The following is a 70,569-nucleotide window of genomic DNA, read 5'->3' on the forward strand; positions in this document are numbered from 1 at the left end:
AAAGTCCAGTATTCTTCACCGTTGGTAACTCCGACGAGGCTGGGAACCGCATGCAGCAGCAGCCTCCGCAGGCGCCCAGGGACGAGACCAGGGTTCACAATATCTCTCGAAATTTTGCGATATACCTGATATTTGAGTTTTATCGACGGGGTCTGATATTTTTTTATGGCCGAAATTGTTTTTTAATATTTGTTTCACTAAAAAATAAAAAATAAAAAATCTCGATATTTCCGATATTACGGTTTTATCGGTGAGGGCCGATTTTTTTCCTACTGGAATTTAAAACCCTGGACGAGACGTCCCACCGCTAGCGCTCTGCCAAGTGCTCTCGACTTTTGGAAGCCGTACTCTTTGTTTTGGATGGCATAGAATGTTGCCGATGAATTAGCTACCCAACTAATTTTTCTACGGGCGTCGTGACAAGTAATTGCCACATGGTCTACAAGAGTCAGTAAACCTGCAATTATCATTTTCTTTTTTTGAGAAGAGGAGTACGTATATTTTTTTTATCGAATACGCAGGAGAGCTGCATATCTTTGTATTAAGGTAAAATGAATGTTGTACAACACGCAAGTGCGCAATGGGAAAAGGAGTCCGTAGAGATTACAAAGCAATTAACAACCGAATTACAACATTGATGGCCGGTGGCCAAACCAGAGCCGACTACTCCCGGACTAAGGTTGTGCCCACCAAACTTGCCGAGTGAAGGAGCAGAAGATGGATAAGTGATCGCTCGTCTCCGGCTCCTGGTCACATAGGGTGTAGTTCGGATTGGCGTCGAGGCCGTGTCGGCACCGTCGGTCCGTAGTCCAATGCCGCTTGAGGAAGGAAAGCCACCGGAAGATCTTGACTTTGAGAGGAGCCCAAGTATCCCAAATCAACGCGTGTCCATCCAAATGGATGGAGCCCGAGTGGACAGTGGAGAGCGGCGTAAGCTGTTTTGGCACTATTCTGTCCATCCGCGGACCAACGCCAGAGGATCTTGTCATCAACCTCACTTTGCAGCTCCAAGCCGTCCAGCGGATTCCAAAGCATGAGATACTGACAGATGGCTTGCACAGAAAGCCCCCCAGTGATGCGCCTGATCCAGTTCCGGTTGCGCAAAGCATCGGCAACGGTTTGAGTGCTACATGTCCTCTTGCCGACAAGTGCGAACACAGTCGGTGCAGCATCCTTGACTGAATGACCGTGAAGCCAAGCGTCGGTGCAGAATAGGGTGGAACGCCCGTTTCCGATTTGCACCCTGAGGAGCCATGGAGGAGTGAAAGAAAGCTCGGACTGTTGGCTCCACCGGCAGGGGCAGCTCCGACTAGCGCATTCCCGATCGCACTACACCACAACCCCGCAACGGCGATGAACAGAACATCGGTACAAGTCGTTATACCGACGGACACATCTCGTCAGTGCAAGTCCCGTCGTTAAAAGTTTTTACCGACTGACTCATACCGACGGACCATCCGTTAGAATAATATTTACCGACTGACTGTGCGTAGGTAGTTATACAGACAGACAGTTTGATGTTAAAAGTATCTTTACCGACTGACCATCCAACGCAATAATTTCAATTGTTAAAAAAAATAAAAGATCATTTAACTGCAATTTAATTAGTATACAATGAGAACATACATTCATAACAAGGTCCCAATATAATTCCAGACATATTAGTACATATCCGTACAAGCTAAGAATTAAGATAACAACTAACAGTCCATATATCTGATAACCGCTAACAGTTTATATATCTATAGTCTAGCTACACAGCCATATTAGCTTTGTTGTACAAAAGACATATCTATATTAGTTATTCGAATAACAGGTGAGCAAATGCTAGGGAAAACAGCCCTTGGTGCATCATCACCGGCAAACACAGCCTGCAATGTTCAACACAACTTCAAATTGGTATAGTTGCATTGGGGGACGAATGATGTAACCCTGGTAAATGGATGCAGTTCCTGACCTTAACCATTCCAGTTCCATTGTCACAAACAAGAGCCTGGATATCCTCACCGTCAGCCATTTCCTAGGGTTAACTCTACAAGAGGCTGGATATCCTCTGTTCCTTCTGAGTAAACTGGTACACCCACCTATCAATCAAAAAAATATAAGTCAGTGACAAAGTAAATGCTACATGATGGTTTAACTTTTGAAATCTGATGGTTAATCCACTTCTTAATTTTTACAACTGTCACATGCAACTATTCAAGGTTAAATCATATAAGCGGTACCTGTTTACCCAGTAAGTAAGATGATCAATGGCAGCAGGCCTGTAAACATCTGCAGCGACCAGCATACAACTCTTCCCCTGAAACCAAACTCTGGTATAAGTATCTATATTATCAATCATTAAATCCTGCCAGATTGTTTATGCATGTTATAGTATTTTTATTTGCTAGTGAGTTTCCTACTCTCTAGGAGTAGAGAAAAGGGAACTTAACAGGTAAGAGAATCCAATATGCAAGGTTGTGCAGAACACCAAAGTGATAAAAGAAATGATCCCAAACAGACATTTGTGTGCTCATTATCTGTTAAGCCCTTCATGGTGGGATGGCTCAAGATACCTTCACTAGTTGTTGTAATGATGTGATGGATTGACAAGCAAACATATGAGTTCATATGCTTGGCTATTACCTTTGATTAACCCTGAACCATGCTTGGCTATCCATCCATCTTTGTGGAGATCAAGCTGCTGCCAAATTATATCTTTTAACACTAAACAATTGCACAGCAGATAGCACAATGATGTAACAAAAAATAAACACTAAAGGCAATGCAACAATCAGTAATAGATACAAGAGAGAAAAAAATCTTACCATTACACCCAAGCTCCTTCACCTAATAACTTCTAAGCTACAAAGGTTGGCTGCTATGAGTGTTGTAGATGCTCCAAAACGGTGTGCGAGCTGCTAACAATGTTGTAGAGGCAATCCAATATAAGTCTAAAACAATTTAACCATAAGAAAGATGGAAATATGTAGTACATGGATTATTATATCTTACCTATAGAGCAAATCTTAATGGTGCATGAATATCGCAGCCTAAATAGCCTCCGACAGTGCATCAATATCGCAGCCTGAGATGTTTCTAACATACAATTTAGTCAACTTTCAATCAGGTGAAGCCCCAAGGCAAGTGCACGGCGGTGGAAGCGAAGGCGCAGGCAGGTGGTCGTGGAGTGGATCAAATCAGGTTTGAGTCGGAGTTGAATTGGATATAAGTGTGCCCTAAAGCTTCAGAACCTAACAACGATCAGTGCCATAAATTTTAGGAAATGAATCAGGCTTTCATCTCTACTGAAAACATGTGGAAAATTTATGTCAGTGTATAGGGTAATAAGGGAGAACTTGTTTAGCACCTCAAACAGCAAATTGCATTTTCTTCAAATGCCCTGCGTGGTGCGCACAAATTGCTGGTTTCAAACTTAGTGCTGTATCGTACTATAATTGTCTTTGCTTCAATAGTTAAGACAGGGGCTGTTGCTCCTAAAACTCTAAAAAAAATCCTGGCTTATCAACAGGAGGCCTTGTCACCAATATTCCTGACAAGAACACTTTCCATCTTTGAAATGATGAAACCGATGCTTATCTCTGACAATTATCTCTCGATTCTCCACAACTGACATATATTTGATAGCTAGATGGCAATCCCCGCATATCCGCAGGTTTTTTATTATCCTGATTGGAGCTGTGCTCCCAGCGCTCATCATGAGTCCAAAGGCTACAGCCAGTTTTTCACCGTGATATCTTAGTGCAAACTCCCTTTCCTCTTTTTCCAATTCATGCAGCACCGAGTCAGTTTCAGGCACATAGCCAGCATCAGTAATCCTATGGATTAGTTCCTCCAAATATTGGTAAATATCTCGAGTTTGCGGATGAGACTTCTCACCCATGCGAAACAAATGGGCAATACCCCCAATCTCAATCAAGCTGTAACCTATTTGCTTCTTCAATCTTCTCTTGATCATGGTATTCCTTACCTTCTCAACATGGTTCATTTTACCAGATAAAGCATAAATGTTAGAAAGCAGCACACGATGAGATGGATTCTCAGGCTCAAGGGCAATCAGTCGCTGAGCCACCTCCACTCCAAGGTTGAAATTCTTGTGCATCTTACATGCACCAAGTATAGCTGTCCAAACTTCAGGTCCGGGTTCTCCAGGTATAGAGTCGTGTATAAATTGCATGGCATCATCAAGAAGTCCTGCCCTTCCATACATATCAACCATAGAACAATAGTGCTCAGCACGAGGGACCAATCCATAGACACTCTTCATTGTAGCAAAGGCATCACGCCCCTCACTAACCAACCCAGCATGCGCACAAGCAGATAGGACTGCAACAAAAGTGACATCGTTGGGTGGTGGCCCTTCGCACCTCATGAGATGGAATAGTTTGATCGCCTCATGGCCATGTCCGTGCATGCCATATCCTGCGATCATGGAAGTCCATGTAACCACATTTCGTTCCTGAAGCTTGTCAAACCACTCACGAGCCTTGTTCACAAGCCCACACCTTACATACATGTTCACAAGGGCGGCACCAAGAAACACACTCATGTCCATCCTTTCAGAAACAATGCGTCTCTCCACTTCACGTCCCAAGTCCAGAGCACAACCCTTTGCACAAGCAGATAGCGTGGCTACAAATGTCGCAGAATCAGGCGCCTCCCCAGCCATCTGCATCTCCTTGTACACCTCAATTGCCCGCTCAGCAAGACCGTTCTGCTCATACCCAGAAATCATAGTGTTCCAAGCGACCACGCTTCTGTCACGAATTGCATCGAACAGCTTGCGTGCAACGGCCAGTTGGCCGCACTTGGAGTACAGCACAACAAGCGCCGTCTGCACGAACCGATCGGAGCCAAACCCGAGGAGGATGGCGTGAGCGTGGACGGCCATGCCGACACGGAGCGTAGACAGATCGGCGCATGCCTTGGCAACTGCGGTGAAGGCGAAGCTGGAGAAGGGCAGGGCAGCGGTGAGGAGGCTGCGGTAGAAGGTGAGAGCGGCGGCGGGGAGACCGCGGTGCGCAGCGGAACGCGTGAGGGTGCAGAAGAGGAAGGAGTCCGGTGCGGGGTGGGTGGCGGCGAGGAGGTGGGCATAGGAGGCGGCGCCGGCCGCGACTGCGAGGGTGGCCAGCTTTGTGGTGAGGGGCAGGGAGCTCCCGTGGCCGGCGACGACGAGGCGCGCATGGGCTTGCTTTAAAGGGCCGAGGCGCGGACCGGCAAGGAGGAGGGCATTGTACTCCGGCGAGCGACGGTGGTGGGGGTTCATACTGAAACTGGAGGGCTCGAATTGGGAAGATGGAGGGGATCGGAGTCTCCGAGAGATGGGGAATCCAATGCACCACTTGGCCTTGAAATCCCACGAGTGCGCAAAGCATTCACAGTACCTGTAAGAAACCATTAAAAGATTTCAGATGGATAGCATCAGTACACTACACAAAACAGACAAAGCTCAAAAAGAGTATCAAAACAGCAGGGCATTCTTCACATTTCAGAAAGGGATGTATTTCAAAATGAAGGTCAAAACAATGACACGCTGGTATAGTTTGCCTGTCTGTGGACAGTGGGAAATGAGGCATTTGGAGGTGATATGAAGCATTGAAGTGGTGCTGGAAATATTTCCCAAATTATTTGTATTATAAATTATAATTTGGTGTTACTCATAATAAACAAGCAGACGACACAAGCAGTTTGTTATGTTCGTCTTCTAGCATGTTGCATAGCTTATAACTCTAGTCAAGCACCATTTGTAAGAACTTTAGCTTCTTTTGAAATCACGAAGAGAGTTCAGTAAAGACAATTGTTCAAGCAGATTATGCATCTAAATGACATAAATATTTTGATTATCCAAACAATCCGCATGCCTCATTTGCAACATGTCAAAGAATTCATATTGATAAAAGGAGAACACAATCCTCCTGACAAAACACCCTTTGCAATATTGCGTTCTTCTCAAGCTAAGGACAGAATCCAACTTACAACTTCAAACATCTAGAGTTCCTGCAGTTACAGCACTTTTTCTTCGTGGGAGTGATGTTCCCTTCATAGAGTCTTGACCGTGGTTTTGGTGACTCTGGCTTCCTAGTTATCAATTGACTACTGCATGAGCATACTGATAGAAATCATGACCTAAACAGTTTTATAGGAATCACATAACCTCGTACACAAATCAACAGCCAAAACTTATGTCAAATAAGTTGCTAATAAGATATAGCAATTGGACAGTCACAAAAAAAAAGATATAGCAATTGGAGCATATCATAGTCACAAGATGCACTGACTGAAGTAGCAGTCCATAAGCACTGAGAAAAGATTTTTTTTTCCTTCTCACCTTCAGAAGCATGAAGATCTGTTTCTTCTTTTCTGCCGAGCCATCCTTCTCTCCTTCACAGTGAGACTTCCTTTTGTCATCCCGTGGGTCTTCCTTGAACAGCTGCATCACCCAATCCTGCCTCCCTAGTCGCAACTCCTTCCCCAGAAACCCATCTCCTTGCACCTCCTACTCGAACACACCTTCTCCTCCAAGGCTCTGCGATGGGGGATTTGGGGGCAGCGCTGGGAATGGGGGATTTGGGGGCGGCGGCGTCGCTGGGGGGATTTGGAGGCAGCACCGGTGATGGTGTGGTTCAGGGGCGGCGGCGTCACTGGGGGATTTGGGGGCGCCAGCGGGACGAGGTGGCTGGAGCTGTGTGGGGGGCGGGGCGGCGGCGCTGCGAGGAGGTGCGACGAGGAGGGGCTGCGGCACTGTGTGGGAGACGAGGCGGCGGCGCTGTGAGGAGGTGCGAGGAGGTCAGAGCAGGGTTAAAAAAACCGTTCGGAACCGGACCGGTTACCGCTGTTACCGGTCTAACCGGCCCGGTTCTAGATCCGGGCGGTTAGAAACCGGGCCAAATTTAAATTTTAAATTTGAATTCCAAAAATAGAAAAATCTCAAAAAATTCTTAAAAATACTTCAAGTTGTGACGAATCTAATGGTGTCAATTTTTTTCAAATATTCGTTCATTTAGTATACTTTGCGAGCATTTGAAGTTAAACAAAAAAACGTGCATACAAAAGTATACAAATACAATATAAAAGTAGTAAAAAAAGGGTTTGAGGGTTCATTTATACTAAAACATATTATACAAATATTCATTTAGTATACTTTGCGGGCATTTGAATTTAAACTAAAAAAGAAAAAAATTTGAATTTGGTCAGTTACCGTTCAAACCGACCGGTTACCACTCAAACCGACCGGTAACCGGTCAAACCGGATCGGTAAACTGGCCGGTTAGCCGTTCGAAACCGGTATAACTGCGGGTTTTGAATTTAAATTTGAGTTTAACATGTTTTTACCGGTAACCGGTCAAATCGGACCGATTAGCCGGAACCGGGCGCCGGCGGTTCGTACTCAACGGTCGGTAAAAAAATCCCTGGGTGAGAGGAGGTGGGGCGGCGGCACTGGGTAGGGCGTGGGAGGCGGGGTTCTGCTTCAGCGTGGGTGAGCAAGGGTTCGTGCGTGTTTTGAGTTTGAGGTCAGATGGGCCGAGTGGGTTAGATTTGGATAGAGTTCCCGCGTGCTGTGTGAGCCCACGCTAGTAAAAATGGGCTTTTTCGCTAGAATGGGTTAGTTTTAACGGCTAACTGTTCGACCATTCATAGGTAAACACGTGTACATTTGCCGACGGATGGTTTCTCTATAAAATAAGAATTACCGGCAGGTCATCCATCAGGAAGCTTTATCCACAGACTGTCCATTGGTAATATTGCAATTTTACCGACTGACTCCCGTCGTTAATTTGCGCTGCAGCCAAAGCCAACGGGTTTGCAGGACATAACCAGCAAGCCGGAAATCAGTGACGCCCAGGCCGCCGAGCTCGACCGGGCGACAAACGGTCGGCCATGCGACCATGCACTTCCCACGAGTTGATCCGTTCTTGCCCGCCCATAGGAAACGTCTGCATATAGCGTCAATTTCGGACCGGACCCAGGATGGATGTTTCTCGGCCATGAGACTATGAGAGCGTAGGACCGCCCCTCCTATATATCTATCTCCAAACTAGAAAGAGTGAGTTTTTGAGAATTCAGTCGACAAAAGATGATTGAAAGTTGTGAAAAAAATAATCGGACCTACACGGGTAGCAGAATGAAAGAAGGGAAGCAAACAAAAAGGCAAAGCGGGAAACCAGTGATTCCTAATCGAGTGGAGGACGAATGGATCAAGAAAAAAGAATAAAGTGTGCTGTTACAACGCGCAATACCAAGACACGCGCAACAATAGTTGTGCAGCTACTATTACAAAAATAGCTAGCCACAAAAAACAAAGATGAAAACTAGGAACCTGATTACTCAGAGAATAAACGACCTAGCCTTTTGGCTCCTGCTAGCACCCAGAGTTCGGCTTCGGACTCGATGGAAATTAACATCTGAGGGAGCGTAGAAACCTGTGCTCTGAATATTCTGCCATTTCTCTCCTTCCAAATCCGCCAGCAGACCAAGTCAAATAGTGTGTCGAAACCTTTTTGCCAATTACCAGGAAGCAACGCTCTGAACTCAAGCCATCTTTCCATGATGGAGCATGCAATTCTTGGTAGTGACAGGTTGACACCCAGGGTTGCAAAGATCGCGTGCCAGACCTGTAAAGTCACGGAGCAAGAAGCGAATAGGTGATCGCTTGTTTCCGATTCTTGATCGCACAGAGGGCAATTTGTGTGTGTCTCCAATCCATGCCTCGCTCTTCTGTCAGCCGTCCAGTGACGCTGTCTGAATGCCAACCAGAGGAAAATTTTCACTTTCAGGGGCGCCCAAGTTTGCCATATAAGCTTGTGTCCGAGGAAGGTGGCCGATCCTTGATGCAGCATTAGATACGCGGACTTTGCTGAGTACTGACCGTTGTTGGTCCATCGCCAAATGCATTGATCGTCTTGAGCAGGCTGTAGCTGCACATTGTCAAGCCTCGACCAAAGTTGCAAGTATTCAGCAATTGCCGTTACTGACAAGCCACCCTGGATTCCTCTGACCCACTGCCGATCATGCATTGCCTCCGCGACAATTAATCTCGATCTCACCCTTTTGTTGACTGCAGCAAATAGAATCGGTGCGAGATCAGCTATGGCTTGCCCGTCTAACCAGTTGTCGACCCAGAAAAGCGTAGTCCGTCCGCTGCCAACAATAATGGACGTTGATGCTCTGAAAAATGCCAAGACTACAGGGTCCGCTTGGATTGGCAATTCAGCCCAAGCCCAATCATTGTCTGTCTTTTGAAGCCAAAGCCATCTTGTTTGCACGGCATAACCAAAGAGCTTGAGGTCAAGCACTCCAAGGCCACCAATTGCAGTTGGCCTTGCCACTGTTGGCCAATTGACCATACACTTTCCCCGGACAGAAGTATCTTTGCCTGCCCAGAAAAACTTGCGACATATAGCTTCAATTTCCTCTCGTACCCATGCTGGCATTTTCTCAGCTAGCATTGCATAAATTGGCACCGCACTCATCACTGATTTGACCCAGATGAGGCGTCCGCTTCTGGCCATCAATGATCCATGCCTGGTGGGGAGCTTGTTGGCAACGGATTCCACTAGCGGTTGCCAGCCGGATTTGGGAAGGGACTTTTACTCAAAGGTAGTCCAAGATATTTGATCGGAAAAGAGGCAATTTAGCTGAACCTCAGTGAGAGTGGTGTCGTCGGCAAATATCGGGGTGATGGAGCATTTAGCCAGATTTGTGAGCAAGCCAGAAGCATCCCCAAAGATTTCCAACAGCCTATTGTGTTAGGAGTTCTAGGATCTCTAGATCAAAAGGAACCACAAGAATGTCATGAGATACACATACCTTGGTCACTAGGACCTCCCATCACTTGCCTCTATGTGTATGTTTTTAGTGTGTGTGTGTCGGTTTTTTGTTCCCCGGTGTTGACAACGGGAAGGTGATCAGTCCCTTTGCACCGGGTTCTTACCCCGTTATTTATACCCGTTGCACACCAGGGGAACCGCCATCGTTTGGGTCGGTTGCCGTCCCTGATCAGGACGGTAGGGAACGTTCGTTCCTGTTCTTTGTTTTTCGTTCATTAATTCATTTTATCACTTTACTGTTCATTCATTTAATGAGCTTACTGTTTAAGCTCACAGATCATCATCCCAACATTCTCCCCCTTGATCGTACCTTGATCGTAAGGGCTTAAACTTATAAGTTTATTTCTCAATGAAATAGTATATCAAGACAAAAGATTACAATGGTTAACAAAATGCACCACTGAACCCAGTGACTATAACATACCACTTTATTTCGAAACAAACTTCTTTAACTTAGGAGCTCCATGAACTTATTACATCAGACTTATACAAACTTACAGACTCACTCTTTGACAGACAGTACACCAAGACACTAAGTTACAATAGTCAATTAAGTACTACTGAACTAAGTGACTATGGTTCATGAACGATCTCAGAGAAAGTCCACATTAGGATTATGGGGAGACGATGTCACATTGGTCCCAACTAATCTAGGATCAAGGGCTTATCTACCAGACCCATACCGGTAACGTGATCTTTGAATACACTGGGTGGTAGGCCCTTTGTGAGTGGATCCGCCAACATATACTTAGTGTTTATATACTTAATACTTATTGTCTGATCCAGGATCCTTTCTTTCACAACATGGTACTTAATGTCAATGTGCTTGGCACCACTCATTGACTTGTTGTTACTCGAATAGATTACTGCTGGTTGATTATCGCAGTATAACGTGAGTGGCTTTGAAATGCTGTCAACCACTCTAAGTCCCGGGATAAAGTTCTTCAGCCATACTGCCTGCCCGGTAGCCTCATAACATGCCACATATTCAGCCTGCATTGTCGACGATGCAGTAACACTTTGTTTGGAGCTTTTCCACGATATAGCTCCTCCTGCGAGTGTAAAGATATAACCTGACGTGGATTTCTTAGTGTCAACACATCCCGCAAAATCAGCGTCTGAGTAACCTATGACTTCAAGGTTATCAGACTTCTTATATATGAGCATGAGATCTTTAGTGCCTTGCAAATAGCGAAAGGTCTTTTTGGCTAACTTCCAGTGTTCTGGTCCTGGATTTGACTTAAATCTGCCAAGCATCCCGGTCACGAATGCCAAATCAGGGCGAGTGCACACTTGTGCATACATTATGCTTCCGACAGCCGAAGCATATGGTATTGACTTCATCTGCGCAGCTTCATACTCATTTTTTGGACATTGGAATTTTCCAAACTTATCGCCCTTAACTATAGGAGCAGGCGAGGCTGAACACTTATGCATATTGTACTTTTTAGCACCTTTTCTATATATGTCTTTTGAGATAGCCCCAAGATCCCTTTGGATCTATTTCGGTGAATTTCTATGCCCAGAACATAAGTGGCTTCACCTAGATCTTTCATCTCAAACTTAGAGGTAAGGAACCTCTTTGTTTGCAGCAGTAAATTCTTATCACTACTGGCCAGGAGTATATCATCCACATATAATATCAAAAAGATGAATTTACTCCCCCTGAACTTAGCATAAATGCAGTTATCCTTTTTATTCTCCTCAAAACTAAATTCTCTGATAATTTGATCAAACTTAAGGTATCATTGTCTTGACGCTTGTTTCAGCCCATAAATGGATTTATTCAATTTACATCCCAAATGTTCCTTTCCTTCCACAACAAAACCCTCAGGTTGTGCCATGTATACATTTTTCATATAAATCACCATTCAGGAATGCGGTTTTAACATCAATTTGATGCAACTCCAAATCATAATGAGCCACAAGTGCCATAACAATTCTAAACGAGTCTTTAGAAGAAATAGGGGAGAAGGTTTCATTGTAATCAATGCCTTCTCTCTATGTAAAACCTTTTGCCATAAGTCTTGCTTTGAACCTTTCGATATTACCCTTGGAGTCACGTTTAGTCTTGTAGACCCATTTGCAGCCTACTGTTTTGGCTCCTTTAGGAATTTCTACTAAGTCACATACTTCATTAGCATTCATGGATTCCATTTCATCTTTCATAGCATCAAGCCATTCAGATGAATGCTCATTATTCATGGCCTCTTTAAATGATGTGGGATCATCGTCCAACATTAGCTCATTCATATCTTCACTCATAAAAGTGACATAATCACTAGGAATAGCTGATCTTCTTTCTGGTTGTGACCTTCTGAGTGGTTGCTCATTATTTTGCTCATTCATCACAACTGGAGGCTGTTGAATATGCTCATTAGGCTCATCATTAGGTGCAATACTTGAAGTAGTTGCAGGAGATTCAACAGGTGTTGCAACAACAGTCCCTTGGACTTGAGGTGCAACATTAGCATGCACAGGGAAAATAGGATCCTGAATCATAGGTATTGAGACATATTCCCGTTTCTCCTCTAGATTAATTTCCCTGGGAGTCATGCTCCCCATGATCACTTCATCTTCCAAGAACACAGCGTGTCTTGTTTCAATAGACTTAGTAAACTGATTTGGACAATAAAACTGATATGCCTTCGACTTATCAGGATAACCAATAAAATGACAACTAATTGTCTTGGGGTCTAACTTTTCCATATTTGGATTGAAAACTAGAGCTGCAGCAGGGCAGCCCCACACATGCAAATAATTTAGAGTTGGTTTCTTCCCAGTCCATAATTCAAAAGGTGTCTTAGGAACAGATTTGCTGGGAACTCTATTAAGGATGTGTGCAACTGTCTTTAGAACTTCCATCCACAAATTTACAAGCAAAGTGGAGTGGCTCAACATACTTCGTACCATATCCATTAGAGTGCGATTACGCCTTTCCGCCACTCCATTTTGCTGAGGTTCGCTCGGTGCAGAGTACTGGGCTTTTATGCCTTTTTCCTCCAAAAACCTTGCAAAAAGTCCAGGAGTTTGGCCATAAGGTGTATGCCTTCCATAGTATTCACCACCACGATTAGACCTTACAATTTTGATCTTTCGATCATGTTGATTCTCAACTTCTGCTTTGAAAATTTTGAATTTATCTAATGCCTCAGATCTTTCTTTGATTGGATAAATATATCCACAGCGGGAGTAGTCATCAGTGAATGTGATGAAAGAATCAAAACCATCCACTGATTTTACATTAAAAGGACCACAAATATCTGTGTGGATTATTTCCAAAACTCCCGTGCTTCGGTTTGCACCTTTCTTGATTTTCTTTGTATACTTCCCTTTGATGCAATCAATGCAATGTTCCACATCTGCATCCGAGAAATCCAAAGGATGGAGGATATCTTCTTTAATGAGACACTCAATTCTCCTCCTCGAAATATGGCCTAAACGGTAGTGCTATAATTTCGAAGAAGTCTCATTATTATTATATTTTCGTTTGGTACTGACGTTTGCATTTGAGGTGGAATCAACATGATAAGTGGCATCACATAAAGATATTTTATAAAGTTGTTCCCGTCTGACGGCGAGACCAACCTCTTTATTGTCATACATAATTATACATCTATGGTCTCCAAAACTACAACGATAACCACTATCATCTAAGCATGAAACAGAAACTAAGTTTCTTTTCATAGAGGGTACATAAAGAACATCATTCAGCTGAAGTCAAAAGACAGTATTAAGAGTAAGAGTGAAGTCTCCAATGGCCTTGACTTCTGCTTCAACTCCATTAGCGACTCTAATTCTTCTTTCCCCTCTTCTTAGGGTCCTCCTCGTAGCGAATCCCTGTAAAGAGAATGCAACGTGAATTGTTGCACCTAAGTCAATCCACCAAGAATCGGTGGCATAATCAATATAAAGGGATTCATCAACAAAAGTTATAACATCAGTACCTTTCTTATTGAGCCATCTCATAAAGCCGATGCAGTCCCTCTGACGGTGTCCACTTTTTCCACAAAAGTGGCATCCTTCGGGATCTTTTCCTTTTTCCTTTGCACTGGATCCACCTGCTGGCTTGTTCTGCTATCCTTGCTTAGAAGATTGCCCCTTTTCTTTGAATTGATCAGGCTTAGGCTTCAAGTATTCCTTCTTAAATTTCTTATACCTTTTCTTTTCAGAATGCTTGAATTGATTAGCATTATCAATCCTTTCTACCTTAAGCCTTTCTTCTTCTTGCACACACATGGCAATCAACTCATCAATGCCCCACTTTATTTTCATAGAGTTGTAGTTGATCACAAATGGAGAGAACTCCTGGGGCAGTGATGACATAATGAAATGGACAAGAAAAACCATCAGAGATTTCCATCTCCATTGACTTAAGCTTGGAAGCCATGTGGCATTTCTTCATAATATGCTCCCTTAGACTACCAGTAGCATCATATTTTTCACCCACCAACCTTTTGATGAGGGTGGTGGCAAAAGCTTTAGAGGAGTCTTTGAATTGCTCCTCAATCTTAGTAAGATAATCCCTGGCTGACTGAGTATCATGAATTGCTCCTCTTATTGTATCAATAATGGGGCTTCTAATGATCATAAGGCATTTTCGATTTGAAATGCTCCATTTTGCCTTTTCTTCATCATATTCCTTTTTCAGGACTTGATAATTTTCATCCTTTAGTTTAGGCTCAATCGGAGGATCCTTATGGAGGGCATAATCAATATCCAGCAGAGCTAGAGTGATTTCCAGCTTCTCCTTCCATGAAGCATAGTTGCTTCCATTAAGCTGCTCAATATTGCCTAAGACACTGGTAATTTGAGACGCTGCATAAGAGAGAATCAACATTATTAAAAAAGCATCTTCTTTTATTGATCAAATCCAAATCAGCTTTGGCCAGAAATAAATAAGAACAATAAAATTTTATGAATAAGTATTTATTAATCAGCTTTTGCCAGAATAATAAATACAAACCACACTTTATTGAATTTCATGAACTTCTTTTATTAATTCAATAAAATCAGCTTTGGCCAGAATTGATTTGAATTAATAAAATTTTGTGATCAAATAAGCGTCAATCAGTTTTGGCCAGAATGACAATTATTTGTCACACTTAGTCAGAGTAATTATTTGCAGCGGAAATAATTTATAACACATAAAATAATAACTTCGAATGATAAACATAATGTAATCATCAAAAATTAAATAAACATAAGAAAATTTCATCATATAATAAGTCTAATTATTATTTGTATCATTATTTGCTAAAACACAATAAAACATCTTTAAAGAATTAAACATTAAATAACATTTATAATCATAATGCTTAAAGATAAAACAATATTTATAGCCTAAAAAATAGCATTATCTTAGCCCAATAACTTATTTGGCCCGTTACTATGCAGCACAATGCATTTTTCTTAATTTTTCAGGAAAAAATAGTAACGAAATTTGGCCCAAAAACTATAAAATGACCTGGGCCGATTTCGGCCCGGCCCAAAAGAGCCGTGCCGCCCCCTGACCCAGGCCTCAGGCCCAAAAACCTGGGCCTGGGCTGGGATTTCGTCCTCCCCCGCCGGCCTGCCACGGTCCGATCCAGGGCCGACGCATGCCAGCCGTCGGATCAAATCCGACGGCCAGCGCGTCTCGCCCTACCGCATAAAAGCGGCTCGGCCGCCCCCCCCCCAAAACCCTAATCATTTGCTCCCTCCCCTTCTCTCTCTTCTCACCCGACGGCGACGGAGAGCGAGCGGCGCGGAGCGCCGGTGCGGGGAAAGCAGCGGCGCCGCCGAGCTCTGCTCGCCGGAGGTGCGTGCGGCCATAGCCGGCGCGCAGCTCCGTCGAGCACCGCTCGTTGGTGCCCTAAGGCACCCGCCGGCCACGCCCCCGGACTACAACGGCGAGCCACGACAAAGACGGGCATGGCGGTGTCAGATCCGGCTGGCGGCTGGCCACCGCGGCCTCGAGGCGCGCGCGTGGGTCGGCGCCGGCCGGTGCGGGGCTTGCGAAGCCGCTCGGGACCAAGTCCTGGGCGAGCGCTCGCCATTAGCGACGGCCATGGCGACCCTTGATGTAAGCTCCCTGCCTTTCTCTTTAGATCTTAGGGTTAGGGTTAGGGTTTGTACAGTGGGGAATTTTTTGGGGGTCTTTAGGGCTTCGGGTTGCAAGATTTGGGCGCAAAAGTACATGACAGAGGGTTCCAATTTGAAGCTAAACCTTGCTCCTTATGCCATTGTTAGGATTTCTAGGATCTCTAGATCAAAAGGAACCACAAGAATGTCATGAGATGCACAAACCTTGGTGACTAGGACCTCCCATCACCAGGGGCGGATCTAGAGGGTGGGCCGTGTGGGCCGCGGCCCACCCTAAGAAATGGCCCAAGATGTATATTTTTTTTCATCTCAATGCTAGCTCTGCTACCCAATGGCACAAATCGATCGATTCGCTTCCTCCACTGGCTGCTCTCTCGCCGACGCCGCCTCGTGAGTCGCGACCTAGGTTTGTGGTGGGGCGGACCGCAGACGGCCGGCGAGGCGACGGCCGGCGGACGGGCGGCGGCCGGCGGCACGGCGAGCCCAGGACTAGGAGCGCGCGGGTGTGGGCGGCAGCCGGCGGCCGGCGACGTCTCTGCGGCGGGAGCGTGTGCTGCGGCCTGTGACAGCGATTCTGCAATTCGACGGAGGCAAAGGCAAGGTAATTAGATTGCTTCTTGTACAGATACCCTGCAAGTGCAAGTTCTAGATTGGTAGCAGGGGCGGATCTAGAGGGTGGGCCGGGTGGGCCGCGGCCCACCCTAAGAAATGGCCCAAGATGTATATATTTTTTTCATCTCAATGCTAGCACTGCTCCCCAATGGCCCAAATCGATCGATTCACTTCCTCCACTAGCTGCTCTCTCGCCGACACCGCCTCGCGAGTCGCGACCTAGGTTTGCGGTGGGGGCGGACCGCGGACGGGCGACGGCCGCCGGCTGGCGAGGCGGCGGCCGGCGGACGGGCGGCGGCAGGCAGCACGGCGAGCCCAGGACCACGAGCGCGCGGGTGTGGGCGGCAGCCGGCGGCCGGCGATGTCTCTGCGGCGGGAGCGTGTGCTGCGGCCTGTGACTGCAATTCTGCAATTCAACGGAGGCAAAGGCAAGGTAATTAGATTGCTTCTTGTATAGATACCCTGCAAGTGCAAGTTCTAGATTGGTAGCAGGGGCGGATCTAGAGGGTGGGCCGGGTGGGCCGCGGCCCACCCTAAGAAATGGCCCAAGATGTATATTTTTTCTCATCTCAATGCTAGCACTGCTCCCCAATGGCCCAAATCGATCGATTCGGTTCCTCCACTGGCTGCTCTCTCGCCGACGCCACCTCGCGAGTCACGACCTAGGTTTGCGGTGGGGGCAGACCGCGGACGGGCGGCCGGCGAGGCGGCGGCCGGCAGACGGACGGCGGCAGGCGGCACGGCGAGCCCAGGACCAGGAGCGCACAGGTGTGGGCGGCAGCCGGCGGCCGGCGACGTCTCTGCGGCGGGAGCGTGTACTGCGGCCTGTGACTGCAATTCTGCAATTCGACGGAGGCAAAGGCAAGGTAATTAGATTGCTTCTTGTATAGATACCCTGCAAGTGCAAGTTCTAGATTGGTAGCAGGGGTGGATCTAGAGGGTGGGCCGGGTGGGCCGCGGCCCACCCTAAGAAATGGCCCAAGATGTATATTTTTTTTCATCTCAATGCTAGCACTGCTCCCCAATGGCCCAAATCGATCGATTCGCTTCCTCCACTGGCTGCTCTCTCGCCGACGCCACCTCGCGAGTTGCGACCTAGGTTTGCGGTGGGGGCGGACCGCGGACGGGCAACGGCCGGCGGCTGGCGAGGCGGCGGCCGGCAGACGGGCGGCGGCAGGCGGCACGGCGAGCCCAGGACCAGGAGCGCGCAGGTGTGGGCGGCAGCCGGCGGCCGGCGACGTCTCTGCGGCGGGAGCGTGTGCTGCGGCCTGTGACTGCGATTCTGCAATTCGACGGAGGCAAAGGCAAGGTAATTAGATTGCTTCTTGTACAGATACCCTGCAAGTGCAAGTTCTAGATTGGTAGCCCAATTAATCATGGTAAAATTAAGAATTACTTATTGCACTTTGTAACTTCTTGCATCATTTTATTGCAGGATTGTTAAGAGTGGAAACATGAAAAAGATGAAACAGGGAGACATTGCGTCTCTTTTCCGGAAACATGAAGCAAAGAAAAATGATGCAGCTTCACCAAATACTGCAGTTGTCTCAATTTTGGCTCAAGAACAAGAAGACAATGGAATACCTTCCTCACCTGCAGCTGCAGTCCCACCTGAAGATGTCCCACCAGTGTTGCCACCATCACCGCCTCAACCACCACCAGCCCCTGAAGATGTCTAACCAGTGCTGCCACCATCACCGCCTCGACTAGCGCCACCCCCACCGATTTATGATCCTGATTGCCTTCCACAAGATCCAGCAGACGGGCTTCCGATTTTAAGTTATCCCACCAATGATCAAGATGCAGTTCGAAGAGCATATATTATTAAAGGTCCATTCAAACCTTTTGCCCATCAATTCAAGAAAAGGAAAATTGGAACCAGAGATAGGTCTTTCAATCCTATATGGTTACATCACTATCACTGGCTTGAATATAGTATCAAGAATGATGCTGCATTTTGCTTTGTATGCTACCTGTTCAAGAACAAAAAAGGCAAGGGGAAGGGGACTGATACATTTACTATAGGTGGATGGAGAAATTGGAACAGAGAGGATGCACTTGTTAAACATGTGGGTGGTGTAGACAGCATACACAATGCAGCCCAAGAAAGATACAACTTATACATGACTCCTAATGCAAAAACTGATAACGTAATGGAGACGGTGACTAGTGAGAAATTAAGGCTTTACAAGATCAGATTAACTTATTCAATTAGATGCTTGAAGTTTCTTTTGCATCAAGGATTGGCATTTTGTGGCCATGATGAAACTGAAGAGTCTAGTAACAGAGAGAATTTTCTTGAACTTTTGAAATGGCTTGCATCAAACAATGAAGAGGTGGATAAGTATGTTTTAAAGAATGCTCCAGGTAATTGTACCTTGACTTGCCCAGATATGCAGAAGCAAATTATTCAATGCTGTGCCGTAGAAACTAGAAATAAAATTATTGAAGAACTTGGTGATGACCACTATGCAATTCTAGCTGATGAGTCAAGTGATGTATCACACAAAGAACAACTAGTTGTTTGCTTGCGTTTTATTGATAAATCGGCAAGACCTTGTGAACACTTTCTTGGAGTTGTGCATGTGCCTGATACTACTTCTTTATCACTTAAGGAAGCAATTCAGTCTTTACTTACTAGACATCAATTGACTCTATCTCAAATCCGGGGTCAAGGCTATGATGGGGCTAGTAACATTGTAAGGATCGATGGACCAAGAGGGGGGGTGAATTGGGCCTTTTTCAATTTCTAAAACAAAGTAAAGCAACCTTAACCTATGCAAAGCTAGTAGGGCACCAATTCATCAACCGGATAACTAAGCTACTTACACAAGCTAAGAGAGATAAAAACAAAGTAAAGCCTAGCAAGGTAGAGCTAAGTTATGATCTCTAAGTCAAGCACATGAGTAAATTGCAAGAAAGAAAATGCTTGAATAAAGAGAGTGAACAAGAGACGATCGGATTTTTTTCCCGTGGTATCGATGTGTTGGCACACACCCCTAATCCACGTTGTGACACTCTCAAAGAGTCTTGTCACCTCCCAAGTCACCGAGACGAGGGCGCTCACTAAGAGTCTCCGTTCACCATCCCGGCGTGGTGGAGATCAAGCCACGTACAATCTTCTTCTCCGGGCTCCCACAATCCTTGGCAAGCTCCGCGAGAAAACACCTCGATCACCAAGATCACCTAGGTGATGCCAATCACCAAGAGTAACAAGCTAAGGCCTTCACTTGAGCAAGAACCGATCACCAAGAACGGATGCACACTAGCTTCTCTCTACTCAAGTCCTTAATCTTGCTTCTTGATTGATTGAATGCACAAGTATGTGAATGATGAAGCTCAAGGTGGCTCTTGACTATAGTATGAGTGTATGGATGTTGCCTGGTGTCAAGAGTGGGCGAAATGACCCATTGGAGGGGTATATATAGGCAGCTCACACAAATAGAGCCGTTGGAGAAAAGCTGCCAGAAAACTGCGTAGCGCCGGTTAATCCGACGTCCCTCCAATAGTCATCGTCGGTTTAACCGGTGAATGTAAACTGCCACTTCTGAAAACTAGCCGTTACCACTTGGGTAGATTAACCGACGTATCATCGGTTTAACCGGTGAGTGTAGTTGTCCACTGATCAACTGAAAAACCAAGTCTCTGGACAATTGCACCGACGTTAACTCAAACCTATCGTCGGTTTAACCGGTGAGTACAACTTTTGAATTCCTCTGAAAAACCATCTCACTGGTCAATTGCACCGACATCTTGATTTAAACAGCATCGGTTTAACCGGTGTATAGAACTTGAAATACCCTGGAAAAACCAACTCTGGACTAATGCACCGACGTTAATTTTAAACACGTCGGTTTAACCGGTGTATTGAATTTGTCCAGACTCCGCTGACTTTGTTTAACCGACGTATAGAAAATTGAGAGCGTCGGTTAAACCGGTGTATAGAATTTTTCTGATTTTGTCTTTTCTGATTTGAGTCTTGAATGAAATCCAAATATTCTTGAGATATAGTTTGAGAACCACTTATTTGAACTTCTAGAAACCTGAGTGACCATAGTGTGCATCCATTTTCAAATGATCATGTCCATGCTCAAGTTACTTAGCCTTAACCCCTCTTAATAGTGCGATCACTACAAAACTATAAAACCTATACTAACCTAAGTGTCCTTCTCAACCTTATGACACTTAGGACTAGAAAGATCCTTAGTCTTGACATAAAATTGAGTTGAATACCGAGATCGCCTTTTTGAATAATGAAATTGAGGGGCCTCTTTTGACATATGACCAAATGAGCGATAATGATCTATTAAGCTGCACAAACTCATTAGTCACAATAATGGTTGTCATTAATCACCGAAACATACCTTGAGGGCCTAGATGCTTACAATCTCCCCCTTTTTGGTGATTGATGACAACACAACCATAAATAACGAGAGAGCGAGAAAGATAAAGCAAGATAAACACAAGCGAACTCGAAAAGAAGGACCAAAGAGCTCAACGGCTCAAACGAAATCCATAGATATGTCTCAAAGCACGGCATACTCAAGCGACAAATGTACATATCCATGAACTAACACCAAATGTGATACAAAGAATCAAAATCCTGATAACTACGAGCTCTCTCTAGCTCTACCCTCCCCCTAACTCTGACTCCCCCTGACTCTCTCCCCCTTTGGCGTCAAAGCACCAAAAAGGCGAGCTACTGGTCCGGCTGTCGTGGTACTGCAAGGAAGCGGTCCGGGTCATCATCGTCGTCGTCGTCGGACGGTGTACCCTCGGTGACAGACGGGAGCTGCTGGACAGAACTGCCTGCTGGATCTGAAGTGACTGGGGGTGTAGCTGTGGTAGAGGCTCGCGTGCTGGCACTGCCTGGAAGAGGGTCCGTAGAAGTAGTAACCGGCTCAGCAGAAGATGTGTCAACATCTGAAGTAGTGAGTGCTGAAGCTGCCGGCTGTGACGGCTGCTGAAGCAAGGAACCCTCTCCTCCTCCCCCTGAAGGTAGTGTCTGTGGTACGACGGGGAGGGCGACTGACTGGACTGCTGAAGGAGACTCCTGGAAGAGTGAAGTCGCTGGCAGTGGAGAGAACAGTGGACGACCGGCAGACCCAAGTAATGCGGACATCGAGAACGTGGTCTCCGATGTCGCTGAGGTAGCTGGAGCTGCAGTAGGGGCTGGAGCTGGTGTAACGGCAAGCTGAGGTGCTCCAACACCCTGAAGGCCTGGCTGTCCTGGCTGCTGCGGGGCGAGTCCGGTGTGAGAGTAAAGCTGTGAGATCATCCCGAACATCGCCATCATCCCCTGCTGCATCTGCTGAAACTGAGCGTCTATCCTCTGTGAAACTCTGTCGATAAGCCCGACAAAACGCTCCTTGGTCGCAGCCCGCTCTCGGGCGGCCTCTCTCTGTATAGCAGCAAGCTGAGCCTCATGGGCTCTCCTGGCCTCCTCCTGTGCAAGCCTGTCCTCTCTCTGCTGAGTCACGAGCTGTTGTAGAAGTGCGGTGAGCTCGGACGGCTGAGACACCTGGGACTCAGAGACTGTAGCAGGTGCTGGTGACTCTGGAGCTGGCTCTCTAGACCCCCCTGCCTCGTGGTCGTGACTAGCTGGGGCTGCTGCAGGGAAGTACTCTACGTCCTCGGAGGAGTCTGACTCAAGCTCAGACCAGTGTATCTCATCCTCTCCTCTGGGAAGCTGTGCCTCGGCGGCAAGCAGTGCCTCGTCCTCCTGTGCCACACGGGCCTGTGCCTCTGGTGACAACTGCGCCATGGCAGCTCTCTCTGCCTGTCTGCCCCTCCTCCGGTCCTGTGGAGCTGTCGGTCGGTAAACTGGGAACCGGGGAGCCTCGTCGTGACGGTAGGGAGCGCTGATGGGTGACTCTGCTGGCACAATCATAGAACATATATAGCTGATCCAGTGTGCAAAGGGAAACTGTCGCACCACACCCATCCCGTCTGTGATCACATCCTCTATCTCAGCCAGAATAAAGTCAACTATGTCAAACGGCTCGTGAGTGAGGATGTGTAGAAGCAGGAGCTGCTGCAGTCCTGTAAACCCCTCTGGGTAGCCACTCCTCGGTAGCAAAGTCCTCCGGAGTGCCATGTGTACTGCGTATGCCTCTGGGGTCAGTAGGCTGGGAACTCTGGCGTAGGAGGCAGGGAACGGCTGGCGGAAACACTGAGAGATCGCCTCATGAGAAGGTGCAATCCCGCCAATCATCGCTCTGCGCGGTGGATCTGCATCTTCGTAAACCATCTCGTGCAGGGAGACGTCAACTAAGTCAACTCCGAGAATCCCTGCTATCGTCGCTCTCGACAAACCAAAGACCTGGCCTCCATAAACAAAGTGTACTGCTCGACGCTCGGGAGCAATCCAGGCCGTGGCATAGAAGACTCTGACCCAGTCCTCAATATATCTGTTCTGCTCAATCTGGAGTAACCTGGGCAGGCCCCTGAAGTGAGCAAAGTGCTCTCTGACATCTGCTCCCCCTGCGGCTGTCCTCAGAGACACCCAGTCAAGCACTCTGTGCGGGAAGATCCTGTGACCCCGCCTCTGGTAGGTCTCGTAGAAACTGGCCTGAAGAAGCGTCCAGAACCTACGGTCGACTCGGCTGTCACGGGTCACGGGGAACCAGTCCTCCTCCTGAACACTCCACCTGAGCCTCTTGACCTTCGCCGCATTGGCCTTGGTCAAGTTCTGGAGCAGCACACCTGGCTCCAGACGCACAACAGTGTCCATACGGAACACTGCGCGCTCGGCCTCTAGGGCCTCGGCTCTACGAGCTGCTGCTGCTGCAGCTGCAGACCTGCGAGGCTCCTGTGGCTGGTGACCTCCTCGCGTCCTCGGTCCAGTGCGATGCTCGGTCGCTGGTGAAGTCTCTGCTGCTAGGGATGTCTGCCGAGTGCGGCCAGACCGTCGTAGAGTCGGTGACTCCTGTGTGCTCAGCCCCTGAGACTGCTCAGACTGCTCTGCCTCAGAATCTGAATCTGCAGCTGTATCTGACTGATCTGACTCTGCTGCTGCTGCCGTCGCGGCTCTGGTGGCCCTGGAACCTCTCACTCTGCCCATACCCCTACCTCTGCCTCCGCCTCTGCCTCTGGGGTCCTCCCTGATCTGGAACGGACGAGCACGGCCTGATGCCTGCTCCTCGGCGGCCTTGGCCACCATCTCGGCCCTCTCGGCCTCCTTCTCTGCACGAGTCCGCTTGCGAGCGGGCTTCTCGACAACGACTTCCTTCCCCTTCCTCTTCTCGCGACCCATCTCTATCAGTCAAAACCTCGAACACCTGGTGAGCGCTGATCGGGTGCTGCTGCGGTGTGAAAGGGGTGTGGTGCAGGGACGGCGGCTCTGACCCTGACGGCGGCGTGGAGGCACACGGTGGCGGCAGCGCACGGGCGGCGTGTTGGCGGCGCGGGCGCGAGTGCGGGAGCGGAGCGGCGCATGCGCAGGCGGCGCAGGAGGGCGCGCAGGCGGTGCTGTGGTGAATGCGCGGCGGCGGCGGCTCTGCTGGCGGCGTGCAGGCGAGTGGCGGCGTGAGTCGTGGGCGAGCGACGGCGAGTGGTGGCGGCGCGGAGGCGACTGCGGAGCAGCGGCGGCGTGAGATGGGAGGAGTCGGGCGAAACAGAGGAGGGAGAAACCGACGGCCCGCACAAGACCCATATATGACAGGTGGGACCCGCGAATTTCTTTAACGCCGGTCGATCCGATGCCTAGGGTTTGAGCGCCGGTTGATTTCATCGGTGCAGTTCTCCCGAGACTCCTGCAGATCTGAAACTGAACGCCGGTTGAACCGATGCTGTCAAAAGTGAACTCGTCGGTTGATTGATCAAAACGCCGGTTGATTGCTAGGTCTGATCTGCATTTATGATCACCAGTTGAACCGATGCTCTGACTTTTGAATACGTCGGTTGAACGCCTGAAACTTGACTGAGCTGAGCCACAAGATAGTAACACCGGTTAAACCGATGGGTATAGATCCTTTGAACGTTGGTTTAACCGGTGAAGCCAAAAACCCCACACTCAGCTCACTCTTCTATGCTAAGTCCAGTAAACTTATAAAACTCAAATAAACTCAAGTTAATGGACTTGCATAGGCGACTTTACCCCTCAAAAATAAATAGGATAGCACACTTGCTTAAATAATTTTCTTTTCAAACACAAGGAAAAGCCGCAAGAGAGACAAAGCGCCAAATAAAATGTATGAGTCATGTCATAGGAATATTGAAGATAGAAAGCTTCAAACTCATCATGACATTGCTCACTAGGCAATAACGCACCTAACACTTTGCTCTTTTCACTTTTCATGAATTAAGATCTTGTATATCAAAACAAGTCTCATTTTCATTAAGTGATCTCCTTTGTGACCCTTACGCATGCAATGATAATGCAAGCTACAACCACATGCGAAAGTAAAGTAAATATGAAGTGCACATCTATATGACAAGAAATGCATAACAAGAAATTAAGATCTACTTATCAAGTTTGAACCCACGGGAAGCTTCTTCATGATGAGCCTTTCTACAAGCCTAGAGGAAAACAAGTGGACCACCACCTCTAGCTAAACCCTTGCTCATCACTATCTTACCATGGTTAGACAAGTGTCCTATATGTATGCATTTTTCTATATGACATGGCAACTTACATGACGTTTGCCGCATCTAACACATTAAGCTCATTCCTTAGCCTAACAAAGGTACTCTCGTCTAATGGTTTTGTGAAGATATCCGCCAATTGCTCCTCGGATCTCACACCTTGAAGAGATATGTCTCCTTTGGCTTCGTGATCGCGCAAGAAGTGATGGCGAATATCAATGTGCTTTGTGCGAGAGTGTTGAACCGGATTCTTGGCAATTTTTACGGCACTTTCATTGTCACAAAGGAGTGGGATCCTATCTAGTTTCACACCAAAGTCCAAAAGGGTTTGCTTCATATATAGGATTTGGGCACAACATGCACCGGCCGCTATATATTCCGCTTCCGCGGTGGACAAAGCCACGGAATTTTGCTTCTTACTTGACCAAGAAACTAGAGAACGCCCAAGCAAGTGGCAACCCCCGGAGGTACTCTTGCGATCCACACAGCTTCCGGCAAAATCCGAATCCGAGTATCCCAAGAGATCTAAACTAGCGCCTTTGGGGTACCACAAGCCTATGCTAGGGGTGTGCTTGAGATACCGAAGGATCCTATTCACAGCCGAAAGGTGTGACTCCTTTGGGTTAGCTTGAAAGCGGGCACACAAGCACACACTAAACATTATATCGGGCCTAGATGCGGTAAGGTAAAGCAAAGACCCTATCATAGAATGATAGAGGGATTGATCAATCGGTTTACCGTCCACATCCAAGTCGAGATGCCCATTGGTTGCCATGGGTGTCTTGATTGGCTTGCACTCATCCATCTTGAACTTCTTCAATATATCTTTAGTATACTTTTCTTGATGGATGAATGTCCCTTCCTTCATTTGTTTGACTTGAAAACCAAGGAAGAAGGTCAATTCGCCAATCATGGACATCTCGAATTCTCTAGACATCATGGTAGCAAACTCATGGCTTAGTAAATCATTAGTTGAGCCAAAGATAATATCGTCAACATAAATTTGACAAATGAAAAGATCCCCGTTGACATCTTTTGTGAACAAAGTGGTGTCCACCCTCCCGATCTTGAAGCCTTGCATGATTAGGAAGTCACGAAGCCTCTCATACCAAGCCCTTGGAGCTTGTTTGAGCCCATAGAGTGCCTTGTGCAACCTATAAACATGATTAGGATTCCTCGGATCTTCAAACCCGGGAGGTTGCTCAACATAAACAAGTTCGTTAATAACGCCATTTAAGAATGCACTTTTCACATCCATTTGATATAATTTAATGTTATGATGTGAAGAGTAAGCAAGAAGGATACGGATAGCTTCAAGTCTTGCGACCGGAGCAAAAGTTTCACCAAAATCCAAACCTTCGACTTGAGAGAACCCTTTTGCCACAAGTCTTGCTTTGTTGCGTATCACCACCCCATGTTCATCTTGCTTGTTTCGAAAGACCCACTTGGTGCCGATGATGTTCTTGTCTTTCAGAGGAGCTTCGAGGACCCAAACTTCATTGCGGGTGAAGTTGTTCAACTCATCTTGCATGGCCATCACCCAATCCGAGTCCTCAAGCGCTTCCTCTATGCTAGTGGGTTCAATACAAGAAACAAATGAGTGATATTCGCAAAATGAAGCATGTTTAGAGCGAGTTCTTACTCCCTTTGATGGACTACCAATGATTTGACCAATTGGATGATCCTTGGAGATGCGACCATGCTTCACTAGCGGTACTTGCGTGGATGCTTGTTGGGGTGGATCATGGGTGACTTGTGCTTGTGGTGGAACACTTTGCTCTTCTTGTACTTGAACTTGGGGTGTTGGCGTTGGCACATCTTCTTGAGGTTGTGTATCATCTTTTTCTTGATCTTCATCCATTTGGGGCGCCGTGGAGGTGCTTGGTGTAGATGAGGAAGGTCCTCCCCCTTGATCATTGCCTTCATGCACCTCTTCCGGCTTGATATCCCCAATGGACATATTTTTCAAAGCTTCATCAATCTCCTCATCACCTACATTTTCATAGCCAACAACCTCCTCTTGGGAGCCATTAGATTCATCAAACTCCACATCACATGTTTCTTCAACTAACCCGGAGGTTTGATTGAATACTCTATATGCTTTGGAGTTTGATGCATAACCAAGAAAGAAACCTTCATCACATCTACTTTCAAACTTACCGAGCCTTTTCTTCTTGTAGATGAAGCATTTGCAACCAAAGACTCGAAAGTATGATATATTTGGTTTCTTCCCGGTGATGAGCTCATATGGAGTTTTCTTGAGGAGTCGGTGAGGATATACTCGGTTGGATGCATGACACGCCGTGTTGATTGCTTCCGCCCAAAACGTCTCGGATGTGCCATAATCATCCAACATTGCTCTAGCTAGGGTGATGAGAGTCTTGTTCTTTCTTTCCACCACTCCATTTTGTTGAGGCGTGTAGGTGGCGGAAAACTCATACTTGATGCCCTCTTCATCGCACCATTCTTCAATCTTCATGTTCTTGAACTCGGTGCCGTTGTCACTCCGGATCTTCACAATTGGGGAGTTGTACTCCCTTTGAGCTCTTCTTGCAAAGGTCTTGAAGATTTCCGGAGTTTCACCCTTATCGCCTAGAAACATAACCCAAGTGTAACGTGAAAAATCATCAACAATTACTAGGCAATAGAGGTTACCACCAATGCTCTTGTATGTAGTTGGACCAAAGAGATCCATGTGAAGTAGCTCGAGCGGCTTGGAGGTAGACAACATCGTCTTGATGGGATGATGTGTTGCAACTTGCTTCCCGGCTTGACATGCTTTACATAGCTTGTTCTTGTCAAACGTGACATCCTTCAAGCCGGTGATCATCCCTCTCTTGTGGGCTTTCTTGAGGTTGCTCATGCCAATATGAGCAATTCTTCTATGCCAAAGCCACCCAAGAGAAGACTTGGTGAAGAGGCATGTCATGGTACTTGTTTGCTTTGAAGAGAAGTCCACTAAATAGATGTTGCCATGCCTAAACCCCGTGAATACCATTGACTTGTCTTCTTCAAGAGTTACTACAACACCATTCTTGTCAAAGGTACACGTTAGTCCAAGATCACACAATTGAGCAATAGAAATAAGATTAAAACTAAGTGCTTCTACAAACAAGACATTAGAAATGGATAAATCTTTAGAGATAGCTATTCTACCCAAATCTAAAACTTTTTCCCTTGAGTTATCACCATAGGTGACATGTTCATGATCGCCGGGGTCTTCAAGGGAGGTGAACATGCTATCATTGCCGGTCATATGTTGAGAGCAACCGCTATCTAGTACCCAATGTTTTCCACCGGCTTTGTAGTTCACCTACACACATGAGAATTCACTTTTGAGTTTTAGGAACCCAAACAAGCTTTGGGCCTTGCACATGTGTGACAAGAGCTTTTGGGATCCAAAATTGCTTGGGGAGCTTTTTCTTTGACTCCTTAGTAAGTTTGCCAATGAATTTGGCCTTCACCTTGCCCTTCACTTTACTCAAGAGAAAATGGTTATTTTGAAACATTGAAGAGTAATTCTTGGGTAATTTAGGAAGAGGACGTGATGGTAAAGTGCACTCCCTAGTGTGGTGCCCGGTGACTTGGCAATGTTGGCAATATGATCCAACTTCCTTGATGAAGCTAATCTTTATCTCCGGAGAAGGAGTAGTGGCTATGTTTGGCTCCGGAAATGAACCAAGACCTCTTTTGCCATAGTCACGGGCATTGTTGAAGAGAATCTCTTTGTGGATGTATTCTCCTCTTGAGAGCTTCTCCACACTACTCTTGAGGCTTGCAACTTGATCCATCAATTCCTTTTTCCTAGAAGGTGCAAGCTCGGGCAAAACATTAGTAGCATTTGCATTAATGAGTAGGTCATCACATGAAGTAGAAGCATTGACCTTCTCAATAGTTTCATGAGCAAAGTTCTCAAGACTTGGGTCAATTGCTTCATAGGCAAATTCAAGTTCTTGATACTTGTGAGCCAACTCCCTATGCTCTTGTTTAAGCTTTTTGTGGCTCTCTTCAACTTGCTTAGCAAGTACAAGTGACTCATTGTGCTTTTTAAGCAAGTCATTGTACTTGCCAAGCAAATCGGAGTGGGCAAGCTCTAACTTGGCACGAGTGCTCTCAAGAACCTTGACTTTGCCCTTTTCCCTCTTGATAACGGATGTATACTCATTAATGAGGTTAGCAAACTCATTAGGGTCAAGCTCATCATCACTATCATCTTCACTCTCACATACCTTAGAGTTACCTTTGGCCATGAGGCACATTGGAGGTGGAGGTAGTGATGGTTCTTCATTTGTGAGGGCGATGGTGACTATGTCTTCTTCATCACTTGACTCTTCGCTTGATGAGACATCGGTCACCCACTCTTGTTTTTCCACCAAGAAGCTTCTCTTGGTGTGCCCTTTCTTCTTTGGGAAGAACTTGGTCTTCTTGTCATGGCTCTTTTTCTTCCCAAGTCTCTTGTTCTTGTTTTTCCTTTCTTCTTCTTCATCATCGCTTGAATCATGGCGATGCTTGCTTTTGTTGTCCTTGTTTCTTTTGTCCGGCTTGGGGCAATTTGGATGGATGTGACCTTTTTCTCCACAATTGTAGCAAATTTTGTTCTTGACATCCATTGGCCGGAACATTCCCCTTTTTGAGTCAAAGTTGAAACCCTTCTTGTTGATCTTGTCATTCAAGCGGGTGAACTTCCTCATCATGAGAGCAAGCTCTCCATCATCTTCAACATCGGATGAGCTTTCATGATGATCATCTTCTTCATTGCTTGAGCTTGAATCTTGCTTGATCATCTTGAGCTTGCGGGCTTTGTTTGCCTTGGTCTTTAGAGCAATTGATTTGCTTGAAGTTGGCTCTTCGGACATACCAAGGATACTCATCTCATGAGCGCGAATTTTGCCCACAAGTTCTCCTACTTCCATTGTGTCAAGATTCTCCTTTTGAAGCATAGCATTGATGATGTTATACTTGGGCTTCGGGAGGAGCATGAGAATCTTGCGATTGATGGAGGCACTGTCAATTTTGGATATTTCAAGTGCATTAATGTCCTTGACAATGATATTCAAGCGAGAGTACATATCATTACAATTTTCATGAGCTAGCATTTTAAAAGAATCATACTTATCTCTAAACAAGTGATATTTTTGCTCACGAATTTCAATGAGCTCCTTCCAAATATCACTTGCTAAGTCCATGCCATTAACTCTAGCAAAGACTTCCTCACTAATGGCTTCGAAAATTGTATTTCTAGCCTTGGCATTCCATTTTAATTGTTCGGTGGTGGGAGTTCCGGTGAATCCGGTCTTAGTGGCCAACCACACTTCGGGGGCAATCGCATCAAGATATGCGGCCATGCGAACTTTCCAATAAGCAAAGTTCTTGCCCTCGAAGTGGGGGCGGCGAACCACCCATCTTGGCCATAGCTCTGGGCGGTGAAGCCTAATGATCCAAATGAGCAACGAGGCTCTGATACCAATTGTAAGGATCGATGGACCAAGAGGGGGGGGTGAATTGGGCCTTTTTCAATTTCTAAAACAAAGTAAAGCAACCTTAACCTATGCAAAGCTAGTAGGGCACCAATTCACCAACCGGATAACTAAGCTACTTACACAAGCTAAGAGAGATAAAAACAAAGTAAAGCCTAGCAAGGTAGAGCTAAGTTATGATCTCTAAGTCAAGCACATGAGTAAATTGCAAAAAAAAAATGCTTGAATAAAGAGAGTGAACAAGAGACGACCGGATTTTTTTCCCGTGGTATCGATGTGTTGGCACACACCCCTAATCCACGTTGTGACACTCTCAAAGAGTCTTGTCACCTCCCAAGTCACCGAGACGAGGGCGCTCACTAAGAGTCTCCGTTCACCATCCCGGCGTGGTGGAGATCAAGCCACGTACAATCTTCTTCTCCGGGCTCCCACAATCCTTGGCAAGCTCCGCGAGAAAACACCTCATCACCAAGATCACCTAGGTGATGCCAATCACCAAGAGTAACAAGCTAAGTCCTTCACTTGAGCAAGAACCGATCACCAAGAACGGATGCACACTAGTTTCTCTCTACTCAAGTCCTTAATCTTGCTTCTTGATTGATTGAATGCACAAGTATGTGAATGATGAAGCTCAAGGTGGCTCTTGACTATAGTATGAGTGTATGGATGTTGCCTAGTGTCAAGAGTGGGCGAAATGACCCATTGGAGGGGTATATATAGGCAGCTCACACAAATAGAGCCGTTGGAGAAAAGCTGCCAGAAAACTGCGTAGCGCCGGTTAATCCGACGTCCCTCCAATAGTCATCGTCGGTTTAACCGGTGAATGTAAACTGCCACTTCTGAAAACTAGCCGTTATCACTTGGGCAGATTAACCGACGTATCATCGGTTTAACCGGTGAGTGTAGTTGTCCACTGATCAACTGAAAAACCAAGTCTCTGGACAACTGCACCGACGTTAACTCAAACCTATCGTCGGTTTAACCGGTGAGTACAACTTTTGAATTCCTCTGAAAAACCATCTCACTGGTCAATTGCACCGACGTCTTGATTTAAACAGCGTCGGTTTAACCGGTGTATAGAACTTGAAATACCCTGGAAAAACCAACTCTGGACTAATGCACCGACGTTAATTTCAAACACGTCGGTTTAACCGGTGTATTGAATTTGTCCAGACTCTGCTGACTTTATCTTATCACTTTACTGTTCATTCATTTAATGAGCTTACTGTTTAAGCTCACATATCATCATCCCAACATATTGATCGCCCTGGCCTCTTGCTGTGTTGGCCTTGCAAAGATGATAACATCATCAGCATAGATGCTGCACTGATACTTGACCGCTGGCACTTCTAGTCTGTGGATGATGCCGGCGTCCGTTGCCTTAAGGAAAAGCTGGTGAAGGACTTCCATCACCAGTATAAATAGCATTGGCGACAGTGGGTCGCCCTGACGGACGCCCCTTCTATGTTGAACTGGCCTCCCAGGTCTGCCATTAACTAATATACGTGAGGTGGCCGTGGCCATCAGGATAGAGATCTAGTTGCACCATCTTGTGCTGAAACCGACCGCTCTCAGTACTTAGGGTTTAGGGTTTAGGGTTTAGGGTTTAGGGTTTAGGGTTTAGGGTTTAGGGTTAGGGTTTAGGGTTTAGGGTTTAGGGTTTAGGGTTTAGGGTTTAATGCCAGTAATTGGGTTTTGATCTGCCCGATCCTTTTTGCTGCCCAACTCTGCAATTGCTTGATCGTGTTCCTGAACAAGTTGTCCAACCGCCTATACGGGTCAGTTATGGAGTCCGGGCATTTCCATCCCGACTCCACTGCCTCCATGTATCCCTCGAACTTGGGCCAGAAAACCTCAAAATGGAAGCGAGGTTTTGCAGCAGGTATCACATTGGTTTGCAGCAACAGCGGGCAATGATCAGAGGCGTCAGAGGATAATGCTTGCAGGTGACACGATGGGAACTGGTGATCCCAATCTAAGGAGGCAAGTGCTCGATCAAGCTTGACCAGAGTTGGATTGTCTCGCTCATTACTCCAAGTGTACAACCTACCATGGAGGTGCAGGTCTTGAAGCTCGAGCTCATCAACTGTCCTTCTAAAATTCTGCAAGTTCCTTCTATTGATATGCTGGTTGTTCTTATCCGCTGCGCTCAAGATGAGATTAAAATCTCCGATAATCAACCAGGGGCCCGGACAAGAGCCCTTGATAGCCGCCAATTCCTCTAGGAATAAATCTTTCTGCCCATCGGGCTGCGGCCCATACACTGAAGTTAGCCACCATTGAGGCATGGTGTTTTCCACTTTCACTTTTACTGTCAACGAGAAACAACCTATGTGGATATCCGAGAGGGAGATGGATTGCTTCGCAGCAATGATCACGCCACCACAAGTTCCGTTTGCAGGGAGGTGCGCAAACTCACGGAATTGTATTCCCATCATGAAAAGCATTAGGCCATCGGTTACAGCATCAAGTTTTGTTTCTTGCAGGCACCCGATCGATGCTCGTGCATCCTCTACCATGGTTCGAACCGTGTCACGACGGGCACGACAGTTCAGACCACGCACGTACGTTCCAAGATAGGATTGAGATGTTATCCATGGAAACTCGAGACAACCGATGACATGGCATCTCACATCGTCGACACGGCGTTGGCGCGAGGGGGGAACAGCTCATTCATAGCTTCAATATGCTTGCCGCGGTGGATCTCATTGTACGCCTTCATCGAGCTGGCCGTCGCTGGGGCCTTGTCATCAATGAAGCCCAGGCGACGCATGACAACAATCTCCCCTCGTTTGGCCGCAGGGACATTGGCCAGGCTCTGGCTAGCAATCCTGCTGCTGTGCTTCGGCAAGGTGGCAGCAGCGGTAGAGCGGCCAGCGGTGGTTGCGCCAGCGGTGTGTGAAGCGGTGTGGTCATCAAATCAGTGAAAGCCTCTAGGCGGGAGTCTAGCGGCAGCTGCAAAGCATCGCCCATCAAATTAGATGCTGGCGTATCTGGGCTGGAAGTTGACAGCATCGCCCCAGACGAGCCCGGTGCATGGGAACCAGGGGATCCGGCTGGCATGCCGGCGGCGTCGAGATCAGAGGATGCCACCAGTGACGAGGCAGCAGCTGCCAAATCCACACGCGGTCGATGCGCAGGGGTGGGTGGAAGGGTTGGAGATGGCACGGGATAGCCAATGTGGTCCTCCAGCTCGATCCGGCCCGGGTCGGCAGTCACTGCGGTCGAAATAACGACCCCACCCGTCGGCGCACCCGCAGTGGACAATCGTGAGTCACCAACCAAGGGGTCCCACAGGAGCCGATGTAGGCATGCATGCCGGGGAGCATGCCCCGTTAACCGTCGCAGGATAGAGCCCTGCCAGTAAGGTGCATGCACCGAGCAGCGGGAAGCTTCAGAACTCATGGGGTCGTCAACTCTTGCGGACAGGGCATCCCTCGCTGCCAGAAGGTTGAGGACAAACGCCTCTGCCATATCGACAGGAAGCGGCCCGACAACCTTAGCACGGTTCTCGGCAGGGGATCGGGTGGCATTGGATGTAGCACCCACTTTAGCCACAGCAGGGGCATGTTCAGAGGCCCGTGAAGTGGTCTTGTCAACGACTTGGTGGTCGCAGCCAAGGAAGGAGAGTCTCTTTGCAGGTCTAAGACCGTCCACAGCGATAGGAGGAAATGGAGGAGTAAATCTACTGTTTGGCACTGTAGATGCACTGTTTGGCACTGTAGACAGAGAGGGCGTGGGAAACGAGGCAAGAGCAAATTTGCTCTTGCTCTTGCCATTGTGGACAGCCTAACCCGACTGTCAGGTGAGGAGCATTCCGCTTCGGGATCGGGGATCGTGGACCCTGACCGTTGGGAGCCGGTCCCACCAGTGGTCGGAACGCGACGCAACCAGTCCGTGGTGCCATTGGCGCGTCGACCATCACGACGACGAGGGAAGGCATTGACGCGAAGAGGGGGTGATCTGCGGTGGCGCACACGACGAGATGGCCGCCGACGCCTGCGGCGATCCGGAACAGGTCCCAGGGGCGGTGCCGCCGCCGTCGGATGTGCGACCACAAGTGCGGGGATAGCAGGACCACGTATCGGGCTTGGGGGCGCGCGGCAGACAGCATCTTGATAGCTCGTAGGACGCAGAGAAGGTGATGGGGTGAAGTCGTAATCGACCATCTCCTCGTCGCTCTCCTCGGCCCAACGCACCGTCTTGGCGCGGCCAGAGGAAGATTCCCCCGGGAAGAAGGGGCGAGCAGCTGCGGAGAGTGGGGAGGATGCCGGCGGCGGGCAACGAGCTTCGTTCGGAGTGGCCGAAACAGCACTCGGGGGGCTACTGGAGGGGGGACCATCGCTGACGGCGGCGCGAGTGCCGGGGTCCAGCGGGAAGGTGGCCGTCAGCACCCAAGTGGCCGGATGGGTGGCCGCCGGTGCAGGAGTGCCCGCCGGGACCGGAGTGGTCACCGGCGGGGTGGGGAGCTTTCTCGGCTAGAGAGAGAAGAACATCATTACGGATTGGCTACTTCGAACAAGTTCATCAGTGGCTCTCAAGAAAAAAGAACGCGCGAACAAAAAATACGGTGCCAACACGACGAGATAAAAATTGATAAGAGAGAAATGTAGGAAACCTGATGAGTTGTATTTATCCTGTATGGAAGAGGATTGAAGAATGTACCCACCTGAATGTCCCGTGGGGCTATTAGGAGTTAGACGTGTGACTAGCAGCCAAGGTGTTACACAGTCATATTTTCGAGACTCAAAGAACCACGTTGAGAAACAGGTAACAGCATGCGTTCATGTTTGCTCTGCTTTTGGTTTGTTTGCTCCAGGAATCTCTGGTCTCCTCCACTGAATGAAAGGGAATTATGACTGCATAGAAAAGAATCAGCCAGTTCAGAAGAGGATCTTCTTCAACTGGGCCGGGCCCGATTGCTATCCTGCCCAAAGTCGAAATACATGTCCAGACCCAACAAGCCTCGAACCATTCGAAGGACTTTAACACTTAACCCTTACAACAAACAAGGAATGTATGTAGTGCAAATCACAGTTTTTGTGAAAACTCATGCAAATCACGATAAAAAAATCGTTTAAATTCATCAAAAAAATTACACATATAGATAATATGATGATACACAACCTTGTAAAATATCTTGTCCAAACTCGACTTCATTTGTGAGATATAAAAATAACAAATTTCTTACAAATTATCTGGACAGCTTTTTGGCTTTAAATTTATTATTTTTATATCTCAAAAACAAAGTCGAGTTTGGACAAGATATTTTACAAAATTGTATATCATCATATCATCTAGTTTATGTGATTTTTTCTGTGAATTTATATGACTTTATTACTGTAGTTTGCACGGGTTCTTCTGTGAATTTAGATGACTTTATTACTCTAGTTTGCACCAAATATGTTCCCTTACAACCAAGACGCGCGGTCTTTACCAGTTACCCCTCCCTCGAGTTCATAATTCAATTCCCCTCCCCGCTAACTTTTTTCCCTCTCCTATTTATGCCCTTTTATTTAACTTGCCCTATAGTACTCCTCAAACTCGAATCGTGTATATGTATATGTATGGCTCCTAAATCCGATTCGGCGCGCACCTAACCCCAATCATTGATCCTCGCCGTCGCCGGGTTGGGCCAGGTCCTTCTCGCACCAATTTCGCTGGTTTTGGTCTCCGGCGGGGCGGATTCCGTCGTTCTTGTGCCGAGTCTGGGCAGGATTTTTGTCTTCGTCCTCGCAATTTTGGGGGCGGTTTCGCCCTGGTTTTTGCGCCGCGGCTCCAGTGCATGGAGCCGCGGAGGTGGCTCGCGGCCGCTGTTTTGATGTGCCTGCTGGTGCATTGCTGCGGGAGAGGTAGGCTGTTGCCCTTCTTTGCTCCTTGTTTGTCTCACCGCATAAAAAGAAGAAAAAAAAGGGAAAATTCCTTCTTGGATTTTTTTTATAAGGATAAATTCCGTCTTGGATTAGTTTCAGCTTGACGATTGAGCGCCGTACGGTACAAACGGACTCTGCCTGCCGGTTAATTTTCCTAGGTTTGCTTGTGGAATGTGGGCGTTCAGTGATGTGTGGAGCCTGCAGAATCGTTTTAACGCTCAAAGGTTACATGTTGTGAACATTTCTTCTGTTCGTGAAACGCAAGGTTTAAGTCTTGAAGATGCTCCGTCATACACAATGTGTTGGCATGACCTGCAAGGATTCGTAGTTTAATTAGTCTGTTTCCATCTTCTTGTGTCTCATGTATGGCACATTTTACTGCATTCTCATTTTGCTTCTGATTTTTTACTCAGAACTGAAGACCAAACATGCGCCCATATATGACCCAGCCCTTGCCCAGACGCTCGCTGAATATACTTCGGCTGTAGGTTCATCTGACCTTGTTGCTGTTATGGCCCGCTTTAGATTATCATATTGGTGAATACTTCTGATTTCTAGTAAAATATGATGTGGCTCTGGTGGACTTGAACCTGGCGCTTTTGTGCAGGTCTATACTGCTGATCTGACCCAATTGTTCACCTGGACGTGTGAGCGATGTGGCGACTTAACAGAGGTATATCATCATCTGAAAACAGTTTATGATTTCACCAAAGCTTTTCAAATTCACATTTGGTTTCGTAAAATTTGTTTTGTGGCTCAGGGGTTTGAGGTGGTAGAGCTGATTGTTGATGTGAAAAATTGCTTACTGGTAACAACAATATGTCTTTTACTTGCTGGACTTCTGCCTATCTCGCCTGAATCTTTTTTTCTTATTACTTGGTAATAGGCTTTATCTTATATTAATGATGTATTTATGATGAATCAGGCATATGTTGGATTTGCTAGAGATATTAATGCAGTTATAGTCGTGTTCAGGGGCACACAAGAAAACAGGTAATTATTATATATCTCTTACCACTTCCTCTTACTTTTTAAATGGTGCCCTTGAAGTTCTGGTTCTTTGGAAAGCTTTGCTATTCGCTTTCTTCTGAATGTCATAGGTGCTAAAATGTGAAGCATTTCAAATTTAATGAGGCCTGTCAAATAGATATGGAAGTCTGCCCATGTTATTCTTTTGCAATAATTTCTGTTCCTCTAATTTCTCAGCATTCAGAACTGGATAGAGGACTTATTTTGGAAACAACTTGATCTCGATTACCCGGGTATGCCTGAAGCAAAGGTGAGCATGGTCTTTTTATTTATGATAAAACTCCATTCACTCAGATTGCAGGCAAATATGTTGGTCTTCTATCTTCTTATAGGTTCACAGTGGATTTTATTCTGCTTACCATAACACAACATTGCGTGATGGAGTTGTCAGAGGTATTCGAAAGACAAGGGGAGTGTATGGTAATATTCCTATCATGATCACTGGACACTCCATGGGAGGAGCTATGGCTTCATTTTGCGCCCTTGATCTTGTTGTGAGTAACAACCTTTATACGCTGGTTATTTTTCTGGCATTAGTTGTGACTGTTACATTACCTTGCATAGTTTGCATCTGTCTGATATGCGATACCGGAAAACAGTGGTAACCACTTAATTTGCTAATCCTACCAGTTCCATCTGATATTAAGAACCTAGGCTGGGCATAAATTTAGTGCCAAACTTCATCCCGTTCCAGAGACTAAGATGGACTTACACACTGATCTGATGCAATACCTTTCAGTTTGGACATAACTGTTGCCTCAAGCATACAAAGTGAATTGTGTTAAAGCATTCTTTCCCTTTCCTTCTTAGTGGAAATGTGAAAACCCTCTAAAAACATACTTACGGGCATTAAAAAAATATAAATCATGCATCGGCATTCTATGTTCTTGTAGGTTAACTTTGGGTTAAAGGATGTGACTCTCATGACATTTGGACAACCACGGATTGGCAATGCTGTCTTTGCTTCTAATTTCAAAGGGCATTTGCCAAATGCAATCCGAGTGACCAATGCACACGACATTGTGCCTCATTTACCCCCCTACTACCGCTACTTCCCCCAAAAGACGTACCACCATTTTCCACGAGAGGTGTGCTTTTTATTTATTTCCCTTTGAGTTATTTAACTGTCTCTTCTTGATTTCTAGCACATATCAACTGTATTGTTCTTTCAGGTATGGATCCACAATGTTGGCCTAGGAACTTTCGAATATTCAATAGAGGAAATTTGTGATGATTCTGGAGAAGACCCAACTTGTAGCAGGTCCCTCTCGCACACACATCAATTTCTGTGCATCATAAATTGGTGCCCCTTCTAACATCATCTTTTCTGCTTTCCAGGTCTGTGAGTGGAAACAGTGTGCAGGACCATATTCACTATCTTGGCATCAGCATGCATGCTGAGTCATTGGGACATTGCAGAATTGTCACAGGAACCCTGCAGTACAAGATGGATCCTGCTGGCAACATTGTATTCTCCAAGCAGCCTGGTTTATCATTCGATGAGCTACACAGTGCGCAATGAATAAACTCAAGATGCATGAATAAATTTCCATGTATTGCTTATTCCTATTGTTATGAAATCAAAAGGGGATATGTAGGATGAATGACTTTGTGAATGGTTCTGTTCCGTCATGTAAATATACTGGTAGCAATCTTCATTTTATAGGGTGTACTTGTCAGCTGTATATACATATATATGTATTTATACCAACTTTCCAGCATAGCATCTGCAACTTGTATAGCATTACAGTAAAAGCGAGTACTTGTTTACAAGGAAATTCGACTATGTTTTCCTTGTCCTTGCAGACAAAATAGTCTGATATGCTTTGATGATTACTTTTATGGTCAGTCGCACGAACTAAATGGGTGTTTAGTTTGAGTGTATTGTTGATATATCCCTAAAGCCAAGTCAGTTGGACCTGAGAAATGGTGAGTTTATCCATCACCACTTTGCCACACAAGTACATGGGCTTTATAACAGTGGGCTCACTAATTTGTGGATACTTCCTCAAGAACCTGGTTTCGACGAGTTTCCTAGCAAGCTACGTTTTAGTGGTCACCTTCATCTATCTTAGAATTAAAATTGCCCCGTAGTGTCAACCTGTGGCTAAGAAAAAAAATGATCTCATCCAATCAAAATTTATGTAACGAACCTATGATGGACTGTCATTCTAAGTTGGAAAAATTGTATTTTCATCCCTTAAGTATTGTAAAAGTGTGACATTCATCCCTTATGTTTCATTTGGTGCAAATCAACCCCTTACTAACTAAAATGGTGCATTTATAATCCCCACCTTAATTTAATAATGGTTTAGTGTCATATAATATTATTTTAGATCATGTAATTATCTTACTAATCATGGTCTAGGCACATCTAATGTTAGGCCAATCTCTATAATAATTCGATGTGAATGGGTTACGTTAATTTTTCGGATAAAATTTTCAGGTGCACCCAATCTAGAGGATTTACTATTTTTTTGGACTTTATATATATTCAACTCCGCATATTACATTGCTAAGTGGAGATTAGTCAAATGATTGTGTGGTATAAACCTCTGTTTCCTTCTAAGTTTGATAAATACGCCAGTTTAGTTAGTTAAGGGCTTGATTTGCACCAAATGAAACATGATGGATGAATGCCACACTTTAGTATTACTTCAAGGATGAAAAATACACTTTTTCCTTCCAAGTTTGATATCTCACACCCCTTCTAAGTGAGTTCGATTTTGCAAACCAAACACCGTAAGATCTGAGTGAGTGAGATCCCTGAAAACTTTTTCGGCAATGCTAGCGCCTGGATTTTCGATGGCTCGGACGCTCCGACAAAACATGGAAAGAGATTACTATTTGTAACATGGAAAAAAATAATATGTAAAAATAACTGGCGTTCGAATCTAGGATAGAAAATTTCCGCCACAACATGGGACACTATGTTTCATGCAACATCCACTATGAAACATGTAGAAACAAGGGTTGCAATATTGATGCCTAACTATTGCAACGTATGTCGGAACGTCTGATTTTTCCAAAATTCCGGACATCCATACTGTAGCACTAGCAAAATTTTATAACTTATGACAAACAGGATTGTGATTTCTCAAAAGGAAATAACAGCTGTGTTTTTACTGAGTGACTTGATATCTGATGTTTATGCTTATTTGGAAGATGAATGTACTAAAACTTGCAAATCCTCCGGAAAAGGACAATTGGAAATGAACGAGTATATCACAAATCATGATTCGCGTCAAGTTCTGATGCAACAGATCTAATGATTGCAAGTTTGGTTCATAGGAAGGGGAACAAAACCAGTTTTCCAAATAGCATGCACAAGAGGTAAGGGGCACGACAGTTTGTTGATGCAGACAACATAAAAGGATGTGTTCTGACAACTCAACCCAAAAATGTAACAAGACAGATGTATCAAACACAGGTGGACTGCTCACTGCTGTAACCCAGGTACAAACCCCTCAGAAAAAGAACATCACATCCCTCAACCCTCGGTACATGGACTTGACATAAGCTCTACACTCCAACACTGGTGCGGCCACTGACACCCATCATGCAATAGCAACATAAGATACCCATTGGCATTGGGTAAAACCCTTTGCTCCTCAGAGACGATTTTCCCTATGCCTGTTACATTTTCAGCCGAATGCTGTTCTTTTCCATGACAACAAAGGCTCATAAGCATGATCACATTCACGAGGAATGAACGCCAGGAATGGGCGTTTTGAAGGTGGTTGTGGTGGTGATGACATTTGTATGGAGAAGCTGTGAAGCAGTGGCAATAGCCAGGAAAGGGGAAAAAGAAAAGCTCTATTCACATGACCAAGGGACCAAGATGGAACAGATGCAGAGTTCCTAATCGTCCTGTTTGGTGCTGGCAAGGAACTCATCATTTCTTCTGATTGATGAGTGGATTGAACCTTCTGCTTCAGAGTTCGACTCATTCATACTCCCAACGCTGCCCTGAGAGTTTTGGTCAATTTCTGTCTCGCGAATTCTCCCCCCATGTTTTGGCCTCAGCAACAGCTAGCTGCCTTTCTGTGGTCCTCAAAGATTCCCTCTTCCTTCCTGCATGTCCAGGACTGCCCAATTGCAAACCTGCCGTATCCATGTCATCCAAGCCTGACCGACGACCAGAACCACTGCCAGAGTTTGTCCTACTGACCTCAGCCTCGTATTTTGACCCTGTGGTGGCTTCCCTTCTCCTCAAATCCGGAGAATGGTGATTTGGTGAGCGGAGACGGCGTTGGTCATTGCTCCCGCCACCTCGGCTAGCCCTCGGAGTTGATGAATTACTCCGACTATGTTGAACAGGTGCGTTTGGATCGTATGTCTGAGAAGCTAGGTATGAAAGAGCAGTGACCACATCACCTATAAAGGGGCGTGTAGCAGCTTGTTCTTGCAAACACATAGCAGCAACAGCTAAAGCCTGATACAGACCCCTCATGGGGAAACGGCCTTGAAGTAATGGATCAGCCATTTTAGGAAATTTTCGCCGGTCCTTGAATAGAGGACGAGCCTGCAAAAAATCAACCATAAATAAGGTATCCAAACTTTTAATATCAGAACATATATCCAGAGCAATATTTGTTTAAGACTAAGCAGCCCAAGAAGACTCAACAGTGTAATATAATCCCATTCATACTTTTGCAGGACCAAAAACATTTTTTAGTATGACAGATTCATATTAATTATATCACATCAACTGAAAGTACTTCTATGGAGGACCAATTGATGCCACATGAGGTCTATACCACTTTGAAAAAATAATTTGATTGAACTTAAGTAACATAATGATATTATACTTTAGTATTTAGGAGATATCATTCAAGAAAAGAAAAAGGAGAAGGCAATAATGTATCAAGTAGCAACAGATACAAGTCCATAACCATATGTGAGTTAATGAAGATTACAGACAGTTAACTATAAATACTGATATGATATGACGAGGGAATAAAAGAAATAGAACAATCAAATGACAGTATAAAAGGGGGAAAAAACAAGATAGAATTCCCTGTGTACCCTGAATAATATCAAAATTCAATGTGCTACCCAAAAACTCCTGCTCACCAACCTGCCACTACTTGAAATTTTCTATATGCCACTTCCATCACTTCGGTTACCCAAACTCGCTGTTAGCTCCCAGGATGTTGTCAGAATTTTGCGTTAATGACAAAATTGCCCTTCAATTCTTCCTTCTACCAGATGCTAGAGACCCCCCCCCCCCCCCCCCCCCCGCCGCACGCGCGCGGCTGGCAGAGCCCAATCTAACGAGTAGGGACCCTCCATCCATCCCTCACTCTATGTGTGGTTCCAAAAGACTCCCGCTACAATTCCCTCGGGTCTCCTTTTACAGCCGTTTGGGGACCCCGACGCCTGAACTGCCTTAAGCCCTAGGCGTTTGGCTCTGCCTTACTTGTGAACGCCCGACCTCCATCTACGGTTTCCCTTTCTTTATTCTGACTTGATAATGTGCGCGCGCCGGAGTCGGTAACACATCACTCAAGGACCCGTCACATCACCGAACGCTCGTTAGAGCTGGTCGCATGAACGGCGACACCACACTACCCTAGCCGTTGTGTGGCTCACGGGAGTCCCTTGGGCTCCCTAGGAGGGGCAGAGAGCTTTCTTAGCCCTTTACTCCTCTTATGGGTGGAAGTGCCGACTCCAACCTCCCCCCTTTGATCAAGGGTTATCAAATCCACCTGTGCCGGCCCTTATCCTAATGCCCGCCTAATGCCCCTGCACCCATTCAGACTCACTATAATGATGGCACTCTTACAGGGAAGGCGCGCGGCATGGGTTGCCACAGCGACCAGCCCACGTGACTTCAGGGAGATTTTTTTTCCTGATTCCTTCCTCCCAAGCTTTCGTGCCCGGCCGTCGATCCCTCGGGGAAGGTCCCCTGAGTTAGCGTGCTCCCGCTTGCCATGCCCACTTCCATGGGGGAGTTGTCCATAGTGGGGGCCTTACATCAGGGCAGCTCTCTTTGTTCAGTGGTCAAGCCCCCGGTCCCCATGACGATGACACTACTCTCTCCTCGCTGCACCCTCCCACATGCTCACCAAGCTTCCCTCACACTCCACTCCCTCCTAGCCTAGCACCACCTCCGCACTTCCCTCACCACGGTTGTTGGCGCCAGACATCTCCAACTTCAGCTCCCTCCTCACCTAGACTAACAAACGAAGCATCCACGACATCTCCACCATGCGCTCCTCCATCTACCCAGGAACATCCACTCCATGGAGGAACATATTCTTGGTGCTCTGTGCGGAGCAAGATATGTTTTTCCCATTCCCCAACACAAGTTGCTTCATCTCCCAAATTCGAGTTGTACAAGCATCATCAATTCAATTAGTTTTACACATCGACTCTATAGAAACAGAACTCCAAAAGGTCCATTATAAACAAACAAAATTTGGCTAGCATCTTGCCACATGCCTAGTCACCGGGAACGTGGGAACGCCATTCTAGGGATGGGAACACGGGAACATTTTCATCCTCGCCGTGTAAAAATCCAACCCAAGTGTCGTACCACGTTCCCATTCCTTGTTCCTCGACGTCGTTGTCCTAGGAACTTGATGAATATGTGCCTGCCGTCCCTCGTGCACATCTTCTTTGATAGTGTCATTGTACATTGATCCACAAGCATAGCTCAATTCCACAAACCAACATGTCCTTGTGGGCCTGCTGGTCCTCTCCCAACAGCACTGCTGCTGCCCATATGCTCGGAGCAGCGCACAGCTCCTGCATGCACCTCGTAGCCGCCGTCACTGTTCATCTCATGTCCACCATGGTAGCACCGCTCCAAGCAGCCACTACACCATGGATACCACATACCGGAGCACGCTGTGGAATGGAGGATGGGCAGCATGCATGGGCAGCAGACCGATGGAAGGTGGCATGGAGGTTGTGAAAAAAGAAGTCCTGCGGGATAAGAGTGATTTCGTGATCAGGATGGAGAGATTTCGGGAATGGGAGATGTGACAGGTGAGCCCCCAACTCTAAGACATAAGTATTAGATATATAGAGTTGTATATGGTCTTGTATTGTATTTGTACCCTAACTTGTACTCCAAGCTTATACGGCCTATATAATGAAAGGTCACCCACCCTCATTAGGGTGTGTGGTGTTTGCCCAACTCTCTACATGGTATAGAGCCTAAACCCTAGGCCTGCCTCTTCTCTCCCTCCCTCCCTCCCTGCCCTAGCACGCGCCGCCCCCTCCTTGGCTGTGCATGTGCCCTCCCTGGTCGCGCGTCCACCACACTAGATCCCATCGGTTGATGTCCTCCGTCACCGACGTGGACTCCTCCGCCGGTGAAAGCGACTCTGATTGCTCCATCAGCCTCTCCCTCGGCGCCGACTCCGCTGCACAGATTGATCCCTCCATGGCGCGCCCCTACGCCGCGATCAACGTGCACGCCTACGTCCCGATGAAGCTCGACTTCCGCGCCGACAACTTCTCCAAGTGGAAGGCGTGCTTTGAGGCCTTGTGCGGCACCTTCGAGTTGCTGCTGCACATCGACGGGACGTCGCCTCCCGATCCCCTCACTCCTGCGTGGATCCAAGAGGACTGCTGCGTCCGCTCTTGGATTTACAGCACCATCTCCGATGCCATCCACGACTACGTCATGGAGGTAGACCCGACGGCGCACAAGCTCTGGGCCGGCATCACTGCCCGCTTTCAAGCGAATCAGGCACCCCGTGCCATCTTCCTGAGTCAGGCCTTCATGACCTTGACTCAGGGGGATCTGTCCGTCGAATCCTACGGCCAGGAGATGAAGAAGGTTGTTGATCGTCTTCGTGACGTCGGCAGACCCGTCGACGACTCCACCATGGTGCTCAATCTGCTCCGTGGCGCCAATCCTCGCTTCAGCACCACCTGCGACATCATCGCCGGCGATCCCACCATAAACTTCTCCACCACCTGGATCGCCTTGCTCTCAAGGAGTTGCGCCTGGCAGAGGAGGCCAAGCTGGTCACCTCCACCGCCCTCAGCGCATCCTCGACGTCCTCCGGCTGCGGCTCGTCATTTGGCTGCTCCTCCTGTCGCTCCTCCACGCCGGCTCCTCAGCAGTTCCTGGTGCAGCAACAGCAGCCGCAGTACTAGGGCGGCGGCGGTGGCCAGCAGAGGCGGCGGAAGAACAACCGCAAGGGCAACAGTGGCGGCGGGAACCAGCAGCCGCGCGCGCCAAACCCTAATGGCCCATGGATCTGCATCAATCCATGGGGCCAGCAGGGTCAGGCGGGCGGCTCCAGCGGCGGCGGCCAGGGCCCGTGTGGCGGACAGCAGCACGGCGGCCCTGGACTTCTCGGGCCTGCTCCCCAGGCCCACTCGGCGGTCGCTACGCAGTGGGACACGGCGGCCAGGCGCAGTGGGACACGGCGGGTCTCATGGCTGCTCTGCAACAGATGTCGCTGCAAGGTGACACCTAGGTGATGGATACCAGTGCTTCCACTCACATGCATTCTTCTGAAGGTATACTCCTCTCTCGCCTTCCAACTGCTAATTCTTCGATTCTAGTAGGCAATGGTGCACGTATCCCTGTCACAACCCGCGGCTCCTCGATTCTAGACACCAATTCCGCTAAATTCATCTTGAATAACATCCTTGTCGCTCCTTCTCTCGTTCGTAATTTACTTTCCGTTCGTCAGTTTACCCGCGATAATGGTGGTTCTATAGAATTTGACGCATTTGGTTTCTCTGTCAAGGAACCCAAGACGAGACGCGTGATTCTTCGCTGCAATAGCTCGGGCGACCTCTACACCATCTCGCCTGCTGCCCAGTCCACTGCCCGCGCCCTCCTTGCAGCATCCTCCTCCGTGTAGCACCGTCGCCTTGGTCATCCTGCTCCAGCCGCCATAGCTAGTCTCAAGAAAAACAGTTTGCTTTCATGTAATAAAATAGACCGCACTATTTGCCATGCCTGTCAACTTGGCAAACATGTGCGTCTCCCCTTTAGTTCATCTCGCTCCCAAATTGTTTCTCCTTTTGAAATAGTTCATTGTGACGTTTGGACCTCACCGGTTCCTAGTATTTCTGGCTGCTCTTATTACTTGGTTTTGCTCGATGATTTTACTCACTTTTGCTGGACGTTTCCACTTAAGCACAAGTCTGAGGTTCGCCAGCACCTTGCTGAATTTATCCCATACGTTTGCACACAGTTTAGCTCTACCGTTAAATGCTTCCAAGCTGATAATGGGACAGAATTTGTTAATCATGCCATGCACGACCTGCTTGCTGCCCACGACATCGTTTTTCACCTTTCCTGCCCCTATACTTCTCCACAAAACGGTAAAGCTGAACGTGTCCTCCGTACCCTCAATAATTCTGTGCGTACCATGCTTATTCATGCGTCCATGCCACTCAAGTACTGGGCTGAGGCCCTGGCAGCCGCCACATACTTGCTGAACCGCCGCCCCTCCTCTTCCATTTGCAACGAAATTCCGTACACTCATCTGTACAAGTCCCCTCCTTCCTATGAGCACTTGCGTGTTTTTGGATGCCTTTGCTATCCCAACCTATAGGCTACTTCCCCGCATAAGCTTGCGCCGTGTTCTACCGCCTGTGTGTTTTTGGGGTACCCTTCTGCTCACTAGGGATATCGTTGCTTGGATCTCTCCACGCGCCGGATAATCATCTCTCATCATGTTGTCTTTGATGAGCTCAATTTTCCGTTTGCGCGTGACTCTAGCACTCCTACCGGCTCCTTTGACTTTCTCGTCGGTCGTGGCTTAGATACTGCACCTTGTTCTACTGATCATGATCATGCAGCTGGTGGCCGCTCGCTTGGTGGGTCTGGTTCCGCACCCCCACCAAGTCCCGACGTCTCTCCGCCTGGTGGGTGAGGTTTCGTGCCCCTACCCAGCGCCCTGGGTGTCTCCCCTTCTGGCACTTCGGTTGCTACTAGTCCGGGCGGGCGTGGTTTCGTGCCCCCGCCAGGACCTCTCGACGATCCAGCAGCTGCTGGTAGTCCGGGCGGGTGTGGTTTCGTGCCCCCGTCAGGGCCTCTCGATGGTGTCTCTACTCCAGCACCTCTTGCTGACCTTCCTGGTCGGTTTAAGGGTGCTGTTTATGAGCGTCGTCCTGCTGCACCGACTGTGCTGCCGCCACCATCGCCTGGCAGCCCGTCTACGTCTCCTGTCGTTCGTCGCCAGACTCGGCTTCAGACCGGTACCATTGCGCCTGTCAACTATCGGAACTTGACTGCTGATCATGTTGTTGCATCTCCTATTCCCGCCAATTATCGCAGTGCTCTTGCTGATCCAAATTGGCGGGCAGCTATGGCAGATGAGTTCCAGGCTCTGACTGACAATGGCACTTGGCGTCTTGTTCCACGGCCCTCTGGTGCTAATGTTGTGACAGGGAAGTGGATTTATAAGCTCAAGTATAACTCAGATGGTTCGTTGTCTCATCACAAGGCTCATTGGGTTGCCCGCGGTTCCACTCAGCAGCCTGGTTTGGATTTTGATGAGACATTCAGTCCGGTTGTCAAGCCAGAGACTATTCGGACAGTTCTGAGTATTGCAGCTTCTCGACAGTGGCCGATTCACCAACTTGATGTGAAGAATGCTTTTCTTTATGGTCGTCTTGATGAGACAGTCTATTGTCAGCAGCCTCCTGGTTTTGTTGATCCAGCATATCCTGATTATGTCTGCCTTCTCCAGAAGTCCCTTTATGGTTTGAAGCAGGCTCCTCGTGCTTGGCATCAGCGGTTTGCCACATACTTACGACAGTTGGGTTTTGTTCCTTCAGAGTCTGACCACTCTTTGTTTGTCTACAAGACTGGTGCTGACACTGCCTACCTTCTGTTATATGTGGATGACATTGTTCTCACTGCCTCGTCCTCTGCCCTGCTTCAGTGCATTATTGATCGACTTCATGCTGAGTTTGCTATGACAGATCTTGGAGCACTTCATCACTTTTTGGGAGTTTCTGTTACTCGCTCTTCAAATGGGTTGTCTCTGTCTCAGCGACAGTATGCCTTGGACCTTCTTCAGCGTGCTGGTATGAGTGATTGCCATCCTGTATCCACGCCCGTGGATTCTAAGTCCTAGTTGTCCGCCACAGATGGTGCGCCTGTGGCCAATGCCTCTGAGTACAGGAGTCTTGCTGGAGCTTTGCAATACCTCACCTTGACTCGTCCTGATCTTGCATATGCTGTTCAGCAGGTCTGTTTGTTCATGCATGATCCTCGGGAGCCACACCTTGCGCTTGTCAAGCACATCCTGCGCTATGTGAAGGGCACATTGTTCTCACAACCTATTCTGATGCCGACTGGGCTGGTTGTCCTGATTCGAGGCGTTTTACTTCGGGTTATTGTGTTTATCTTGGTGATACTTGTTAAGGGTATTATAGTCACTATATATGTGTCAAGGGTAGTTTAGTCACTTCACATATTCTAGGGTTTGGGGTGTCTCATGTACTCTATATATATTGCCTTTTGGGCCTCTATCAATACAACAAGCCTCTATTTGTGACATGCTATCAGAGCTCTAGGTTTCGATCCGTCCACCACCCTCGTCATCCCGCTGCGCTGCCCCTGGGAGAATCGATCTTGCTCCTGGGGGCGGCATCTCCTTCAGCCCCAAACCCGAGTTCAGTTCTTAGATCGAGTCACAGCAGCAGCACAGAGCAGCATACCCATTTTTTTTTCTTCCCCGTCGGGCGCCGTCGTCCACCCAGTTCAGCTCCGCCCCGCCTCGATTTGTCGCCCTGCCCGCCTGCCGCCGTCACGGCCGCCTCAGATCCGCCCATCGCGGATCCGTCGCCGCCGCACCGTCGTCCCGTCACCGTCCTCGCCTGCTCCTCTCCGTCCGCGGACAGCGCGGCCCGTCGCTGCCGTCGTCCGCCGTCCGCTCGTCGTCAGGGCGTCCGCCCGTTGCGGCACATGTCCTCGCGCTGCCCGTCGCCGTCCTGGCAGCCGGGCCGCCCCTCCTCCAGTCGCCGGCCGCTTCCTCATCTCCGCTCGTCACCGTCTCCAGCTGCTCGTCGCGGCTCACCCTCATCTCTGCCCGTCGCAGCTCCTGCCGACTGCCGTCCGTCTGCCCCTTGAGACCATCTGCCTGGGCCACATATGGGCCTGCATCTATACTTTGGGCTGCTCCTATCCACTGTCATCTTTTGCCTGCTGCTAGTACCCTTGCTTGTTGTTTCTGTTGAGTCCATCCAAGTCTGCTGCTAGTATTAGTGTCATTTGCCTTTGTTGCATTTGCATCAACGTCGATCCACATCATATCCACCATTTCATTCAATTTGTCAATCATTGCCACATTACATCAGTGTCAATCCAAGTCCATATACACTTCAGTTCGTCAAAGCCATGCGTTCCACAATTTCACTGTCAAATCAGCCTTCATTCTCTTTCGGGTTTGCCATGATGTGTGGCTGCCCCATCAGTTGTTGATGCGACCTTTGCCCTCTTGGTCCCTTTCGGAGCCGTTTTGCTCCACATCATGATCAATGGCCGTCTATTCGTCGTCATCAACACATGTCCTCCTGCTTGCCGTCTTCAAGCAGTGATCTCTCATTCCTTCATTTTGGCTGGTTTGACACATCTCCATGTTACTGTCGGGTTCAATTCTCCAAAGCAAGGCTCATGTTTGAGGAGTTGAAGTACTGGTTTGTGAAGACTTGAGGTATTTGCTGAAGTACGGTTGTGAAGGCAACACCCTCTTGTGGAGGAGATCCTTTTCTACATCGACATGTTCCAAGAGTTGCACGCTTCGACGACATCTTTTGATTTCGGACTTTGGATGTATTATTTTCATGTTTATGTTTGAGTCTAGTGCTTAGTATCAACTCTCCAAATGCAACGACATTGCATTCACGTTGCATTTGAGAGGGGGTGTTAAGGGTATTATAGTCACTATATATGTGTCAAGGGTAGTTTAGTCACTTCACATATTCTAGGGTTTGGGTGTCTCATGTACTCTATATATATTGCTCTTTGGGCCTCTATCAATACAACAAGCCTCTATTTGTGACAAGACTCTGGTGTCTTGGAAGTCCAAGCGGCAGCACACAGTTTCTCATTAGAGTGCCGAGGCAGAGTACAGGGCAGTTGCTCACGTTGTGGCTGAGTGTTGTTGGCTGCGTCAGCTTCTTCAGGAGCTTCATCTTCCTCTCAAGAAGGCTACGGTTGTCTTTTGTGACAATGTTAGTGCTGTCTATATGACAGCTAACCCAGTTCACCATCGACGAACGAAGCACATTGAGATTGACATCCACTTTGTCCGTGAGAAGGTCTCTTTGGGGGAGGTCCGGGTCCTCCATGTTCCTTCATCACATTAGTATGCTGATATCATGACTAAGGGTCTTCCTGTACAGTTGTTTACTGATTTTAGGTCCAGTCTTGGTGTTCGTGATGCTTCCCCTGCGACTGCGGGCAGGTGTTAGATATAGAGTTGTATATGGTCTTGTATTATATTTGTACCCTAACTTGTACTCCAAGCCTATACGGCCTATATAATGAAAGGTCACCCCCCCCCCCCTCACTAGGGTGTGGTGTTTGCCCAACTCTCTACAATAAGTCCAAGCAACTGAAAGGGCATTACTGGATTTTCTAGTACCACGGTTCTCCCACATCTAGCTGACGGAAGTGGCACTCGAGGAAGGAAAACTTTCAAGTGGTGGCACGGATGGCAGAGGTTATTTAGTGAGAGGTTGAGGATTTTGATTAATTTCAGTGGCACACAGGGAATTGCCTCAAAAACAAAAAAAAATAAAGCAAATAATTTGTTTGACTGCAAAAATCTGTGTTGCTTTGTAAAAACTTATTGGTTGGGTATTTGTCTGCTGATTAAACAGGCTGAACTGACATATTCTCTTCTGTTTCTTGGAACTATCTTATTTTCCAGGTTAGGAAAATAGTTTAACCCCATCTTAATTCTTTTGACAAAACGTGGCTGCATTTCTTTTAGTCAGATAAACTATTTAGTTTTTTTTTACTTTATCTCAAGAAATTTAAAAGTTATGGGACCTTTCCATTCATAATTGAATGCAAACCATTAATTTTATGAAGAAAGTTATGTAGAGAAAAGAAGCATACCCATGCAACTAGATTTTGCTCTCCATGGGGCTTGGTGTTGTCAATTGCTTTGCGACCAGTAATCAATTCAAGGAACACAACGCCAAAACTATATACATCAGATTTAACTGTAAGCTGCCCTGTCATTGCATACTCTGGGGCACAGTAGCCATAAGTTCCCATAACACGTGTTGAAACATGAGTCTTGTCACCAACAGGGCCAAGTTTGGCGAGGCCAAAGTCCGATAACTTTGGATGAAACCCTTCACCAAGTAGAATGTTTGAGGACTTGAAATCCCTGTAAATAACAGGAGGACTTGCTTTGTCATGCAAGTACTCTAAGCCCTTGGCGGCACCAGCAGCAATCTTCATCCGTGTATTCCAGTCCAGAGGTTCCTTATCAGGTGGAATATCTAACATAAAAATTAATTATATAATTAGGCTGCTGGTTAGGGAAAAATTATAAATGAGAATAAATCCATGAACATCATTTTGAGAAAAAAAATTAAGAGTTACACTACAAAATCACAAGTCGTCATTTTTGTATGGTGGTTTAAAGAAACTCTAATTGCAAATTTCAAAGTATTGACAGTGCAATAACAAATAATCTGGATGCATGCACATTGTCAACAACCACAAAAGCAAAACCACTAATTGATCCTTTATTCCTAGGCCAATTTAGATTTCTTAGAGAAGTTCCACCAATTGATACTACTTAATGAAACTCTTTGAATAGAAGTGTTTCATTAAAACAAGTATTAATAATTATAGAAAACTAACCATGCAAATGATCCTCAAGTGATCCCAATGGCATAAACTCGTATACAAGAAGACGTTGGTCTCCATCGGCACAATATCCAATTAGGTTGACCAGGTTGTCATGGTGCAATAGGCTCAGCATTAGAACTTCAACAAGAAACTCCCTATTTCCTTGAAGGCCATTGCGATCAAGTTGCTTCACTGCAACAATCTGTAAAGGTATAGTTTGGTTAATCAAGAGATACACCAAGAGGTATCCTCACCTATGTGTCAACCATATCAGGACTTAAATTAGCAATAAAACTAAATTGCTGAACCTAAAATATGAGAGGATCAATATAAAAACATGGAATTCAAAGCATTTTTCGAATCACAAACCTGCCCATTCTCCAAACATCCTTTATAAACACGGCCAAAACCTCCTTCACCCAATAAGCAATCTTGTCTGAAGTTCTTAGTGGCAGCAGCAAGTTCACGAAAAGTGAAAGTGTGTGCTGCAATATGTTGATTGTTCCCATCCCTTAGGATAACTGCATCCTTCTTAGAGTCCGATCCACCCTGTGGCTTTGATTTATCTAAAGCAGAAGCTAGTCAGGTCTCATCCAACTTAAAGAGCTCAACATAAACCAGATGAATTACAACGAAAACACAAACTTAAAGCAGTAAATGTGACACCAAATTAATCCAGTGCAACACAGGTCGTGCATCAAATATTTAATTATGAGTTGATGCTAGAACTCTTATCTTTATGCCTTACAGTGGAGTTCTGTTCCTTATAAACGTTTAAGACATACCTGAAATATACTTGTATTAATTATGCAATTGATAAAACAAAACATTTCTAATATGCACATCGCCACAACCCATTAACATACAATTGTATAATCTGACCCACTCCCCCCCCCCCCCCCCCACACACACACAAACACACACGCACGCCCACCCACAAATAAATGCTATATCTTTTTGTTTTTTTAATCTGACCAGAATGTGAATTTCTAGCCTCTCAAAGCAAACACTGAGCATCGCATTTACATCATTTTAATTTACAAACATAGTATTTGATTGAAAAAGAAAAAAACTAAAACTACTGATGAAATACTTTTTTTAGAAAAGACACTAGAAAGGTGTCTCATATCTGATTCATATCAAGGAAAACAATGATGAAATAAATAAAAGTAAAGAAAACTAAGTAAAACTGGAGCTGCTGATGCTAATTAATATCACATGATCAAGATTCTACTATGCATCACAAAATCTAGGGGTAGGTGCAGGAAAATATGAGGTCAATAACCATCATCAAAAAAATTATTTGTCACTTCTTATCAGTGAAAGACCATATCATTGGCACACCTCACCCCATAAGCTCTTCGCTTTAGGATTACTGAAACAACAGCCATAGCCCTTTTTTCAGGGACAAAATTATCCCGGCCGCCGCATCAACAATGAAGGATGAACAAAGCTGTAATGGTCATGGTCCTATCTTGCACATATTAAACTTCCTGAGCAGAGTAGGCTAACATTAATCACTGCACCATATAGCCATTTGCTAAACGAGAAACAAGAGATGAACTTCAGCTCTAGTGGTATCTGAGTCGAATACTCTACGCGGTACAAGCACTGCCCGAACAGCAAGCTTGGCTCATTCGCTAATCCGACCCACCCAAATCCGGGTTTTGCACGCAATAGCCGGCCATGTCAGAAGAAATTACGGACCATTTCCCACCACAAATGCACCCAAGATCCAGCCTTTCCCCAGGAACCGTACCTGATCCGACGCGGGTGACGCGGCGATCCGACGAGCCGTCCTTGCGCGCGCCGCCCTTCTTGGCCGCCCCCTCACCAGCCGACCCGAAGCACGGCAGGCAGCCCATCCAACAGCTGCCCTTGAGAAGGGGAAAATAGCCAAGAAACGGGCAGCGGAGGCCGACCCACCAGACGGAACGGGGATTCCTCCCCGATCTGGGGGCGGTGCACCTCCCAAAATCCGATCTTTTTGAAAAGATGCGGAAGAATTTGGATGGGATTTCAGGAGCGGCGGGTCGGCGAATTGGGGGAAGGGGGGGTGCGGATGCAAGGTAGCTAAGGGGAGAGCCAAGGGCAGAGAAGGTGTCGAAGGTAAAAGTCAGCTCGACACTCGGACAGAGCGCGACGAGAGGGATTTCCGGAGTCAGTCCACGACTAGTCTTGCGTCGTGTCTTTTTTTTTCACGACCATGCATTAGCATATTTTTTATTAAAAAGAGTCTCACGGTCTATCTAAAACGGTATAATTTGATTTTATACATATTAAATTATTTTAGTCACCTAATTTTTCAGTTTTTTCGCAGTCCACAAATAACATAATCAAGCTAACACGGATTCAGTCCATAACCGAGTAATCTTACGTCCTGTCTGCGGCAGTATGATTTGATTTTCATTTATAGTATTAGGTTATTTGATTATCTAATTTCTTAATCTTATTTCATAGCTCCATAGGTAACATAATTAAACTGACACTCGGACAGAGTGACGAGAGGGATCCTCGAATTCAGTCCACGATCGAGTAATCTCACGTCCTGTCTAAAGTAGTATAATTTGATTTTTAGTTATATTGAATTGTTTTATTACCTTATTTCTCAGTCTTATTCCATAGGTCTATAGGTAATATAATCAAGCTGACACTCGAACAGAGTGACGAGAGGAATCCCCAGATTCAGTCCACAACCGAATAATCTCGCGTCCTGTCTGGAATAGATGCAAGATATGAGCGCCTTCGTCCATCTGTGCGCAAGAGGAGGATCATGCCCTCACCACACAGGTATTCAAACAATGGAGATCCGATGGAGCATGATCAAGCGATTGGAGAAGAGGAGCATCAGCTTTTGCACTAACAGCAGCCTCGGGCTACAACCGGTCAGACCGGTACAGGTCTGGACAGCAGACAGTCCCCTCATGGCAACCCAGTACATCCTCTCAATGTGACAAGCCCACTGTGACGGAACCGCCAAATTAAAACTCAAATTAAGCTAAATGACTATCATTTGAACACATCAGGCACATTTGGCTTAACGGTTTAACTTGACAGTCCTTTCGAAACCGACATTCCGATCGAAACAAACACCAGTAGTCCCACGCGAAGGTGAGCGCAGGCAGTACAAACATGACGAGTACATATAAATACGATTACAATACCGAGTAGAGTATAATGAGTTCTACAAACCTGGTTTAAGTACATAAATAATATACAAGAACAACTTTAGTTTAAAACAAAGTCCGATGTAGCAAACTTGTCGGCTATAATACAGGAAGCGCAGTATCGAATCACACACTCAGCCCACAGGTGTGTGATTTGGAAACTAGCAAGGATTAAATATCTGGTCCTGCCACCTCCCAACCATCCACGCCAAACTTGATGAACTTAGCACAACAAGAGCAGAAGTCTATCTCATCCTGACCTGAAATAGTTTGAGCCACAACCCTGAGTATACTAATACTCCGCAAGACTTACCCGACCAGTGGATATAACTTAGCCCACATAACTAGACATGCAAGGCTTTTGGCTGTTGGTTACTTTTGCAGAAAAAACTCTAGAAATGAGTCCTTATTTTCCCTCTTTTAGCTCCAAATTCTATATTCATAAGTCATTAACTATTATTTGCACCTGCTAAGCAATCATAACAACATGGAGTAACAATTCTTGATAGACTCTACTAATCATCACTTAAAATCCATATAGCATTACTACGATGTGGTGCCGTGATCAAGGTGCTCATATCCGAGATGCGACGTACGGCGGATCGATCCGATTTAACCTTGCAAGGTGGACCTAACCAACACGGCACGTATTTGCCCCGTCGGACTATACATGCCAACCATTCCCCTCCCCGCCTCGAACTACAGAACCGCCCCACCTGCATATAGTCAGCCGAGCCCTACGAGAGACCACCAAAATAAACTTATACATTCCATTTCTCCGCGGCCACTCGACTCGCCCTAAGGGGTGGGTAGAAGTTCTGTACTTTCGAAACAAGGCAGTACTCGGATTACCGGTTTCGACTACCTCCTACTCCCGGCATGCGGTTAGTACAATTCAAACTCGATCACAGGGCCAGGCAACGAACGGTCCTTAACCGACACAGGCGGGGCTAACCTTTCCCCGTCCGGTCTCCATTTTCTTTCCTTTCCTCCATCCTATTCCAATATTCCATATACTCAAAATAACGAGATATCCTATATCTCGCGAGTGATCCGAAATCACTCGTCTTCTACCGAGTTCTACTAAGCATAGCATTTCTATCGTCCTCTACATACTAGTATAACTCGAGGAGACCTAGGGATCATGCAACTAGGGTTTCAAATAATTCCTGAACCTAATGCACAAGTAATAGAAACATAATATAGGTGTCATAGTTTGAAATAAAAGAATGTGCACCTGGGCTTGCCTGCGGGATGCTGCTCAAAGCTAGTGTCCACTGGGCCTTGGGCCGGGTCGTCACGAAACTCCTGCGGGGCTAGCTTCGTCTGCTCCTGCGGCTCCGCGATCACCTCGTACACGACTTCCTCGGTCGCGGATTCTATATGCATGCATATGAAACAATGAGTAAATGTTATGCATTTGAGACAACGAGTTAATACTAACATGACTTTGCCACTAGAGGATAAACCTTAAAAAAAATCAACATTTTACATAAAAGGACGCGATTATGGTGATAAATAACTTTAACCCTAGTGCTAGAACAATTAGATGCCAAATTATAAATTAGAGCATGGTTTACTATAAAATAAAATATGACTAGCAAAGACAATATTATTTGCCTCTTATAATTTGTATAAAAATTTACATGTAAAATAAATATCATTATACCTATACACATAATTAAGTTTGGTTACATATTATATTCATATAATAAACTAGGTCCTATGAGTATGAAAATTTTATGGTGGATCACTCATGTTTAAAGTAAGTTACTGCAAAAATTTCATAATTTTTAGATTAACAAATCTATAGAAACTAATTAAGCAAGACTAAACACAATCTAAATTATTGCAAGGGTAAAAAGGTCATTTTGCCACTGTGGATATTTTTCCTCCATAGATCTTACTCTAACAAACCCAACAAAATTTACTTCATATTTTTCGCATTTTTCCTTGAATTTATATGGAATTTACAAATTATAGCCGAAATAAAACAAAAAATAAAGAAAACTCCCTAACCCCCCTGACCAGTGGGCCCCACTGGTCAGTGGGACAAAACAGAGGAGGGCGGCCCAGCCAGGCGCGCACGCCATGGCGCGGCTCGCCGGCGCAGGGGGGGCGAGGCTCGCGGCGGCGGCGGCCGGCGGCGTCCTGCGCGGCGACGCAACAGCAGCAGCGCGGTGGGTCCCGCGCGCGCGGCCCTAGGCGGCGGGGCGGCCGGCGCCGGCAAACCCTAGCGGCGGCGCTACGCAGAGGAGGCGGCGGCGCGGCTCGGGCCGGCGGCGGTGAGGTCCAGCGGCGGCGGGGCGGCGCGGGGTGAGCACCAGCTCGGCTAGGCGACTCCGGTGCGCGCGCAAATGGGGCGGGAGGTGGTGCAGAGGCGGCTCGCGGCGCACGGCGGCGACGACGCAGTTCGGCCGGCGGCGGCGTGGTCGAGAACGAGCGTGGAAACCTCGCGAACGCGAAGGAACGTGGAGAGCATGAGCACCAGTGGCTCACCTAGGGTCGATTTGAGCCGTCAAGCGACGAAAACGATGGTCGGACGAGGGAGTTCGACGTCGAGGTGGAGCTCGGCCGGCTTTAATGGCTGACGGCCGGAAAAGCTTCGATTCCCGGCGAGATAGGGCTTGGAGCTAAGTTTGGAGGGGTCGGGAAGGAAGCTAGGGAGGTGGTGGAGCTATGGGTGCGATGGATTTGGGATCCATGGAGAGTAGTTCGCGAATCAGCTGGAGAGACAGTGAGCTCGCTCACTCTGTGTCCACGGCGACCAGGGGAGGAGGAGGAGAAGGAACCGAGGGCGCGGAAGGCAATGAGGCAGGTGGTGAGCTCGGGAAGGTGGCGTGGTCGACTTGGCGGCGTCACCGACGGCCGAGCACGCGGCAACGCTCCTCGACGGCCACGCACGGCTTCGGGAGGCGTCTGCCTTCATTGCCGGCACTGTGCCGCACAGGGAGAAGCATGGGGAGGGAGGATAGCGTATGACAGGTGGGGTCCACGTGTAAGAAAATTTTTCTATTTGGATTCTAATTCTTGGATTGTTACACCCACCTCTCCAATCAGGAAGATCTTCAACATGCTTGCTAGTATATGGCAATCTCAGAGGGATATTCAAGTTGAGCAACATCGAGAGCGAACTGAAAGAAAGAAAAATATAGATTCGCTCATGAGGATTCATGAACATTTGCACTAGAGCCAGCGCGCTCTCCCATTGCTCCTGACGAGCCTGAGGAGGAGATAGAGTCCTTTGAGGATAGCACTATCAGGAGACAGATCTCTATAGGTAGTTCTTTGGGGGAGGATTGTCTTCTTATCCACCTCCTCCACTGCCCACCCTTTTGGTGGTTTGCATGGTGGTAGTGGTTCGTTCTCAGCTAATCCGTTGCTTGGGGGTCAAGGACAGTCACATGCTTCTGGTTCCATGGGTGGAGCATCATTTGACCACTTCACTTCGATGATTTATGACTATCCACCTCAACCACCTCCTGGTTCAGGCACTTTTGGAGCAGCAGAATTTCAGGCTATGCCTTCTCCATCTTTTCCTCCACCACCGCCCCATCATCCCTCAGCCGCGGTGTGAGTTGCAGAAAGTGCAGCTGCATCTATCTTTGGCCCTCCTATCACTCCTGGAGTCCTGGTACATCTAGTGGTGCACCTACTCACTCTACTTTGCTAGGCATAGCCCCTACTCCACTTGAAGTCATAACTTTGCTTGAAAATGATAGTTTGACTTCACATGCTTGGCTAGATCAAGTTCACAGTTGGGATGATCAATCCCCTTCAGGAGGAAATGGAAACTGGACAGTGATTGAAGCAGAAAATCTTCTCCTCAAGGTGATTTATGGTGATAGATGACAAAGGGAAGAGGAGCGAGGATTAAAGCAACATCTTCTACTATTATCTACTTGTTTCATCCAGATCAGTGTGTGGACCGGTTTGACCGATCTGTAGTCTCTTAGTGAACTTTGGATCTTTAATAATTCATACTCTATCTATTTGTGGACTTGAGGTCATGTAATGCTACTGGTTGTAATGAACTTATCTATGATATATATCTATGTGAACTTTTGTTAATGACATGTGCATGTATGGATGATGTAATGTTTTTTGAAGTTCTATCAGGAGCAAACCGGTAATCAGTCTATGCGACCGGTCTGACCGATTGGCACCTGACATAGCCATCTTTGCTTCATTCTTGTTGAAGTGAATTATCATGCCATACACATCATGTTATTATTTATTGGCACACATACTATTTGCACCACATAATTTCTGAGATATAGAGGGAGCTCCCATTGGTTTCTTGAAGATGTGCACTTAGCATTTGAAGCCTTGTTTTGAAATCCAATTCAAAGCACATATTGAGGGGGAGCTCATGATATATCTGAAAATCTAAAACACTTTTTTTGATTCATTTAAAAGCTTTAATCAAGTTGTTATCAATCACCAAAAATGGGAAGATTGAAAGTGCATCTTGGCCCCTAACAGATTTTGGTGAATTGAGCGACAATGTGATTAAGGACTACATGTTTGTTAAAAAATTGTTGGGTAGGAGTTTATTTGTAAATCAATTAATGATATTGGCTCATGTGATATGCAATCAAATAAAGGAACATATTGATGAATGTCAAGCAATGTCTGAAGAAAAATAGAAACAAGTATTCGTGCATGACAATGATGGTTTCTATCCATGGCTTGGCATAATGGGAAGCTATTTATCAAAGAATGATTGCAAAGAAAGACAAGCATATGAAGACATAAATTTATAATTGGTTATTCATTGTTGGTGGTAAAGTAAAGATAAGCTCAATGAAGGCAAGATAGGATGAAGGAATCAAGCAAGTAACTATGCAACGAGGTACTAACCGAAGTGTGATCAAGTAACGACTTGGATCATGTGATTTTTGCAAGGGTGAAGTAGCTAGTACTTGAAGGATTTTGAAGCATCAAATCATTATTGAATCATATGGCTGAGTGGCTTAGAGATCAAGACAAGCAAATCATTATTGAATCATATGGCTGAGTGGCTTAGAGATCAAGACAAGCATTATTGATCATGGAAATTTCTAAGTCACTAGCTCAAGTTGGAAGTGCTCAAGAATATAAGAAATATTGGAAGTCCCAAGATCTAGAAAGTCAAACTATGGCAAAAGCGAAGTTATACAAGCTCAAGTGGTTGTTTTGTGATTGTTTTGTGCTTTATGAATTCTTTAGTGTTCATATCTCTCATATTTCTTCTTATATTTTTTATATTACCTTTATGTCCAAAGAATCTTTTATTTAGTGTTGTAACCCTCACATGTTTTTAATAACGAACATTATGTTCTTATTGTGAAACTGAATGATATGATAGAAACAACTGAATGATATGATAGAAACACAAAGTTTATAAAAGTGGAAAAATAAACTATGCTTTTTATTATGCATATGAAAACAAAAGAGATGGCCAAACAAATTTCATCCACTACATCTGAACCGAGTGACCAAAGACTTTCTCATTCCCTCTATTGTATTCCGTTCTCTCCTCAATCTTTGAGCATACCGCTCTTGCTTGCCTAGTCATTACATAACGTCCTGGCCACACCCTTGCCTAGTTACCTCTAGTGTATAATGTAATGTACCATCATGTTTCCTTTTTCATTTTTGTACCAACTCTAGTGTAAGCTTTGGAATTTCTTTCTTTTTCCGCATCCCCTCTCCATAGTCTTGAATTCTATCACCACGTTCCAATATGTTTATGTTAGGTAGCTTGCCATGTATTTTGGTAGATCTACATATATGGCCTGAGAGTACTCCCTCCACCCTGAAATAAAGGACGTCCTAATGTCTTGTTTGGTTGCCATTTTCCTAATTTTAGGACAGGCTGTTAGATAGACTTACAAAAAATGAAGCAATTTGCAGTCATTTATTCTCCCCCAACCAATGGAAAATATTAATTCTCAAAATATCCTAGGAGGATTCCTTATATTTGGGTATAAATTTTGAATGCTTTAGTGTCTTATATTTTACTAGGGAAGATGTACCTGCCACAGACACGTATTTAATTTTTCTTCCATCAAGCAATGATGTTATTTATTTTCTTTTCAAAAATAACACACATCTTTCTTTTCCTTCCATAAAACAATGATATCAATTAATAACATTCCAAAACCATCAAACAACAATGCTATTTATTTTTCTTCTAAAAATAATACACGTCTTTCTTTTCCTTCCATAAACAATGAGGTCAATTATTATCATTCCAAAAGAAAAATGACGTGAATTATAGGTTAACGTATGTGCAAAGGAAAATATGTGTATACTAAAGGAAAGTAATATGTTAATACACGTCTTTCATTTTCTTCCATAAACAATAATGTCAATTATTATCCTTCCAAAAGAAAAAATAACATGAATTATGGGTCAATGTATGTGCAAGGAAAGTATGTGTATGCTAAAAGAAAGTAATATGTGGGTATAAGAGGTGGGTATAGAAAATTGCTGGTGTAAAAAGTAATAGGATTTTGGCGGAAAATATTGACGAATCCAAAAACCATCAACCAACAATGCCATTTATTTTTCTTCTAAAAATAATACACGTCTTTCTTTTCCTTCCATAAGCATTGATGTCAATTATTATCCCTTCTAAAAGAAAAAATGACGTGAATTATTGGTCAATGTATGTGCAAAGAAAAGTATGTGTATGTTAAAATAAAGTAATATGTGGGTACAAGAGATGGGAATAAGAAATTACTGGTGTAAAAAGTAATATGATTTTGACGGAAAACATTGACGAAACTAATCTTCTCCTCCCTTTTGTCAAGCCTTTTGGCCTGACAAGTGGGGCCTCCATGAGGAATACGGTGGGTCTAATTTTGGTGAGAAATATTTTTAATTGTTTCAACTTTTATAGTGTATAGATATAGATAGGACGGAGGGAATAACATTTTATCTTTTACAATTAGTGTTGCCTACTAGAATATTACCAAATGAGTGAAATAATGCATATGGATACCGAAACTTTAATAGTTCTCATACAGGTCTTTAACCATCAAAACAATGATTTGGGTCCTTAGACATTTTAAGCGAAGATTCGCATCTTTATTTTGAGAGTTTATAGATGGGAACCCGTGAAAAGTTAAGGACCCTTGCACCTTTCACTCTTAGTGTATCCCAACAAACAACATACTCTAAATATCTTTGCCTTTAGAAGACGTTTTTGAAGTACATTAAATGGTAAGACATTTTAAACTGACCTTAAAATCATAAATATTTTTCTATACTATAAAAATTGAAACAATTGAAGTCTTTTCTCACCAATATTAGGTCCGTCGTATCCCTCACGGAGGCCCCACTTGTCAGGCCAAAAGGTTTGACGAAAGGGAAGGGGAGATTGGTTTCGTTAATGTTTTTTACTAAAATCCTATGACTTTTTACACTAGCAATTTCTTATACCCACCTCGTGTACTTACATATTAATTTTCTTTAGCATACACATACTTTTCTTTGCACATACATTGACCCATAATTCTCATTTGTCCTTTTGAAAGGATAATAATTGATATTATTGTTTATGGAAGGAAAAGGAAGATGTGTATTATTTTTAGAAGAAAAATAAATAGCATTGTTGCTTGGTGGTTTTGGAAGAATATTAATTGACATCATTGTTTTATGAAAGAAAAAAGAAATATGTGTATTATTTTATAAAGAAAATAAATAATATAATTGTTTGATGTAAGAAAAAATAAATACGTGTCTGTGGCACGTACATCTTCTCTAATCTATACTATAAAGATCGAAAACAATTAAAAACATTTGTTACTCAAATCGGGTCCGCCTTACCCCTCACATTGGTCCCACGTGTAAGGGTTAAGGGAGGTGAGAAGGGGTGGAGACCCGTAAAAATCACAAGAGAATGTTTCTCCCTCAAACTGATTGTTTTTTTTTCACCGGCACCAATCCTACCCGCCCTAACATCCAAAGAGCCTGCGCTGTGCGGATTGGATTGGATTGTAGCAGTTCATGGCATCTCAATCCAATCCAACGCCCGTTGCTTGCTTGCTTCTCTCCCGATGAACTGTCGACCCGTTCCTTGCTTCTCTCCCAAATTAGGGACGAATAAGCATCGTGATAAACCGTGAGGAGATTGATTGATTTGGAAGAGAAGCAAGCAACGGGCATGAGCGGTTCGTCCCTGATGAGGCCGATCGATGGATCCAGCCACCGGCATGTTGCTTGCAGCGATGCACGGATCGCTATGGACAGGCGCGGATTCTGTCTGTCTTGGAGCTGAGCGCAGGGCAGGCAAAAGGGGTGATTAGCAGATGGGATTAGCACAAGGTAATACTCTGAGATTATCACTTTAGCAAGGCTAGGGTAGCAGCAGCGTGCGTGCATCACCATCACCGCCGCCCGCCGGACACGGCGAAAATCACCGCTGGCCGCCCGCTCTGCCATCCGCGGCATCACCGACAACGCCGCTGTCGCGTTCGTCAGCCTCCTCCACGCTGCCATGTACCTCGCGCCCTCCGTCCTTGCAATCTGATTCACTGTTCCAGACGGAGGAGCTACAGGTGCAGAGGTGCTCTCTGAATTCGAGACGGAGACATATCTAAGGAATTATTGAGATTATGAATTTCAAGCCAGAAAGTAGAATTCATGGATTACCAAAATGATGACAATATTTAAGATTATGCATCTGAAGATGGACTTATGGTGGTTGTAGTTCCTGTCCCCTTTTGAGAATGGCAAACCAAAAACATATACTTGTATGATGGCTTGATATTTATTGATTGCCATTTGGATGCAATGCGCAAATTTTTTAAAGATACATGATAGAATATAAGTTTGGCTCAGTTTTTATTTGTTTGATTTGAGGATTGTAGGTTTATATGTGATTCCCGTATCTCTTGTCATTTATATATACTATGATGTAAAGATAAAATAATCATAGTTATAGTATTTTATTTTTAATGTAAAAATTACAATTGGTGGACCCTTAAATTTTGTAATTATTTTAAATGAATGAAAAAAGTTCTTCGGAAAAAGTGAAATATAAATATATGATGCCTTCCTCTTTTTTTTGAGAGAGGGTATCTTGGGCCCAGCCCAAAGCACGAGGTAAGACTAAGACGGGCCGGGCTGGGCCGGGCCCATCATGTGGTCTCGTGTGCACGGGACGAATGATCCCGTGCGGCCGTGCCGTGTGCCCGTGTGCGCTTCTTCTCCCCACCACCGCCGCCTTCTCTCCAACCGAACCTCTCGCCATGGCGTCGCGGATCCTGGCCCGATCCAAGGCCCTGCCCCTCGCCGCCGCCCTCACCCGCGCTGCCGCCGATGCCGCGCTGCCCCTCGCCGGGACCCGCGCTCTGTCGTCCCTGTCCCGCTACCCGGGCGCCCCGTCGCCGCATGGGCTCGGCAAGGTTCGTTAATCTCCCCGTTCCCCCCTCTTGCCCTGTGCGACCTATACGCAGATCGCCGCATCGGCTCGTCGCGTGCGCGCTTGGTCTGATCCGCTGCCGTGTGATTGATGATCTAGATCGTTGGGGTGCCTAATACAACCCTCGTCTTTCGATTCGCATCTGTTTTGCTTTGGTACCGGATTGACTTGCATGTTAGGGCCGTGTCCCTGTTGATTGACCAGCTGCCGGATTTCCATGGTAAAGATGCAACCTAGACGATTGTGGGCAGGCTTACTTTTATATGTGCAAAAGCTTTCATATTCAGTATGCAGTAGCAGTAGTGACCACTAATCCTTGGAATATTGCATTGACTATACAAGTCTTAATGATGAGTTGATAATTTTAGAAATGGGTATGAGTATAATACTTATATCTTCCATTTGTTCTTCTTCCGCGGAAGCTAATTGATTTAACATGAGGAAATACTGCTGCAGCTTGGTGTTGTCTGCTTTGATGAGGAACAATATCTCACAGTTTTGCACAATGGAGTTGTGACATAGTCGCATGGTTCAGGATCATGCTTCCAAAGCTTTTTCTTAGAGTGGAGGCAGTGCCATATTTAGCAAGTCAATCCTAGTTGATGTCTGGTGGTCATAGAGCTGTCATCTACTTTGAGTACATCAAGTGCAGCAATTAGGTTCAAATATTAGGGGTGTTCGAACCTGTTTGTGCCAAACCGGCTAGATGGCACAAATAAGCTACATTAAGTCTTTTACTTCAGTTCATCTGCCTTGCCCCATACAGCCAGTTTGGCACAAACTGTTTTAAACACCCTTAAAGTGACACTCTGCTATTCCTTAGCTCTTATTCGGATATAATGTGCAAACAACATGGATCTGCACATTAATCCAACAAAATGCAGTCAGCAGTTGACATTCTTGTACCATGATGCATGGGCATCAAGGATTGCATTTGTTTCTTGAACACGCTAGAGATCTGCATTTCATTTCATTAAAGAAGAGCCCCCCCCCCCCCCCCCCCCCAACACACACACACACACACACAATTTACCCATGCTCACATGCACACAAACTCAACACTCACAGAACCATATATCTTCTGGAACATGAGTGTCACAGCTAATGATAAGAAGGAAGCAGCCCAGGTTGCCTCATGAACACAATGATATATCTCTACACAGCCGGCAGGTCCTTGGCACCAGCATCACACCGCAGTATGTATTTTTCAGTAATTGATTGTCCAAAGGACTGTAAATTTATAATGAATAGTTCTGAGGGATGACATGGATAAACATAAGTATTCGCTATTTAGTCACATTTTGATTGTCACCTGCTTGTGTGTACTTAACTACTAAGAGGGTGTTCATTGGTGTTTGCCTGATGTCCGAAGAAAAAAAAATAAAAACTGACTACACTGTGATGCCTCTAGGACCTCTGCCACAACACATTAAAATGCAGTCTTCTTGCCTCATCAAACTGTCACTTTATTACTCTGTGTAACCTTATTTTCAGATGATGGTAATCTAAATATACAATACTTGATGCAAGCTAAGAGTTAATCTACTGCCCTACAATTTTAAGTTATTTCTAGTTTGTTGCTTGACCTCTTATTTTTGAGAATATCTTTACTCTTATATGTATCCATACTCTTTTAAAGAAAAAACAATTGCTATATTTATTTTGCTGAGTAAGGGAAACTTGTAACCTTTTTAATAGTCTGGTTGAAGGTTTGAAAGGTTGTGGTTTGCAGTTGATTATACGTCCTTTTGTTCAGAAGAATGAAAGCCTATAGTGATCTAATTTTTATTTCTGGCATGTATATGCACACAGGTTCTGGGATTTGAACCAACATCTCGCCTCAGTGAAGCACATTTTTTCCCTCGTTGGTTTTCCTCTGTAGCATCCAATGGATCCCCTATGCAGAAGTCACAGGTTTGTCACTTCCTAGACTAGTCCTCGATTTGTCACTTAGTCTGCCACCCTGGGCTAGATGTTCATGAATTTGATGATGTTTGCAAATCTGACAGATCCCAGAGATAAACAAGTCAGGTGCTGAATTGAAACAATCGAGTGCACAGAAATCAAGCGAGGGAGCGACACCAAAGGTTGTGGCCTTCAGCCCGCTAGAAGCAGCTATCGCTAAACCTAGAAGCAGCCCCTTAACAATTGAGAGCTCAAAAGTGAGGCGATCGGAGATAGCAACCCAAGTCACATTTTACATGATCCCAGCTCTGCTTCTCGTCTCCAAAAACAGCATAAGCACCTCTCTCCTGGTCGGCGCGGTGTTCCATCAAGTGTACATGTTCCACAAGGAGATCCTTCTGGACTACGTGCACCATGATATCACAAGAAAGTGGTCTTTGATATACTTCAAGCTGCTTCTGCTGGTGATGGCGAAGGACACCATCGTGTACTTCAATTTGTTCTGAGCTTGCTTGTTTAGTTTCTCGATGGACCCACAATGCACTCATCTGTACACCGAGGGAATAACGATGATGGATGAAGTCTGGAGCCTGTGTTCTTCTTTTCTCCTTGAACTTGCTTCGGGAGCGCTGGTTCTTGTGTACTCTTTGATGAACTTCCACATCTGTTTTGCTGCTGCAACTTGCTCTTTTTTATGTCTTTTTTTTTTGATCGAAAGGGGTTGATTAGAGACCAATCAGATGATATCCCTGATCAGACAACAAGGCCAGTGTGCCTTTGTAATAATGGTATAAATGTCATGTGCTAAGCCTGTCATTAAGTTGCAACGGTTTATGCTCCAACCCCCCATGCATGCTTATCGTCGTCGTAGTAGAGAGTCCTGCTGTTTTATTGCTGGAAGAGCAATCTGTTTGCGCCTCATTTGCTCAGTGAACACGCTGTGTTGTGTAGGGTGATGCAAAAAGATTGACAGTTCATGGTGAATGCTTGTATGCGTTGGCTGGAATGCCCTCGCACCTGTTGAAAGTTGAAACCACGGTGAGCGTGTGTCGATTGTTGTCAGGTATGATGGGGCTCAGCATCCCCTCTAAGCTGCTGTATCATCTGCCACCTTGGGTAATTTACGCACTTGCCTTGCGTTCTGAAGCCGTGCCGGTCTTGCTGCCCGAATTGAGGATCCTGTGCGCGTGTCATCGCCAAAGCAGCCATACCGAGACGGCCAGGCGAGTGTATCTGTGGTTCTGTGCGCTACGCATCCTCTGCTGCAGCATGCAGCAGCACTGCAGCAGCAGCAGCCTTGTGGTTTGTGCTTGTGACTTGTGGGCAACAATTGGCGTGTGGCGTGTGTGGCACCTCCAGCTCTGCGGCACTGAATTGCCGACCGCCGGCCGGCTGGGCGTTTACATGGGATGGGACGCCATCGGCTGCCGGGCGCACATGCTCTGTGACGACCGGAGGCCACCGGCTGCGCGCGGGAACAGCCCTGCCTGAGGTGGGCGCTGGCACTGCCCCAGCTCAGCGCAGCAGCACAGGCACAGGCAGCAGCTGCGCCAGGAAAGGGTGGGCGTGGTGTGGGTACACATATCTAGCTGTCTCTGCATACACTGGCTGTGGCTGACCCCAGCTGCGCGCGCGCACTCGCAGTGACGCAGTGTGACTCTCTGTGTGTGAATGGCAGGATCAGTAACTACGGGTCACTGGTATGTGCCCCATTGTTACTGGGAGATGAAAAGCTGGGTGCTATCTCTTCCAATCTCTGTTTTGGGTTTCTTGGGTTTGGCTCTGTTTTTTCACTTCTAATCTCTCTGTATTATCCCTTCAAAAAAATCTCTTCTGTATTTGATTATGTTTTACATCTTTTTGAATGGAATGTTTCTTCAGATCTCACATCATGGCTTGGTTTGGTGAGCTGAGCCCGAGGGCCAAGACTGCAAGACGCTGCAGCCTGCAGGGGAGCGGGGGAGGGATGCTTGCAGGTTGCAGCTGCAGCCTTGCAATGCAGTGCAGGACCGGTCGGTGAGGGCCAATGAAGATGTGGCAGCGGCAAAAGACATGTAGTGATGAATGGCCCTGCCCTGGGCCTGCCATTACAGGGAAAAGTAGATATGGGGTGTGTTTAGATGCCCCAACCCCCCAAATCCAAATTTTCCATCACATCTCCGTCACATCGAAACATTAAATATAGTAAATGACCCATGCATAGAGTACTAAATATAGATAAATAAAAAAACTAATTGCATAGTTTTAATGTACGTTGCGAGACGAATCTTTTGAGCCTAGTTAGGTAATGGTAGGACAATATTTACCACAAACAAACGAAAAATGCTACAATGTGCTATAGTGTCCGATGTGATTTTTTCTCCCACTTTTCCAGGGATCTAAACACAGCCATGGCTAGGATTCCCAGACTGCTCACCTTTTGTTGGATTCCTTGCCATTACAACTCACCACCAGTTCATATATCATGTGTGTTTCTTCCCTCATCTCTTGTTTTCTCTCTCCCTTTCTGCTCATTGGGCTTGCTTGGTTCCCTTGCGCTACTGCATTGTAAAAAAATTCTTGTATGTATAGAGTATTAAATAAAATTTATTTGCAAAATCTTTTCACGGATGAGTGTAATTTTTCGCGACGAATCTAATGATAATAATTAATTGATAATTGACTACAGTAATGTTACAGTAATCAAATCAACCTCTAATCGAGCAGTCAAAGACCTTATTAAATTTATCTCCGTGGGGACTGTAAAGTTAGTTTTATAAACTGACTTTATTTAGTACCTCTAACTATTGGTCAAAGTTTGTATTATTTGCTCAATGGGGCCTGCTGCATTCAAGGCTGATTTGGCTCTTTCAGATTCTTAAGAGCTTCTTGTTTTCAGCAAATAATTTGCAATCAATGCTGCATCAGCAGGTGCGTGTGCTATTTCCCTTTTTAATGTTGACACACTTTTGGCATTTAATTGCCATGAACTGATCACATTACTTTCTGCAATGAATACCAAAAGTCACTGGGCCCTAGTTTAGATGCGTAAAAGGATAGCAGTAAAGTATTGTAGTATTTTCATTTGTATTTGATAATTATTGTCCGATCATGAGTTAACTAGATTTAAAACATTCGTCTCGCAAATTATAGACAAACTGTGTAATTAGTTATTTTATTTAGCTACATTTAATACTTCATACATGCGTTCAAAGATTCGATGTGATGTTGAATCTTGTAAAGTTTTGGAATTTTAAAGGGAACTAAACAAGGGGTAGGATTCAGTATCACACTCAATGAGGAAAAATTCTTTCCTCACGTCTGTATATAAAGTTGATGATTTTACACCCGAAAAGTTTTTTTTATTTATGATCAGGAAGAAAAGCAAAAGCTCCGAATGTCACATCAGGTAAACAGCTACCCATCTAGTAGTAAGGCTTCTTTGTGATTGTAACAGTCTGGCACTTGGATTGTTGTTATAGTTGTTTCGGGACGAGAAGCTGCTTGTTTGTGTTTAGCTTGTGATCCTAAACCTATAGCTCACAGTCCGAGCTGAAACAAACACGGCCTAATGCACTCTCTACTCTTTTTTTTTTTTTGCAAAACAATGCTCTCTCAAATTGTCTAGTCCTGCTTCCATGTGATTGCCAGATCCTGTTACTAATACAGATCCCTCCTCCCACACCTGCAGTTTTGGATGCAAACAGGCTGGACGTTTGGCCCTTTGTGATGAGTGTCTCTGCAGAGAGGCAACGCCCTTGGATTCTCGCCTCCATGACAGCATCATGCATGTGGCCTCCCACTGC

The 70,569-nt window shown here is 45.9% G+C and overlaps 4 protein-coding genes across 21 annotated transcripts; 2 read left to right on the forward strand and 2 right to left on the reverse strand.

Annotated features, from left to right (window-relative positions):
- Positions 1 to 1,583: 1,583 nt before the first annotated feature.
- LOC120665698 (pentatricopeptide repeat-containing protein At2g33760-like) lies at positions 1,584 to 6,783 on the reverse strand. Of its 16 annotated transcripts, none has more exons than XM_039945336.1 (9): positions 6,332 to 6,783; positions 5,980 to 6,081; positions 3,353 to 5,387; positions 2,998 to 3,236; positions 2,811 to 2,900; positions 2,629 to 2,686; positions 2,226 to 2,302; positions 1,958 to 2,084; positions 1,584 to 1,871 (listed from the first exon to the last, which is right to left on the reverse strand). In XM_039945336.1, exon 3 carries the CDS (start codon positions 5,267 to 5,269, stop codon positions 3,524 to 3,526), a length of 1,746 nt encoding a protein of 581 aa, XP_039801270.1. In that variant the 5' UTR covers positions 5,270 to 5,387; positions 5,980 to 6,081; positions 6,332 to 6,783; the 3' UTR covers positions 1,584 to 1,871; positions 1,958 to 2,084; positions 2,226 to 2,302; positions 2,629 to 2,686; positions 2,811 to 2,900; positions 2,998 to 3,236; positions 3,353 to 3,523. The 16 variants fall into 16 exon arrangements, with proteins under 16 accessions (XP_039801270.1, XP_039801274.1, XP_039801272.1 ...); XM_039945340.1 differs by having other exon boundaries at positions 5,980 to 6,096; XM_039945338.1 differs by having other exon boundaries at positions 5,980 to 6,099.
- A 29,331-nt stretch (positions 6,784 to 36,114) lies between these two features.
- LOC120665699 (lipase-like) lies at positions 36,115 to 39,299 on the forward strand. 2 transcript variants are annotated; one of them, XM_039945352.1, is made up of 10 exons: positions 36,115 to 36,441; positions 36,876 to 36,946; positions 37,070 to 37,135; positions 37,223 to 37,270; positions 37,388 to 37,455; positions 37,669 to 37,741; positions 37,824 to 37,985; positions 38,385 to 38,579; positions 38,664 to 38,752; positions 38,830 to 39,299. In XM_039945352.1, exons 1-10 carry the CDS (start codon positions 36,375 to 36,377, stop codon positions 39,011 to 39,013), a joined length of 1,023 nt encoding a protein of 340 aa, XP_039801286.1. In that variant the 5' UTR covers positions 36,115 to 36,374; the 3' UTR covers positions 39,014 to 39,299. The 2 variants fall into 2 exon arrangements, with proteins under 2 accessions (XP_039801286.1, XP_039801287.1); XM_039945353.1 differs by lacking the exon at positions 36,115 to 36,441 and adding an exon at positions 36,462 to 36,686 and having other exon boundaries at positions 38,830 to 39,277.
- Positions 39,300 to 40,740: 1,441 nt separating this feature from the next.
- LOC120665700 (receptor-like cytoplasmic kinase 185) lies at positions 40,741 to 54,445 on the reverse strand. 2 transcript variants are annotated; one of them, XM_039945354.1, is made up of 5 exons: positions 54,057 to 54,440; positions 52,667 to 52,863; positions 52,310 to 52,499; positions 51,551 to 51,942; positions 40,741 to 42,016 (listed from the first exon to the last, which is right to left on the reverse strand). In XM_039945354.1, the coding sequence occupies exons 1-5, from the start codon at positions 54,160 to 54,162 to the stop codon at positions 41,474 to 41,476; spliced, it is 1,428 nt and encodes a 475-aa protein (XP_039801288.1). In that variant the 5' UTR covers positions 54,163 to 54,440; the 3' UTR covers positions 40,741 to 41,473. The 2 variants fall into 2 exon arrangements, with proteins under 2 accessions (XP_039801288.1, XP_039801289.1); XM_039945355.1 differs by lacking the exon at positions 40,741 to 42,016 and adding an exon at positions 43,771 to 44,424 and having other exon boundaries at positions 54,057 to 54,445.
- A 10,183-nt stretch (positions 54,446 to 64,628) lies between these two features.
- Positions 64,629 to 67,626, forward strand: LOC120665701 (succinate dehydrogenase subunit 4, mitochondrial-like). Its single transcript, XM_039945356.1, has 3 exons — positions 64,629 to 64,862; positions 66,692 to 66,793; positions 66,889 to 67,626. Exons 1-3 carry the CDS (start codon positions 64,707 to 64,709, stop codon positions 67,288 to 67,290), a joined length of 660 nt encoding a protein of 219 aa, XP_039801290.1. The 5' UTR covers positions 64,629 to 64,706; the 3' UTR covers positions 67,291 to 67,626.
- Positions 67,627 to 70,569: the final 2,943 nt, after the last annotated feature.

The sequence above is a fragment of the Panicum virgatum genome, chromosome 3N, assembly GCF_016808335.1.
Source record: "Panicum virgatum strain AP13 chromosome 3N, P.virgatum_v5, whole genome shotgun sequence".
NCBI lineage: Eukaryota > Viridiplantae > Streptophyta > Magnoliopsida > Poales > Poaceae > Panicum > Panicum virgatum.

Excerpts from the sequence above, each read along its gene's own strand:
- LOC120665700 (XM_039945354.1), bottom strand. The coding sequence starts at position 54,162 with ATGGGCTGCCTGCCGTGCTTCGGGTCGGCTGGTGAGGGGGCGGCCAAG. Across the intron at positions 52,864-54,056 it reads CGTCACCCGCGTCGGATCAG|ATAAATCAAAGCCACAGGGT; the intron begins GTACGGTTCCTG and ends CTTCTGCTTTAG. Across the intron at positions 42,017-51,550 it reads AGCAAAATCTAGTTGCATGG|GCTCGTCCTCTATTCAAGGA; the intron begins GTATGCTTCTTT and ends GATTTTTTGCAG.
- LOC120665698 (XM_039945350.1), bottom strand. The coding sequence starts at position 5,269 with ATGAACCCCCACCACCGTCGCTCGCCGGAGTACAATGCCCTCCTCCTT.
- LOC120665699 (XM_039945352.1), top strand. The coding sequence starts at position 36,375 with ATGGAGCCGCGGAGGTGGCTCGCGGCCGCTGTTTTGATGTGCCTGCTG. Across the intron at positions 38,580-38,663 it reads ACCACCATTTTCCACGAGAG|GTATGGATCCACAATGTTGG; the intron begins GTGTGCTTTTTA and ends TTGTTCTTTCAG. Across the intron at positions 38,753-38,829 it reads GAAGACCCAACTTGTAGCAG|GTCTGTGAGTGGAAACAGTG; the intron begins GTCCCTCTCGCA and ends TCTGCTTTCCAG.
- LOC120665701 (XM_039945356.1), top strand. The coding sequence starts at position 64,707 with ATGGCGTCGCGGATCCTGGCCCGATCCAAGGCCCTGCCCCTCGCCGCC. Across the intron at positions 64,863-66,691 it reads CGCCGCATGGGCTCGGCAAG|GTTCTGGGATTTGAACCAAC; the intron begins GTTCGTTAATCT and ends ATATGCACACAG. Across the intron at positions 66,794-66,888 it reads CCCCTATGCAGAAGTCACAG|ATCCCAGAGATAAACAAGTC; the intron begins GTTTGTCACTTC and ends CAAATCTGACAG.